A 72,089-nucleotide genomic window follows, 5' to 3' on the forward strand; every position below is an offset into this window, starting at 1 on the left:
CTTTCCAATTCCAGAAGATCTCCATTTACTATGGCCATTGGACAGGTATGGATTCTTTATTAATCAATATGACAGATATGACAGCTAGGATCAATTATGATAACATATTTGAGATGTGAAAGCACTCTTCATAACTGGACTAAGAATATTAATTCATTACACGCATAGAACCAGACAGCCGTGGATTAAATAGTATGGTTGGTTTGTTTCTTATTGTGTGGGCCAAATTAGAAATGATGACTGAGGGAAACTGTGCCGGGTCTTAATTCTGCATAAGGTACATTTTAACTGCATAAGGATATAAACAACACTTATTTCTTAGCTTTATTTTTTAGTCTTGTTCTGTGTGGTTTCTCTGGCATTCAGTATTCATCAGTAGTTTGCCATCAGTCATGACTATAAAGTATCAAGAATTTGATTTTTATAAAATATAATTCCCTTGTCTCTCTTATTCTGTTTTCACTTACAGCTTCAAACAACATTTCACTGCATTTCACACAAAGACTAATAGACCTAGTGTCAGAGAAGAAACTTCTATAGAATCCAAAAAGAATTTTCTGTGGAATGGAAGAAAAGGCCAACTGAGCGAAATCATGACTAGGTGTCATATATGAGAACCATGTCTGAGACATTAGCAATGGTCTGAGAAAACAAGGGAAGACCGACAGTTTGAAGCTGGTAAGGAGAAACAGCAAGCTACCCCTATTATTATCCACTTGCTATATTCTCCATCTAATTAAAGGTTTTTTAAATGGATTAATAAGGATGTTTAGTCTTGTTTACTATAGACAGTATCAGAAAGCTTAGCTTTTTAAAAATTTTTTTGGCTGAGTTGCTGTATTTACAGTAACCTGAAGTTTTTCAGAGGGAGGTGATGCTGTCTAAACTTCTTCCTGAGTCACTTTAGGCTTTAAAACATCTTGAGCCTGATCAGTCAGTGTGAATTGATGAATTATCAATGGAGCCAAGCCGATACACTGCAGAAGAGAACTAGGCCCTTAAGATATTTAATCTTTTGTCTGACTGTAAGTGTATTTACAAGTCTGTCCTGCACAGTAAATGCTGACTTCGTAACTGTTAAAAGACAAAAATTTATATCATCAGTAGAAGACCCCAGGAGGTCATAAAAGTATCGATGCTTTTATTCTGTCCAGCTAATTTAGACTAAAATTTCACACATGTAGATAATTAATTGTGGAATGTAATGCACTGACAAGACTGCTTTCTTCTCATCTCTGTGATGAAAGCCTTGAAAATCTACTAATGCACATCTTATGATACCTTTAACCTGTATCATAATGTTGCCTAGTCTAAGATTGATGCCAAAAGCAGTATCTTCCTTAAACTTGAAACTGGGAGTTGATCAGCTCTATCAGTTTTTCCACATAAAATTCTCTGGATATATGTCCCAATTCCTTCTATCTGTGATTCAGATATATGTTTATCTCCTGCAAGTTAAAGCAGCTATTTAAAAAAAAAAAAAAAAAAAAGAAAGAAATCTGAGTTTACAAATTATTATATTCTTTTCTAATGGATCCATCTAATAATTATCATTGTTCATTCTTATTAAAAAAATCTGATTAGTGAATTGAACTTGATAATTGAAATTTATATAAAAGTTTTGTGGGGGACTTGTCTTTTATATTTAAGCAAGAAAAAAAAAATTCTGTGTTCCTACATGTGACAGGTGAAAGGTCTAAATTCTGCTGAAATTAGATGTCGCTCTCAGTTACTATCAATCTTCATTGCTCGCTGTCACACTGCAGAAGAACATAGTTAAGTTTTCTGAATTACAGGGTCTTACTGTATAGCCATACACTGACATCATTTCACACTGGCACTAATGTACAATAATTGTAAAGCAATCTTGTTGCCGGAAAATACTGCTTCAGTAGTCAAAGTGGTGGGGTCATGTTCTGAATTTAATTTTTATGCACTATATGCTTTCTTAAGGTAATGGCAGACTATATACATATTTATGTGTTCAAAATTCATGAATGTGTTTACAAACGGTGAATTGTTTTATTTCCTCCAGACTAAGAAGAGAACCATATAATTTGAAGTTCACAAAGACAGCAGTCAACCAGCTGGCTGACTTATAGATTAAGAACTGCTTTGTGGTGAGTAAACTGAGGCTTTCATACACTGAGCTTCTTATATGAAGTGAAGATTCTGTGGCACATTGCTTCAAATAAGTGGAAATTATAAAGCTGCAGTAATTGCATGAAACCTCAAAGAATTAATCTTACAAAAATAGTATTTAAAATGAAATATTTATTACTGTTTCACTAGTTTAGCTGAAGTATTCTATTCTAATGCAAACCATTTTTTTTTTCTGGTTTGATCACCATTCTTAGATTTTACTGTCACTTTGTGACATCTAACACTGTATATTGTAGTTGTATCATCAAACAATATCTGTACCTGATACCATGAAGCACTTTTGCTTGCTAAGAAATCTCTTATTCCTTGACAAGCTTGTATCTGAATATTCCATTGCTGCTGTACTTGCAATTATATACTATTGGGTGGCACTGCAGGCACTGACTATGTAGGGACCTGACTGTCTTCATCTATTCCAGTCACATTCAGCAAAGAGATAAAGCCCATTCTTGCTGAAATTAGATCAGTTCTCATTGGAGATTGTAATGTGGCTGGCAGTGAGGATGCTCCTTGATGCAGCCCATGGCCAAACAGCTGAGAGAAGTGCTGCAGACAGAACAGAATTCTTCCCACAGGGCTCAGTCTCTCAGTGACAGCTGGTAAAGCAAGGTGCTTCCTAAACTGAGTGTAGGGGTTCTAAACACTGCTCATTTGCTCTTCTGATATGCATATTCACTAGGACTTTTCTAGAAAGGCAAAACCTGAGCATCTTTAAGTGAATGTGAAAATATTGAGCTTTGTTCCTACGAATTTAGTCTTTTTTTGGGCAAACTGTGCAGAGGAAGAAATAAAAAGGAAACTAATACTTAGGAACGTTTTGCAAAATTATCTTGTCATAGACTGCTTTACTGAGGCCTTGTGCCTGTATTCATTCAGCACAATTAGATAACCTGAAGCTCTAAAAAAGAAACTGATTTTTAGGGGCATGATTCAGCCTGTATTCAAGGAAAGGGGGAATTTTCACCTGACATGGAAGACATTCAGCTGACAGTAAGTATTACAATTTCTCCACTGTGTCATGGCATAAGGTAATATATCTAGCAAATGCATTTTGAAAACTTCTGCCTTCTCTATTATCCAAAACTGTGATCCTACAAGTATTTGAAAGCAAGCAAATTTTAGTGGAAAACAAACAAAAATAAATAGTCTTAGGGAACGGGTTTTATGGAATACAAGGAAAACTTACTGGCTGAAAGAGATAGCACTGTAAATCTGTTTAGCTTATGGAGATGTATTTGGAGAAATGTACATTCAGAAAGGTTGGAGAGAAGCAGGAATTGTAGGAATAGTCAACTTTTTTTTTTTTTCCTACTAATATAGGTAGGGAAAATTGACAAACTTTTAAAGAAGCTCTTTTGTGGCTATCATGGCTTCAGAAGCACTGAAAATACTACTGGAAGACTGAATCACTGTGCCTCAGATATTTTTTTTTAGCTAGCCATCTTGTGAATTACATCAAGTACACCCCTATCAGGTGTAAAACTTCTCAAATAGTGAACTTTAGGACAGATCTGGAATTCCAGTAAAATACATTTGGATACTAACACTCTAGAATCTTCCCACAGAATTAACCTTTTAGGTTAAATAGTAAAGAAAGGTATTACCTAGAAGAAGATTACATCATAGACAAATGTATAATCTAAGATTATTAGAATCATTGTAAGAGAGCTCTGAAGCATACATGCCTTAACTTGAAAACAGGTTAAATAAAGCTAGTAGGGAAGACTGTTAGATATATCTACAGAGAGGAGTATCGGTCTCATAGGATAGAGCAAGAGGTCCATAACGTCTTCCTTTTGTACAGAAATTTAAATATGTAAATGGAATAAAAAACCTAGGGAATGGATGGAGGGAAAACTTAAAACTATATCACTAAGGAAGTGATAAACAAGTATGGGTAAACTCACGTGTTTAATGCATACTGTATATGAGTAAATGTTGTATTCCCAGGGTTTTTATCTTTGATTCTATGACTGCACGGTATAGCAAAAATACTGGTCACTTCCATGTACAAGTCTGCTTTGATATAGCTTGTAAAACTATTAGACCTGGAGAAACTGTTCTGTCACATATTTTGTGTTTAAAGTTTTACTATAACTGTTTTTAATGGTGGCAGACTTCTGCTATATTGTGCCATTTGTAAGGAATAGAAAAATATTTTCAGGATCAGTGCTAGCAAAATAATTTTCTATTTTTAGTTAACAACACAAAACACTGAACAGAACATTTTGCTATGTCTATATCTGATCGTGGCTGGCTGACAGTTCATTAAAGAAATTTGATAAAGTGTGATTTATCTATCTTTTACATCTGTACATTGATTCTTGGAGGAATATATATAACTTTCCTGCTAACATGCTTTACAGTGACAGCTCTAAAATTTAGAAGTGTGGCCTGAGCGTAGTAGGGTATGTATCCTGAGGCAGGAGTATGTTGCTTTGGATTATCTGCTGGGAGCACTGCCAGGAAGAAGCAGTGGGGGCAGGCCTGGGTGAGGGGAGCGGAGCAGTAGTGAGCAGATTCTGGTCAGACAGGGCAGGGATCTGCAGCAGGCAGCTGCCCAGCTGCTGTTCAGTCCTTCGCCTTGTTTCCTTCACATGGCAGTCCCTGAGAGCTGGGCAGGTGCGTCCTGCCAAAGCTGGGGATTGTCTCTTCCTGAGGGTACTGTGGTCATTCACTTGGCCATTGCCTTCTTACCACTGCTTCCAACCTCACTGCCAAGCCTAGTCCTACCAGTATTCCTTTCTTTCCAGGATGCTCCCTACTGAAGTGCCCTTCTGCAGAGATACATTACACCTCTGTCCTTTTCTGTCCATACCTCCTCACTCTTGAGAACTATGCCTTTGTAGACCACGTCCGTAGGATGCTGAAGCAGGCTCATTAAAAAAGTGATGTTGGAGGGGCTGCTGTTCCACCTAGAGAATTCCATACAGTTGAACATATTGCTATAGACTAGTGAAAAATCACCCTGGATCAGATTTCTGTGCGGGCTAAAATTCAGGAGGTAACTAGGCTGAGTTTGTTTAGTGGAATAAAGGGAAATGCATTCATCTGAAAATTATTTGGCATGCCTGATAACAAATCTTATAGCTGATAAAATATTTTAAGGATCTCTTGATACTTGCACAGAAATAACACAAAACCCAGTGAGATTTCCCTGCTTAAATAATTCTGAAATAATATACTTGTGGGTAGCAAGAAAAATAAACCAATATTGTGATATGCCTATGTAACACTTTCAGACTAGTCCAATATATGCTAGTTAACTCCCTAGAGATATTACTGAAACATGAGTTGAGGAGTAGTAATGATTAAGACTAATTTTCTTATAGTATTTATAAGGAATAAGTTTGTCACATCAGAAAAAAGGAAAATACAAGGAAAAAAACCCCCCTAACAGCAGAACAAATGTCCTTACTGACTGGAATGATTTTGGTTTCTGTTTAATGCCAATACTCACTCTTCATTTGGCCATAGGATTCCCTGGTTTTCACAGGATTCAGATCTGATAAAATAGTCTATTCTCCCTTCATGGCTTCATTTTAGGTCTTCAGTGAGATCCCTGGGCACCTTAGTAAAACATTACCTGTGTCTACATTGCTATGCATAAAATTAGGCCCATATTGCCTCAAATTAATGTATCTGAAGCACAAATAAGGATGCTCTGTCAATAAAGAGCAGAAAGGAGGAGAGATATCTAGGGCAAGCTATAAATACCACACAGGATAATCCCCTTAAGAGGAAGGCCCATTTCCATTTTCTGGTAAGCATTTTCAAGCTCTGGATAATGAAGGCTGGAAAAATTGTTGCCCAGGTGAAGACATTTTCCTAATTCTCCTGGAAGAAAGACTCAAGGTTGGAGCTGCAATAGTTTTCTAGAAGATAGAGAACTTGTCTTAATGGATTTGCTCTTAATAAGAGCCATACTGGTTTTTGTGGCTTTCTTCCCTTGTAACTGTGCAGGAAAATGTGTTCTGTTATGCAGAAGCATTGAGCAAATACCCCCTCCCCCTTCAAAAAAAAAAAAAAAAAAAAAAAAGAAAATACTTTATAGCACAGTAGGTTTTGCTCCTCAGTAGTTGTAGTGGACCACAGAGGGCTTGTCAGTAACAATTATGTGTGTATATATATTTTATACACGTCTTGTTATTATATTTGTGTGTACAATATATATGTATGCTATACATATGTATATACTTGGTACATGTGTATTTATATTATATGTATGTACAGTTATATAGATATATATGCACACATGTGAGAGAGAAATCAGAAGATGGTTTTTAAGCCATGTGGAAGAAATATAAGGTAGTGCTGTTATTTGCAATATGTCTCCCTCGGGAAGTATTACTAAGCATTATTGTTGACTAGTAATGACGCTTTTCAATGTTTGCTCACTTCTTCAAGCAAAGGTATGACTTTTGTTAGAGTTATTAAAATCTTTCCTCTGTTCTTTATTTTCTCCCCAATGTTGTATTGTCCCATCCAGATAGCTTTTAACAGGTACTTTCTGAAGGCATTCACACTGTCAGTTCAAAGTTTTTGTATTTCTCTGGCAATGATGCCTAAAATGAAAGGATCCAAACACCTTGTGATTGAGCATGCTGCCAGAATTACAGATGGATGCGATTGTTGGCAACCAAGAAGCCTTATGAAACATTGGTATCAAATGGTTAGAGACAGCATTTTTAATTCAAAAATACGTGTTAGGTGCTCTGGGTTTATGCACATGATGGAGCATAATCTAATCAGGTTCATCAAGTTATTTTAAACTATGATTCTTGAGTATATAGTTTGAGTGTTACTTGCACAACCTTGAGCTGTTATATTTCTGTAGCTTCAAGATTTATATTTAGTTTACCCTGAAAAAAATGCTTCTTAGGGAATAAGGTCAAAGGACTAATACCTGTGCTAGCTTCTAAGACCACATCGTGTATGATATGATATCAGTATTGTGTCATATCCTGATCCTTTTCATGTGTCTGGATTGTTGTGTAATTCATTGTGGGGATCAATTTACTCTTGTATTTTAATGTCACGTTTATTGCTGTGTTTCAAGTTGTAGTCTTTTATTGTAGCTAATTTAATTATGCTGAGATAGGGTGACATTTTGGAGATCTAACTGACCTACTGTTCTTTTTCCCTCCTTTTCTGCCCCACATGTAGAGAAAATATTTACATGTAGAAAACAGTGACAGTCAGGTATTTAGAAGATCCCACTGGATGCTTATCTGTATCTCTTAATTCATAATTACCTTTGAAAACAAGGCACTAAATAACTCATGTTAAACCATACTGATTTTCATTAGGGTTTTGTGATCCTAAATCAGATAAGTGCTTTAAAATATTTACCCTCAGAAATGAACAGTAGACTTCCTTTTTTGACAATGGTTGTTTGGCTGTCTCGTTGAATGCAAAATACATGACAAAATACTTGCGATCCTCTGGTTCAATATAACTGCTCTGCATAATTGATAAAAACAAGTTCCTGCCCTTTTTTATTAACATGTTATGGTCTTTCTGTTAATTTAGTTCTAAGCTTGCTGTATCAGAAGGTGGGGGGTGCCATGGTATGTGGAAACTTCTGGTGTGTAATTTATCTTCACATAGTGTTCACATCCAGATAAATGAAAGAGGAAATGTTTTCTTCAAGAAACAGAAGCAAGGTGTTCTGGAAAGAAAATTTACAGCTTATAAAATCACTGCGATGTGTTAAATTAGCACATTAAATCCAATCCCCTTAATAATTTTTAAGCTAAAAACAAATAGTTCTACTTCATATTTTAAATTAATGTCTGAGAATCATCTTTTTAATCCTGAGGTAGTTTCATTTCAGACTGTATTATCCTCTGAAATCCGATGTACTATTAATAGAGACAGGCAAGCCAGTAGATAGCAAGTAGAAGCGTCGTTGAAAGCAGGCAGTTCCGCATTCTTATCATAAATGTGCTGAAATGACAATAGAGAATGTGCATGAGGAATTAAAAGGAATTTCCTAGTGCATTCTTAGTGACCTTGGTCTTAAGGTTCAAGAAGGCTTCTAAGTTTGCATTTATTCTAGTTCTCAAGCATACTTAAGAATGCCTGAAGATGAAAAATCACAAATCCTTAAGACTACATGAATATAAAGTAAAAAGAGAGATAGGATCATTTATAATGCAGTGTCAGTGTTTCTGATTTTTAAAATGCCATCACATCAAAATCCTTTTTTTTTTGCCATTGTGTTAATAAGAAAAGACATGTGTTACTCCATGAGAGAGTTTTACTTTAATTCAGGTTTCATATTATGCTTTGTTTACTCTGAAGCTACCTAGATATCTTCACACCAGATACAACAATTAAATTATATTCTGCATGACAATGTACACTCAGCATTTTAAAAAATCATAATATATGCATTTCATAGCCATCCGAAGTGGCAGGTTCTAAGATGGCATAGTAGCAAAACTTCACCAATGTCCATGTAGCCATGCAGATTTGTAAGATTCTTGCCTATTCTATAAAGTAAATCCAAATCTAGGATATTTTTTATATGAGACTTGAACTGTAATCAAACCACATAATTATTGATCATGTTTTGGTTACTAGAGGCCCAGCCTGTACCTCTTCTTCAAATACACAGAGAATTAGAATATGGTCTGGGGCCAGAGGGGTCACCCTCAAACTGAGGAATTAATGACAATACATATCAATGTACACATCTATACCCTAGGGTCACTGGAAGAGAGGAAGTGGAATTACTAGGAAGAACAATCAGCCTGTGTATTTCCAGGACTGACTACAATTAATAAGCATAGGCACTTGCACTCAGAACTGGGATTAGCTATTGGGTAGTTCTAAAAGTCAGGAAAACCTGTGACTGCAGACTTCAGAAGCAATATGCCTGCTATTGTAATTGTAGGTATCTTTCAGGAATTCAAGGAAAGGCTTTCCGACTTGTTCCTTGGCAAATACCTTCTGAATGAGTTTTTGCAGCAAAACATCTCTACTGTATTTCAACTGTAACTCTTTTCACTGCTGGCCAATGTGCACACTATTTTCAGATGTACTGTGACAGCATATACTCCCTCTCTTACTGAAATAATTTTATTTGATTTCAAGAAAAGCAGCAGAACAGGGCAGGTTGAAATGGTGCTCTTGTTTGGAAGTGACAGAACAATATGTTAGTGTTTTGTATGATTTTGTGTCTCAAATGAAAGTAAAAGAGAGTTTGATTTCCCCCACCCCACATAATAAAACATAATACTTTTAAGTTAGAAAATAATTTGGATAAGTTTATGATTTTTGAAGCTTCTTGCGTGAGCTACACTGCTACTTTTAGTTGGAGGGTCAAAAAGTGGTAACTGTAGGGGAAAGGTTGAGGCTGTCTCAGCAGAGATTAAAATACTCAGATGCATCTTTTAATTCAAAGCAAGGTGCTCACAGATGAAGTGAAGGAAGGAAGTGCTGGTATAAAGCAGTGCAGGGCAGTGCGTGGGATATGGATATAATTCAGAGTAAGCCATATATTCAAAAGGTGCTGCCAGGCTAAACTAAGGACTGACGCTGACAGGTACCTGCCAGCACTTTGGTCTGTGACTTCAGTGGCTGGGTAGAATACAGTAAAGGGAAGAAGAAATTTGGGCTAATGGAGAGTGAGGTACAGTTTCAAAAGTGGTGGTAAAGGCAAATTTTTGTTACTAGAAAGAATGTATGGTGTAGATTTAAGATTGGAACATTGGACTGCAGATACGAATCAGGTAGAATAAGGTGTGAATTCAGAAAGGGGCTATTACACTAATCTAAGACCTGAGGCTCGCATGTCCCACTTGACAACCTTTTAGGTTTGGGCTAAGAAAATATCACTAAACTGAGGATAAGAGATTAGAGCTGGCATTGGTGTTAAGATTCAGGTAGCAGGGTCATCAAGTTGAAGAAAAGTTTATATTCAAATGGCTTGCCTATGCTTGGTATTGATGATGAAGGGCCACTGGCTGCTGGTGGGACTGGGGGCTTGTATGGGGCAAAGGATATGTTCAGCATGAGCTGCTTGCCTAGCTCGATCATTGAAGCTGGTAATAGTACTAGCTACAGACTTCTGATTCGGCATGTTACAGGTGTAGGACACAGAGAGGGCCACAAGATACTTCACTGCTTTTTGCAGTCATTTATAAAGGTGATGAATAAGTGTCTTGCACAGGGTTATATATTCTTTGTTAAATGAAGATATAACTTCTAAGACATACACAACCTTACCCATGCATAACAGCTGTTTTCACAGTTACAGAAATTAAACATGTTCAGCTGTGTTTCCCTACATATAATACTAAGTTCAGCCCTTTAATCAGTAGGTTTGCAAAAAGAAAATAATATACAAGGCTGTTGCCTTGGCATGCAGCATATATGCCATGGGTGCTGTTACAAAAGGAGATTGTGAAAGTAAAGAAAATTTAAAGAAATGAGGGGAGGAGAAAGAAAGCAGAGGTGACTGGGTTTACTCCTTTTGAGTTGAAACCATATGTTTTTTAGGGGTCCAATTTTGACAGTCATGTTAGCATCTGCTTAACCTTAATCACAGTAATAGTCCCTTTGATTTCAGTGTATTTACATGAGTAAAGTTGAGGATGTGCAAGAATGTGCAAAAATAAAATGAAGGTAGGCACGATGCTAATATATTTATACTGTTTCATGCAGTTATATCCTAATGCTGCATGTCCAAATCCAAATCAAGTAGTGCACAGGAACAGCATGTTAGTGATAACCATTTCTAATTCTTAGTTTCCCGCTAGGATTTAAATTAGAATCTGTTTTGCAGATAGCCAGGCTACATTCTGAAGGCAAGTCAAGTCTTGCTGTAATTGCACTGGCTCTGATTTGTTTCCTAAACCACCTGTCTCACTAGTTGTGCTTATTTTGGGAAATAAAGCTTATGTTGAACAGGAAGTAATCTGAAATCTTACGAAATATCCTTGGTTATCTGTGAGCATTTAGGACAAAGACAAATTAACTCTTTTGAAAAAACACAAGTACAACAGGAGAAGTGTAATATTTACATTGGACAGGGCTTTTACTTTGGAAAATGTGCCACATATTTAGTTGAGTTTTTCTGTGACTTACTAACTACTTTTATATATTACTATTTTCATTATTACTACACACTTTTTTTTCAGCAAAGGCTGTATCTTCCCTTCTGGTTATGCCTGCACTTCCAGCTACCATCAGTGGAAAGTCTGCCCTGTATTACAAATTTCGTCTGCTTTAGGGCTTACCAAAAGCTTGACAGCAGGAGCAGTTCAGCAGGAGAGATCACTGCTTAGCATGCTCTCTAGTATTATCTCACCACTTTTGTGTGTCCCTGCATCTGTTTCTCTCAGCTTTTCTTGTTTCTGTTGAGACTTATTCCTAAAAAAGACAGTCACTGGAATGTGGGGTGTTGTAACACCTCACTTTTAGGTATAGTGTGAGGCACATCAGCTCCTTGAACAGACCATAGGTGACCTAATGCCTTAAAGTGGGGTGCCAGGTTGCCAGTAGGAGACTTCTATCTGAGACCTGTTGGGAGACACTGGGAAACTTCACAGTGCTTCATGGCTTCTGAGGCCCTGAACTCTTTATGGCACCCCAGGTGCTAAATGCAGTCTGTAACACTAGATCCTCACATGTTCACTGGTGTCCATCTTCTCTCCTGTTACACCTGCATTCTGGTTTCCAGAGAAAATAAGACCATATATCAACGTTAGATGGAACTCATGGTGCCCCTGCACCAGGAGCAGACCCTCAGTGTGCATTTGCAGGTCACTTTCTAAATGTTCAAGTCCTTGTTGGTAGGGGTTAAATCTCATTTTTTCAACTTCTTGGGATTGATAGATAAGCTGAGCTTTGTCCCAAGGAAACCAAGCAGGGCTTTCCTTTCTTGAAATGGTCACTATGATACTATAGTAATTAATTGTAGTATGAGAGGCCCAGGTTCATTTTTCAGTTTTGACCAAAGGTGTTTATCTTCCTGGCATGTGATTCTCAAGGATGCTCTAATGTTCATTATGGGAGAGTGTGAGGAATCTCTCAGGCTGTTGAAATTGTTCCCCAAATAGTGGTACATAACTAGTAGTGGTACAACAAAAAATTAAAGGCCCAATTTTCAGTAAAGGGGAAAAAAACCCTTTCTAAACTGGGAAATTAACAATTTTAGAAATGCTTCTAAGTATGTATAATCTTCCATATCCCTTGGAACAGCATTATGAAAATGAATTCAAACCAGGAATAGCTTACAAAAATTAATTCAAGCTAGGCATGTATGTGAAAAGCTGCTGAGCAATGCTACTGAAACTGAGTTACATTTACGTATTCAAATCTTTGGAGCCGAGTATAGTGAAAAACTGATATTTCTTTCTAGTACAAGTACCTTCAGTGTTAAATGAAACTTCAGTAGACATTTCAAGTTAATTTGGGAGCTGGGGTCCCAGTTTTCACCTAAATATTTCTGTGGATGCTTTTCTTAAGCCTTGCCTAAATTTTTTCAAGTATTTTCTTCTCGTACAATATATTAGGCGCTTGTATAAGTTCCTGTGACTGAACTTCTGAAGACTACTCCAAATAAAATAATAATTTAAAAAAATTATAGCAACAGCAATGCCAGTAAGGACACTGGGATCCATGCTGTTCAGGATAGTATTGTTCAGCAATTTTCACTATAGTTCTATTCATAATACTGTGAAATCAAAGAGAGTTCTGGTTTTAGCTTCATTGAGAGGTAAAACACAGCCTATGACCCTCTACCTAAGGTATGGTAAAGATATCTGAATCGAAATAATGCCTGCAGCTGCAGTTACGCATAGGTCATTTTTGTGTCGTTGTTTCTGGGTTATTGCATCTTTATTTGAAAGAGAGATTTTCAAAATCTTACTACTAAGCTAATTAAAATAAGGCAAATAGAGTTGTTCATTTTGAACCAGCCTGGATTTGAACCAGAAAACAAAGTATGCTGATTATTATTGAATAACTGATAAAAAAGATTTATATATATATAAAAAATATATAATACACACATCCACATACACTTTTAATGCTTAAGATTTAGCCTTAAATTTTAGATTTCTTGTGAAGCTTTCCTGGATGTACATGTGCTGAGAAAATGAAATTCTCACCACCTTCTAAGAGCTTCTCTCTTCTATCACTATGGAAAAGAGTTTGGGGACCCACTTATGCCTTGTGAAATATTGTATCACAACTGGGCTGGTCCGAATATATTGCCTAGGTTAAGTTTAGTTAAACCAACTAAACAGGAAATATGTGTCTGTCACATTATACTTTTCTTTAACTTGTGTCATTTCATTGTGTGGGATTAATGTTAATTAATCTCTTATATAGTGTTTCTTATTTATAGTAAGATGTGATTTAAAAAAAAAAATGTATCCTAAAGCAATGCCTGTATGTTCTAGTCTAATTAAAAAAAAAAAACAAACAAAAACTCCTAAGTACTAATACTCCTATTGAAAGATCAAACTATTTTCCTACTTTTAAAGAGAGCTTCTGTCGTGGTTTAACCCCAGCCAGCAACTAAGCACCACGCAGCCGCTCACTCACTCCCCCCCCACCCAGTGGGATGGAGGAGAAAATCAGGAAAAGAAGTAAAACTGCTGGGTTGAGATAAGAACGGTTTAATAGAACAGAAAAGAAGAAACTAATAATGATAATGATAACACTAATAAAATGACAACAGTAAGTAATAAAAGGATTGAAATGTACAAATGATGCGCAGGGCAATTGCTCACCACCCGCCGACCGACACCCAGCCACTCCCCGAGCGGCGAATCCCTGCCCCACCCCCCTTCCCAGTTCCTAAACTAGATGGGACGTCACGTGGTATGGAATACACCGTTGGCCAGTTTGGGTCAGGTGCCCTGGCTGGGCATGAGAAGCTGAAAAATCCCTGTCCATAGTCTAAACACTACTGAGCAACAACTGAAAACATCAGTGTTATCAACATTCTTCACATACTGAACTCAAAACATAGCACTGTACCAGCTACTAGGAAGACAGTTAACTCCATCCCGGCTGAAACCAGGACAGCTTCTCTGAAACATATTGAAATTAGTGTATTCTTCTCAGGATAACAGCACAGTTAAAAGTATGCAGATTCATATTATCTTGACTATCTACATTCAAAATGTTCAGAAGCCTGTCAAGAATTTGTGTCTCAGGGAGTATATTCCTGAAACCTTTGAATCTTCAATATGATTTACAATATGTCATAGGTTAGTAATATAGTAATATTTCTCTGACTGCTGTTTAGATGCTTCCATTAAATGAATTGATGTCTAATTCTAACTCTTGATAACATTGTTCACTCATGATTTAGTGCTGCAAGATGTGGAGAACAAGCTGATTTATGCAAGGAGAGCCCTGTGGGATTAAGTATGTCTTAAACAGTGCATAGGCCTTGTGCTGGACCTCAGCATGTGAGTGGATGTCATATTGAATGAACATTATAATCACAAAAAAAAGAACCTTTTTCATCTTAGAAAGTCTTTAATCAAATCACTAACTCTTAATTTATTATGAATTCATCTATAGGGAAAATTACTAAGGCTCTGGAGGTTAAGGAACTTTTCCAGAAGATTAAGAGTTGGTGGGCGGACCAATATTTTATAACAGCTGTATTGAAAAATCTTTTAATTCAGAGAGCTGCAATAATTATAGCAGGCATTTGGTGCTATATAGTTCAGGAAAGTAGGTCTTTGAGATTTTGTTGGTATATACCAATTGTTTGACAATTTCTTCTGTAGTTTGTAAGTTTAATGCTCTTATTAGAAAATAAATTCTATTATTCCTCTTGGAAGTGTGGCTCCATGTGTGACATTTTAAGGAGAAGTCATATCCATGTGATCACATGGGAAAGAACAGGACATGATCAGACAATGGTACTCTGAATATGAGAGAGGTAGTAGCAATCCTTATATATGCCTGCTTGCAGCAGCCAGGCGCATAGAACACAATTATAATGCACCAGATACATAGCATTCTTTCTTATCACTTTCTTTGGGATTTCTTATCTTCTAGAGTGCCTGTGCTTTAAACAAAGGCTTCTGCCACTCTGCCTTTCCTTTTGCTGATTCAGGGCACCTACTAACAGTTGTTTACTACTCATTAGGACTAATCATCATGGTAGTAACTGGCAGCCAGATAAAGGCTGGGAGCCTGAAAGGTGAAGCTGACATTTTCTTAAGTTAATTTGATTTTTACATAGCAAACTATATGAAAATAATGTAAGTCTTTAGAGGGGTATTACCCCTATAGCTATTTTCATCTCTGTGACCTTATTAGGTCCACAGCATCTCTGAGCCTAGCCAGTGACCTGTCAGTGCATGTCTGGGGGATGCAGAGTTAGTGTTCCTCACTATTAGCCCTTCAGTGTGTCAGAAGCCTGTAGGGAATGAGGTTGAGAAAGTCACTGCTTCATTTCTCACTAGTTTAACGAGGTTAGTGATAGACTTTGAAAGAGATCACTTGATTGATTTCTTGGCAAGCAGCCATTGCAGAATTCCTCATTCGGATGTCTCTTTCAATCCCTCCTAAATTTTGCTGATCAAATAGCCAAAGCCTGTCCAGGCCTGAAAAGAAAAGAAATCAACTTCTAAATTTGTTTAGGACAGAACAAAATGAGCAGTTTAGAAAAGGGCTGGAATACATACTTGACTGATATTTAGATACTGGTAGTTCTTATTCATATATTGTTTATGTCCATGATTTTTGTTGCTGCATGTGCAGTACAGCAAGCTTAAAGAAGATTGTTTTTTTTAAAAAAAGGGCGGGGGGGAGGAAAGGAACTAGGTAAAGTTACACAAGATGAGATAAAATAAGACCTAGACAAAATCTTTGCTTGTATTAGGTCTTTCTCTCTTTCTCTCTTAATTTTACATTAAAATAGTATATATTATAATAAAAAAGTATACATAGGCAATTTCAGTTATTTGCATTCTCCTGAATACTTCATATATCACCATAGCACTGAAACCTAGGAGATGAAAATGCTATCCGTGGTGCAAGAAGTCATCTACTAGACAGTTAAGAGCATTTATCTGTGAAAATTGGGATCTCTCAGCTATTTGAAAGTTTGCAATGTGTGCAAATATTACTCTAGATCTCATTGCCTGCTTGTGAGCAATTTGTTGAAGTTGCTTGTCGTTGATTGTCTAGCTAGTTCAAATGGAATGTTTCTCTGCGGGGATGCAAAACTGATAGCACCAGATTTATGATATGAATGCTCACAAAAATATTATAAACTCTTTCTTTTCCCCTGCATTTATCCACCACTTAGGGGGGAGAAGGGGAATCCTGAGGTAAACTGATTCTAAAAAACTTTTGCAAATAATTTCTATTGTTAATTTAAAATTTATTGGATTGCTGTTCTTGTCCACAGGCTGAGTGGCTACCAAAATATAGAAAGGTCGTACAAGAAGAATTCAATCATCAGTGTATCCCTGTGTTAGACTCTTACCTAAGGGTATCTACTTTCCTTTGTTAAAAACAAAATGCTAGGCTGAATGTATCTGTAGTTCTTACTGATATTGCCTTCGAAATGTAAATGGCAAATACCTACTGGCTTCATTACAACTGCAGTTCCATGCACTTCATGAATATTCATTAAAAGAGCAAGAATATTCATGGAAAGTAAACACAGAAAAGAGATCAACTTAATATAAAAGTCAATACACTCAGGTGTCATTTCAATGCCATCACCAACAAAATTACCATGGAAACTATCTTACTGTATTTTTAAAGTATTTTTACTTTCTCTAAACAACTATTTTCAACACTGTTTCCTTTTTCAGTTAAAATTGTTTTTTTTCTAAAGGCAGATGTTTTAGGAGATATAAAGCATTTGGCTGGAAGACCATTTGGGGCTGAGAGAGAAGAACTGAAGATTGTGTATAGTGACCTTTTAGACTACTTTTCCACTACAAACAATTCCCAGTGAAGTAAAGACATTTAAGTAGGGTGATTTATAATTTTTTTTTTATTATTCTCTTGGTCGTTCTTTCTCAGAAGGTATCATTTAACTGATCTGTCTGATTCTATATAAAGGGTAGCAAAAATATCAAAGCAAGAATGTCATCATGTGCATCTGAAAAGGACATAGTAGAAAAAAGGCAGAGGTATCTTGTATTAAAAGAAATAGATTGCATGCTATTTTTCTGGTGTATCTTTCTAAATCTGTTACATCTCTAGTTATTGATTCACCCAAAGGACAGTAGAATTTCTCAGTTGCTGTGTAACCCCTCAGAAGAAAGCAGATGTCTGGGTCAGAGATAATTGTTTTCTGACTTATGTTTCATGGCTTACACTGGCTCTTCAAATACCATTGTTTAAATATCCAGCAGGGCAACAAGAGTCACTGTATTAGGTAAACATACTTTATGGAAAGATGCAATTTTTTATATTTTGATCTTTTTGTTCTCTTCCTTGAGTTCCTCACTGTTCTTTTATGCCTATCTAAAATTATGATAAAATATGGCAGTTACTATTAGTATAAAATAGGCTAATGGTGCTTTTGCAGATACATAATATACTGCATTTGAAATTAATCTTGTAAAAAATGTACACTAAAGCATTACTTAAATGTTTTCTGCTTTGTTTGCCTTTGTTTAATAACCAGGCCTCTCTCCTTTCCAAGGAGACCAGCCCTGCTGAACTACTGAAAGCGTGCTGTTGTCAGACAGCTTTTTAGTTCTTTTAAGGCTTTTCCGGAGTCGTAGGTATACTCTCTCTCTCTCCCTTTCTCTCTCTCTCTCTCATAGAAAATCAAGCTCATTTACCTATATATCCAATATGTCCTACAACCTGTCTTGGTTTTCAGCATCTTAGGAGAATGATTTCTAATGCAGGCAAGGGTTGCGATTCTCAAGCAGAGACAACTTTTGTCTGCTGAATGATACCCCAGTTGGAGATATATGACTCATTGCTGTTCTTGGGGATATTTTACAATTTTATAGCAACTTTGTAGGATCTTTATGTAGTGTTTGTGTAGATACTCTGTTCATTTTTAAGCTAATACATTATCCAAAGCGTAGCATAGCCTATACATTCACATAAGTTACTGTGATGCAAGCATTGTGTGATTAAAACCCATCTTAATGGATTCATGTAAGTTGGGGTGACAAAGGAAGCCTGGTCATCATTACTAGGCTTCCAGGAACATCCAGCTGTACTCCTTACAATGGTGTTGTTCCTTAATACAATTTTTAAAGAATAACTATCCCTACTGTTTATTTTTTAATGAAGCACTGCCTAATTACTACAGCTGGACTGTTTTAGACACTACACAAGTAATACACATTATGTAAAAGTTCTAAACCACAGATTTTTAAATTCCACCCCCGCCCCCTAAATTTTATTTTATTATTTTATTTTATTACAGTAGTGGTCAAACATCTGTCAAAATTAATGACAAAGCTACACTTTGTTGAATTCGAAGCTCAGTATTTGGTCCAAACCATGCCTAAGAAGATTTTCCTTACATAATCTGTATTGTCATTCTGTCTATTTTGAAATTCTGATTACGCATCCTGTTTGTATGAGGCTACTTTAGTCAGAACAGATACTGATAGGAAAATTAATTTTTTATGTTCTTTACATATTATTTTGTGAGAGTCTGAAATGACAAGTACTGCTATTAACCTCATGTGAAAGGAAAAATATTCCAATATCATATTCTGGATATATTTTCTTGACAGAAGGATTTTACCCAAAATGCTACTTCTGGAAAGATTTATCTTCTCTCACTGCATTGTGCTTATTGTCTGGTCTCTTAAGGTTTTTTTTAAGACAGGAAGGCCTATAGGAAAGTTAATGCTTGACACTCTTCCATGCTTCCTATACTCCTTTAGTGCAGCTGTTTAAAGCCAACAAAAGCAACCTAGCACACTATTATACTTTTGGTAAAAGTTCCTTCTTTTATGCTATGATAAGAGAAGGTCGATTGTTAAAAGTGATGCAGTTTTTAACTTCTGCATCTGATTGTTATTGATTTTTGAAATGGCAAAGCCCATTGACTGAACTGTTTCAAACCTTTTTATTCTGAGAAAACTATTGTGCATATTTTTTTCATTTAAACTCGGGGGAAAAAAAAACACAAGGAAATTCACATTTCAGATGAGAATGTTAGTCATCATTTTGTATGAGTCCTATTTCATAACACAATGCTCAAACTTATTGCCGTAAGATAAGATGGTCCACAAGCAGCTCATCTCAGCAGAGGTACTTCTGTTCCTATCAGAGCTGATTTTGATTTACAAAAAAGGCTCAAATTATTTTGACTGATGTTTCCAATCTGTCAGTGCATAATAAGTTGAAGTGGACATCATGTCTAAGTAACCTCACTTTTTAAAAGATCAGCATCATCAACAAAAAACAGCCCTCTCTCCTGCCCTTCATTACTCGGTAGCTCAGTGGAAGAGTATCAGGTTAGGTGGTTAGAGGCTAAAGGGACCTTGAACTGAGAGAAACACTACGCTGAGCTGTAGCAATTAGAACAGCCTATTGAAGTATTAGCAAGACTACAGTCTTGCAGTAACATGAACTACCTCAGCTGTTTGCATTTGCTTAACACTTATTCTACAGCAAGAATATTAGCTATATTAGCTGTGCATTTGCACATCATTGCTTTTATGCTCCGTTTGGCATGCTGTATCAGGAGCTATTGATGAGAGATGTCATAACTCCTGCAATCCTAGAAATAGTCTTCTGCAGGATGCCTTTCACTGACCAATTTTTAACTAAGGTTTGCATTGATATAGTTGTAACTGTAACATCAGAAGTAAAAATGAACCTAATAACACCTTTACTCAGTATTACACTTTTTTAATTCCTTAAGGACTTTGATCATGCCTTGTGCAAATCAAATCATGTATGTAGGACAGACATGAATTTGAACCTTGTGTAGTAAAGAAAATCTGGCAAAATATTTTTCCCTAGGAAAGCCTCTTTTAGCTGGTCTCTTTTTCATGAATGGTAAATTACTAGAAGTGTCATAATTACTTACATTATTCTTCAGTTTCACAACCACCTTGACTGCATCTCATATTATAGTAAATTTGAATGTTTGCTTAAGGTTTGGTATTAGAAATGCTTATTTATCCTCTTACACATGTTTATTGTTGTTAGACTTTTGATCATATATTTTTATCCTTGCACAACCTCTTTCTGAAGTTTCAATACTTAGTGGAGTAACACAGAAATTAAAGTTAAGGGGCAGCACATTTTTTCAACACGATGTTCCTCTTGTATCAGTTTCTGAATTCAGTAATAAATTTCAAACAATTTATTCCACAACCAAACTGATTGTCTTCACATCACTCAGAGTTTGTAAGTGAGTACAAATGAAACAGTCAGACTACCCATCTAATTAGGTATTTATTGTCAGCCTGGTGGTCTTGAAAGCAACTCATCAATATATTCTACAGAAGCAAAGATACTATATTTCCGTTCCTTTTAACTGTATAATAGTGGAGGATCCTTTCATATCAAAGAGATTTTTAATTGGATGATTCTAGACAGCGCTCTCCAATTTTCACAGTATCTCACACAAAGACCTACAAACCCCAAATGTTTAAAGTTAAATCATTCAGCAGAACCTTATTTGCTTTTCCTTGGGAATTATTTTCAAACTGAGAAATAACATTTACCAGAATATTGGAGACTGAGCCATATGCTCTTGTCTGCTTACACAGTGCAAAGGAAAACTGAACAGCTCTTACTGTATGTATGAGAGTAGAGGATTGCTACTTGAGGGGGAAAAAAAAAGATCTACTATCCTCATTATTTGATTGCCTCTTCAACATGCAGGTTCTGTGCATAAGCTATCCTCTAAGCAAAACATTAATTTCTCAGCAATATGGCAGAATTCACAGTGTAGTCATTTAATAAGTGTACATCGGAAAAGAAATGGCATATATAGTAGATGGGTATTTTTTGATAATGTCACTAAGAATAAAGATCTAGGGTTTGGTCACTGGAAGGAACTGCCTGTATAGACTGTCCTTTACAAGTATTACCACATATTGCCGACACTTTAATTTTAAAATAAAAATCCAGTCCTCTCCAGGAGTATAGTTTGAGATTCCTCTTATTTAGAGGGAGAGGAAGGAAGAAATAGCTTGATGACTCAGCACAGAATGTAAAGAGAAGTTCAAGGCCACTTTTCTCAGAGAATTTAGGCAGTACAGAACAGCTGTCTCCTGCTTGTTCTTTTCCCCTCCCTTGTGTTGTTGCTTTCACTGCCCTGAAGGTATGCTTCAGCTAAACATTAGACAGATATTACAACACCAGAAGTATTTTACTCAAAATCCTCAAATTATTAGTTCTGTTATGACAACAGAAAAAATGGAGTTTGTGTTGTTTAGAGGGCATAGTATGTGGTTCTGAAGAATCTGAGGGATCTATCTCAGACATGATTTTCCCACTAAGGTATCTCTTGCCCCACCTTTCCAAATTGCCATAGGGCTGTGCCTTTCAGCAGGTAATGTGGCTGCTACCTCAACAGCTAAAAAATATACCCATCTCTGAAGGGTTTAAAAGCCACGCTGAAATGCAATTAATCCTGCAGAGCTTTGTCGTATTTTTATCATCACAGATTAAAGCTGGAGAAAAAAAACAACTAGGAAAAAGAGATCTTCAAAAGTTACAGAGCAAGAGAGCACAGCTTTCCTCTGGCATTGACACCATTTTGATAACAAGTGGCCCAGCAGACATCAGGAAAGCTGAGAGGGTCTATCAGCTCTGTTTTGTAGCATTGACTGCTAAATGTACTTTACAACATGTAATGCCCTTTACTGATAATAAGAGAAAATGTGTGGAATTGGAAGTATTTTTTATAGTCTTACCTGTGGGTTGGATATATTCAGGACTAGAAGATTAGTTGAGTGGGACTTTATATTAATTGTTTAGGTTTTGGGCACGTAAGGCATTTTAGTATCAACTGAATTTAGTGTAAACTCGGCTCTTCCCTCCCGGTTGTAAGCTTTGAGTACATAAGCCATCTTTTTATTGTTTTACTAACAAAAAAGGTGCTGATCCATGGCTTATGCCCCTCATCGCTATCCTAGTACACCTCAGTAGAGAACTGGTAAGTGGTTCCTTGATGATAAACAGATTGCCTTAGCTAACAAGGTTTGGTGGTGGTTTTTTTGGTTTTAGGTTTGGGGGTTTTTTTAACAACTCTTAAGAAACCTACAGGCTCAAAGACAAGCTTTTTCTTACTAATCCCTCCCATGATCCATTTGAACTTGAACTGTTTGAAGTGTTAGTGCAGTGGTACTTTATAACAAATCAGTGTGGGCATGTTTTGAAGCCAGCATTCTTTTTTCTTATCTACATTAATCTTTGTTCATCCACCACCTGCTAATATGTGTTAGGCTGATGCTAAATGAATCTCCATATCTCCTCCTAGTAGTATAAACTAGACAATTCAATTTTGTTTTTGTCTCTTGCATAACCTCAACCATTTGTTGTACTATTTTGAAGTACTTATTTTTCTCTGTGACATTCAAGAACAAAAGGTAGGTCTTTCCATAATTCACTGCACAGCTTTTAGGTTTATCTTCATACTTTTGATGGACAATTACTATATTTTATTGATCCATACTTCATGTCTGTCTTTAAGTATACAGTATACATGGAACAGGAATCCTTTGTCCTCTAAAATAGAAAGTTTAATTTTAGAAGTTATTTTTCCAGTCCATTTACAGAAGTGGAATTTTTTAGTATAAGTATATTCTTCATATTTTTAATGAAAATGAAATAAGTGGTTGTGACAGTATTGTTTTTATTCAGTAGAGGAACAAGATGTCACTAGAGGGTTGTTACATGGTGGTTTTCTGGCTGATGATGATGCAAGACAAATTGAGATAACCAGCCCATCTTGCAGTGGTGTTAACTTATACTTTGATTCTGATCAAAACCTCTAAATACTGACATTGTTGAAAACTTTCATACTCAAAAGAGCTAGTCATCCTATCCTCTGTAACTGCATATATACTCCATGTCCTGACTGTGAATGACTGTGCCAAAATCTAATTAGAAGAACACTGACTGAGCAGCAGAACTGCTGGAATTTCTCTTTCAAGTGGGCAGAAGGACAGAGTTTCTGTTTTCTTTTAGAAAACAGGCTTTTGAAGGGATTCCATTTCTTTACTCATTTTGCTGCAAGCCACAGCATTTAAATGGTTTTCTTCATTTGCGACTGTCACCACTGCTTTGTTCTATAAAAAGACCTTATGAACATTCTTTTAAGCTACTGAGTGCAAAATCTATTCCTTTTACTTTTCTATATATTCTCTGCTCATTCCTGTTTGTTTGGTTTTTGTTCAGAGTATTTGCAAGAAGACATCATTTAAGCATTTCTTGCTTCCTTTTCAAAATGTGAGCCTTAATGATTCTAATTTATTTGCAATTGCAAGCCATAAACCAAAAACATTTCCATGGTTTAAGCAGAAGTCTATGACAATGTAGGTTGTTAACTCTTCAGAAATCTCTGCACTGATATTCTGTAACAAGATAAAGCAAAGCAATATATCCTCCTTTTAGGTCAATCACCAGTTTTCTATTCTTGAAATAAAATCACTCTTGTTTACCTTAGGTTCATTTCCTTCTCTTTCTGGCTGGTCTTTTCTAATGTTCATTCTCAAGTGTAACTAAAAAAATAAATGAAATGAATGGAAGTAAAGATGGAGTGAGACACTATAACTATTGCAGTTTTCTTTTTTCCTAATCGCAGTTTTCATTATGCTAATAGTAATTATACATGTCAAATCACATGGTACATAGATAACTTCATCGTCACTATTAATATAGTAAGCTTTCTGTTTTGCAAGTCATTCTGAACAATTAACAAGACTTATTTTTGTTAAAATGAAATTTAGAAAAATAAATAATTCTAATGCATGTCTGCAGAGAATTAATTCCACTGAAACAATGTCACTAGGTACAAGTTGTTTGATTATTTTAAAATTAAATTAAAGGTGAAATTAATATTAATCTCTATTAAACTCTCAAATGGACAAATTGCTATAGAGCTACTACTTTTTAAAAATTGAAATCAGCATACATCTATTTTTATAAATGGTTAGTAGTCATTTCAACACTAAAAGGCACTCTAATTTGGTGATGAAACTCACTCTTACATTGTTATAACATCACTGAGTCTGTCATATGTAACAAACATTTCCTGACACAGTTCTGAATAGCATAGATATTTCTATTCTCTATCATGACAATGGTTTATGGAAGCAGGATTGATCCTTCTTCTCCATCTGAAATAACAATGCCAATCAATTAATACATTGTCTAGCAAGCTGACTGTCTCTGTGGCTGGTACAAATGCTGAAGAGCATCCCACCAAAAAACTTTTTTTTTTTCATAGATGCATAGTAATAATAACAAGGGTTTTGTCAGAGGCTTATCTGGATGCCTTTGCTATCATTTATAAAAATAAACACACAACAAAACTCTTCTCATTATGAAATAATTTTCCCTATATTTCTGCTTTTTCCCAAAATACCACTTCTGTGATGTATTGTGTAAATATATGTACTTTGGTGAATGCTCTGGAAGAGTAAAGACTATTGTTTTGGATATGGGGAGGTTTGTGAAGAGTTCTATTGGCACTCTTACTTTAAGAGCAGGAAGACCCATACTGGCCAGTGGAGGGAAGGGAAGAGTTTCTTCCTCACCCCTAGTGTTTAGCAGTTACTTACCTGTCTCGAGGAATGGCAGCTGATGCTCAGTACAAATGTCAGGGGACAGCATTAGAAAGGTCTGCCTTTCTAAGCTGCTCAATATTGGGTTAGTACTGTTGGTACTGAAGTTACTAGGTAAATACCCTGCAATTTTCTTTGGGGTTAGAATTTATCTCCTTTTGAAAGCTTGGGGTAAATGCTGGGTGTCTTTGAGGGTAGTAAGTGTGACACAGCTGTTAACAGAACTCTACTTCACATGCAAAGTCTTTGATGGGGGAACTAACTGCATATTTGTGTAGCTAACATAGGGGGATCCTGCAGGGTTGGCTGCAAGTGTTAACTACGTGGAGACCAAAAGGCTATTTAGTTCCACTGATGAGTCTAGTCTGGGGGCCTTGGACTATGCCTAGCTCTGTATGTGTGCAATATAAATAAGAAATCATCAGATAATAGTGCAATTCGTCAGCCTTCTCATTTGTCTGCCTGTCTTTTCATTTTCTCTGTATCTCCTGTATTTCCTGCCCCCCTCCCTGCCAGGCTTTATTGCTTATATTGTTCAATCAGTACATCAAATATTAAAGGTATAGGCTGAGACAAATAAAAATCATCCATGCTATTTTTGTTGGCTTGGCATCAATAGCCAGCTAAAGAATACTATCCTGACAACTTCACTAACATCAGTTGATGAAGCTTATGTGTGCACCAGGGCCTTGACAGGTTAGATTGCTGTATGTGAGGTGAAGGGTTTTTGATTTGGGGAGCCAGAAAAGAATCACACCAATTTCAACTCCAGTTAAAACAAGAAAAAAATCTATTTTTGAGAAATGGAAAAGGACAAGATTAGAAAGAAAAGGCAGGAGTGATTAAGAGTTGATCCCAGGACATGCAAGCATTTTAAACACCAAGTGAATATTATGGAAATTGTGTTAACTCTTCACATCATCTGATTAGACACTTTAGGTTTATTCAGATCACAGTGAACAAACTGAGAAATTAAGAGGACAAATTAAAATGGGTTGACTGATTGTTCTTTAATGAAAGTAGTACACTTAGATCAAAGTAAAAACTAAAAATACAAGTTAAAAAGCTGAGCCATACACTAAAAAATTCAAAATTTCTCGAGATTACTTTCATCATAGTACTTTAGAAAAGAGCCTTAGTCTGTGGCTCCATGTTCATCAGTGAAGCTGTGTGCAGTCATTAAGTAGAAGTACAGATTTGCATCTAGGCAAAATATGAGCATTTTAGTCAGTTTGGCCCTTCTTCTGGCTGCAGGAGACAGTTAATAAAAAATTGCAGAGCTTCAGAAAGAGCTCTAGGGCTTCAAAGGGAGACTGTTAGTTGGAGAAGTTTAGGTTGAGGGTTTTAGCTAAATAAGATATTGGTAGTCTTCTGCCTAAAAGTGATCCCTGGAAAGGAGAATTAGGTGAGGGGGGGCAGCAGAAGAGGTTATGAATGGAAAGCAGTCTCAGGGATGACGTAGAATTTCTCTTTTTCTAATTCTCCTGTTACACTGGTGGTATGATGCATACAACAAAACAAATTAACAGTGTTTGTATGATAATAAAGATGACTATATTCTGGAAAACTAACTGTACCTTGCTTTCCTGGATTGTGGAAAGTGCATGGTATAATATTTATATATTAAATGTCTATACATTAAGTAATACTTTTAAATGTGTTCATATTACGAAAAATGGTGCATGTTTCTAACTACAACTAATGGTTATTACATAGTAAGTGCTGTACTCTTATTTTCACCAGTTTAGTTCATAAAACAATTTTCCCACATGCACATGCCTTTCTGAATTCCACATCATTAGTTTTCATTTGCTGTTTCTGAGCTGTCAGAGCACTAAGTGAAGATAAATTTTAGTTTGAAGAAGATTGACCAACTGAAAAAAAATATACAGAAGAAATCTATGAAAATAAGTCAGGGTATGTACCTGTGCTTGTGTGCTTAGATGTCCATTATTTTGGTTCAATAAAGACTTGTGAATATTTTGGGCAGCTGGCCATAGCATTTGTAGCAGTCCCTGGAGTTTAAGAGATTTAGTGAATCTACTCTCACATCATTAAACTTACTGTGAACCCACAGGCAAGACAGAAGTTGGGGGTTTTTGTGAGTTTGTTATTGTGGTTGGGTTGGGTTTCTTGGCACAAATGAGCATGGGTTTTTCAGGCAGTTGTTCCACTGGAAATCACAAGACATTTTCCAGCTCTGAAATTGAAATAGCAATAGCAAAAAGCCAGACAGAAGATGTTTACAAATACCTAGCCAGGGCAAAAACTTTCACATCCAGCTTTGAGAAAATTCAGTCGAATCTTTGCTTGTTCACAAACACACTTTAAACTTCAGCCAGGATTGTTTGCGTGCTTGCATTTTTTCTTCCAGTAAAAATGTCTTCCATCAGTTTTGGATGGGTGTTAAATGTTTCCTTGGGGTTTGTTTGAATGATCATGTTTTAAGATTTTATTTTTTTAGGCAAGGTAATTGATTAGACTGCTATATTTTCAGCAGGTATGTCGTACTTCTAACCTATGAATATACGTACTGCAAACTCATGACTTGGAAGAAAATTATGGAGAGAATAAAAAGTGCAAAATGTAGAAATGCTTAAACCTTGACGTATTATTAAATGAGATGCCAGTGGCATTCATACAGTGCTAACACAGAGATCTTGAACAATGATTTATGGCTTTTCACATTATTATTATTATTGTTGTAGATTCTTTTTTCCCCTCTATTCAGTGCAGCTTTTTTATTTCTTTCATCCCACCTAAGATTCTTCCTCTGAACACAGTTTGGTGGGTCATTGTATATTGTTTTTCAATCAGAAAACAAGGCATGCTAAGAAGAAAGAAAAATAATTCAGAGAAAGAATACCAAAGGATTTGAAAAACAAATTCTTTTAATCAAAATTTTTCCCACTTCTGCAATTAGAAAGAACAACAGTAGTTTGGAAAGAAAGGCTCTGCTTATGTTTGTGTTTGAAGATCGTAATAATCAATATTGATTTTGGACCAAATAATTGATGATCAGAAATAATCAACAAGATGACTGGTTTTTAATTGTCTGTTTTTAAAATAAGGCATTGCAGATAGCTGACCCTAAGTCCAAATAGACAGACTTGTATTAGTTTCTTTTCTTCCTTTGTGCTAGGGTAGATATTTTTGTGCTGGTTTTATATGGATATTCTGCTTTGAATTTTAAGGTAATTTAATGTTAACAATAGGCCAAAGAAAAGTCCATAACCAATTTTATTTACTAGTAGAGATGTAGCCTTTATCTCTTGCCCTTCTTGTCTGGTGGTATAACATGTAATAGCTTGATTGCCTTTCCTGGTTATTTAACATTCTTTTATACTACTATCCCAACCCTCCTAACAGTAACAACTTGGTTGGTATCTTACTTGGAACCACTTAGTTCTTATAATCTCAACAGTATAGAACATTTCAGTATGCAAGTCCTTCCTTCAGCACCTCTTTGTTTCAAACAACAAGCATGCAGCAAATGCATTTCTTGCTCTACCAGAGATTTTCTGGTTTGCAGTAATCTATGTAAGCATCCAGATCTCTGCTTTACTGATAACTGCTGGGAGACGGAACTCAGATGTGGCTGTTTTCTTAGTTCCACCTTGGTTTTATGCTATGATCAATTTCTAGTGGCTTTTAATCTTTTCGTTAGCACTGCTGTATATGTGTACATATACTTGTATTTTCCTCTCAGCTGGATCACTTTTGGTGTACTAGGGTTTTTTGCTTCAGGTTTGTCACTACACAAAGAACCTTGGTTGTCCTAAATATGCTAAAATAGGTAATACATAATCTGTTCAAGTCAATTTATTAAATCCTATCCTAATTACAATTATATGCTTTTGTCACTTCCAATTTGGTTTGTAAGAAATCTTTCAAGTACTCTATAAACAATTCAGATGTTGTTTTATCCTTTTTTTTTTAAAAAAAAAAGGTGTAAACTCCCTTTCCATTTAAACTGTAACTAGCCTATTTTTAAATAGTTAATACTTTCCAGCTACTCTGTGCTTGAGGGCCCTAACATGTATTTCTTTTTCAGTATTGGCTGAACTTTTGCCAATGGGTTGCAATCTTTTGCAATGAATACTGTGCAGAGTCATTACAGAAGTGCTGCAGTGTGCTTGACTATGCAATATATACAGACTCCTAATGGGATTTGTAAATTATTGCTATAGAAAATTGTGAGATGCAGGACAAATGGTAGAAGAAGAAAAGCTAAGATCAGGGCAATTGGAGGAAAAGGGTGCTGTGGAGTACTGGTACTACTTTCTACCACAACACCTATATTTTAGAAGCTCTCCAAATGCCTTGTAAATCCCATGAGGGAGTATGTGTACATTGTATATGCAACTGATCTACATTACCACTACAGTCCATTACTGTTGACATCCCTGTGAGGTAGATAAAATGTGTTTAATTAAGGTAATGATCATTAGCCATTGCAGACCAGGTGCCCCAGATGGTATACACCAGATGCTATACCCCTAATGATAGGTGTCAGAAAAATACACAGTTCAGAAAGATGGGTGAAACATCAGTGACAGTGTTAGAATGACAGAATACCCCTGAGCAAATACTCCCATACTGTGTGTGTAAGTGTATCTTGGTCTGAATCTTATCAGAGTACTTGTAAAAGCTAATTAATTTTCCTCATATTTCTTACAGAAGTGAAGTCTCCTATATGGTAAAGTAAGAGGGTATACAACTTCAACCATATAACTAGCCTTACTGGCTTCAGTACATTAAAATTACACACAGAATCGATTACCTCAGTAATTTAGGACTTCTGATTGTTTAACCACGAGGGAAACCTTTCCAACATTTATGTGTCTTGTGCTGGACTAGGTGAAGTGATCGTGCTATGCACAGATAAAGTCAAGATAGTAAGGTTCACAAAAAGTACTACTAAATCATTAGACAAAGTAATAATTACCTTAAGTGGTAAACCCAAAAGCTTTATTGTCCTTGGATGTTCTGATCAATATTGCCAAAACCAACTGTTTCTTCAGGTTGCTTAAATGTAAGGCCACAGCTGTGGTCCTCAGTGCAAAATTGAAACAAATATTATACTCCACAAAAAGAAGAGAAAGCTGGAAAAGATACAGAATTCTTGAAAATAATCTTTTTTGTTTTCCTTAAGTTTAGGAAAAATACAGTTAATTCTCATTGCGACCAAATCATTATCAGCTTTTAAAAATTTGTAAGCAATGATAAAGATGGAAGGATCGAGTAGATAGATGTTTAACCACTTCTGCAACAGTTCTACATTAGAAGTTTTGAAGGAAAAGAGGAAAGCAAGTTGAAGACATGTGGATGTTCTTATCCCAACTTTACTACTGTGTTCTGGGGGATTTGTAGCCATGTCTTTTTATTGCATGTCATTGAGTAGCTTTGCTGCAGAGGTGAACAGTTCATCTGAGCAGTCTTTGGTATTTGCTGAGCTGTTCATCAGCTTTCAACATCTGAAATTCTCAGCCTGGAGCCCCTAGTAGAACAAGACCATAGCTATGTAAATTCCTCCAGCATTTGTTAATGTGACCCATTTACCCATCATTTTCTTCTTCCCATTTCATTTGGAAGTGACAGTCCCTCTTCTTCCTTAAGTTTTAATTTAATTATTTTACAATGTCAGCATAAAATGCATGCCCAGTCAACCCTAAAAGCATAACATAATACTAACCATTAAAAATTAAAACTCCTGCTTTGGCTTTTCTCATTCCTGCAGACACTAGAAGTTTCAAACTACATCAGTTATGCTTATGCTAATTGCAGCAAAGCTGCACATTTTTCTGATGTTGCTTGAATTCTCTCAATATTGAAGCTCCCTCACTTAAGCTTTCCCAGATAATTTAAGAAATGTTAGATTAGAATATCAGTGTCTTTCTTCTTTTTCTCTCTCTCCCTCTTTCTCTCCCTCTTTAGGATTGGTTAGGAATAATTTGGTTATGCTAGAGAGTGATTCTGGTTGATATTAATTGATCCCAAAGAACACTTTCCCCCCAATAAATTTACAGTCTTTTTGTGATGTGAATCAGGTGATAGTATCTTCATGAATTCACCTTCCATGTTTATTATTGTGGAGTCCACAGTACAACTTCAGAGACATCTTTCGTGCAACTGTTAGTATAGTGGACTAGATTCCAATGAGAAGAGGTCAATGCAACATCTGTCTTATTTTGCCTACACAGTAATACACACCATTCTGCTACTTCAGGAAGCTCTGGAGTGTAACATAAACTGAGATTTAATGACTTGGAACCTGCTGTTTCAACTGACATTTTGACAAGCTGCTAGCCTGCTGTAGCTTATGCAACACTTCTGTTTTGTTTTCTTTTGTTTTTTAAATTCTTCACAGAGAGTGGCTATGTTGGCAGTAGATTTTACATGCCACTTTAACATATTTTGCAAAGTGAAGGTTCCAAGAGGAAAAATGGTGAGATGTGCAGAGCTGAGAGTCTTGAGTACCTGAAAAGAAAGCAGTCATGCAGATTATTTATTGTATTATCATAAACATGAACTGTTTCTTAATGTGAACTAGGATGTTAAAAAGCATAAAGGTCAGCTGAAATAGGAGTATTTATAACATGTTTCTATTGTCTTTGTTAGATGTATAGACACAGCCATTTGATTTAATAGAAATTAGGCATCTTCCTGTCACTGATGACGTGAACATTAAATGTATGTTTTCTTACTACAAGTGGTCTAGAGAATAGTGCAGACTGTATGATATCACTAAAATATTTTTAATCACTGGTGGCAAGCTTCAGGGCAAAACTAGTGGCTACAGCAATTTCTTGAAATAAGAGACACACCAGAGTTTAAGCTGTCCAGTGTTTTAGTTAATGCTGCTTTCAGCTCCTCCTAGGTTTCACTAGTTGTCTGGGAGGCGTTTCTCTTCCCATGACACTTAATGCTTTATGAGGAGAAATGTGTGACATGCATCAAGAAGAACAATTGATTTTGTAACTGAAGTCATAAAACATGTCCTAGGCTTCAATGAGTTACAAGGAGCAGTTGAGAAGTTGCCATCAGTGTCAGTACATCAGAGTCTGATCTTGTTTACACAAGTCTAATCACAGTTATGCCTATGTGAACTATGTGAAATTACTCTGATATTACCCTGCTTTTACTGAGATCTGGGTCCTATGGCTTTTTTCTATCAGTGCATGGTGTCCTTGAGTAAGGGTATGCTTCTCTGTTAGTGCAGTTCAGCTAAATGCTGCAATAGCAGAGGGCAAACTATTTTTAGTTAATGTGATTTTTAAAAAATAAGTTTCACGGCTCAGTAAAAACAGTGCACAGGCTAGATGTAACCAAGGAAAATGCAGGACTTAGCCTTCCCTCTTTGCATTGCAGTTCTCCTTTCTATTCTCTTTTTATCATGAGAAAATCTATGTATCCAACAGCCATGAAGTCTATGCTGTGGGTAGGAAATATTGATGTTTGGACTGGAAGGAAATGTTGTACACTCTGACCAGTAATGAATGGAAGAGCAGAACCTGACTGCTCACCTGAATGGCATCTGCCAGTCAGTCTGGATGTAATGCCTTATGCCACATTAGCACAGAGCTGTTTGGGGAATGACAGAAGTGTGTTTTTTTTCTGTCAGAATAGTGGTATAACCAGTGATTCCCGGGCCAACAGTGTGGGAAGAATAACTGGAGTAAACTGCCAGAGGAAATACATGAAAAAAGAACTTTATGTTACTGTGTTTTGGAAATTAGCTGTATTCTCAGAGTATGTTTTGGGGTTTATTTTTAAAGAACTAGAGAGAAAAAAACTTGAACTTAAAGGCTAATTGATAAATTGGTCTCTGCTTTCCTCAGGAGCCAGCAAAATTGATGTGTCTCTTGCTACTTCTATAGAATGTAGCAGTAGCTCCAGATTGCTATAAACAAATTATTCAGTCCTGAATTAAGGGATTGCTTACTTACCATTTCAGTTACAATTAAAGCAAGAGGGAAATACAATGCATACAGGAATAGTGGCAGGATTTCAAGTTCCTTAAACATCCTGGGTTTACTTTCCATCCATTCTGGAACATCTAAATCAGTGAAAAGTTCTGCTTAAGAAGAGATCTTATGGTCCTTTCAGTAGAGAAGATTCTGGGTTTTGCTATACAGTCATTGAGTGTTAATGTAATAGTTAAAATGAATACATTAAATGAGCATGGTCAAACCATTGTATGTGGCTTTATACATTCAACTATTTAGTCTATCAATTAAAAATTAATTGATTTTGTTTTTAATTGCAGGGCACTTAGCATACTTGTCTTTTCCGAGTAATTTGCTAGTCAGGTACCTTCTTTCTGACTATAGTTAATTCAGTAGATTTCAATACAAGTGGATTACTTCAGAAGTAGAAAGACATGTTCCCCCTCAGAGCATTTTTCTGCAGAAACTAAATGTTGGCTTCTATTCTGGAAAGCCTGTGACTGCCAAAACCATACATGGATTTGAATTTCTCACCTCACCAAACTAAGACTGTCTGGAAAATGGAACAGCATCTGCAGGTGCCTTTCACAAGACTGTCTTTGGAAACTTGACTTAAAATTAATCTCTCCATGCCTGATTTTCTTGGACAAAATCAAGATGCCAGAAATTACAAGCATAAAAGTTACAGTATGGTGTTTTTGGTTTGGTTTTTTAATTGTAAAACTCCAAGGCCAGATTAATTCTGCTTTTCTCAAATATATAGAAATGCTTATGTCTGGTTGACAAAAACATTGGTGTTTTTTAAATCCAAACTTCCATATGCAACCACTATGATTTTAAAACCTTTTCAACTCATTGTCAAATAAAATGGGAAGGTTACGTCACATTTGATTCTGAAATAAACAATTTTAAAGCTGACATCATCATCAGAGTAGTGGGTAATATAACATCCATTGACTATCTAGTTTCTGCTCTGGACCCTTCCTTTGAGACATCTGTATGCAGATAGACTTTGCTGTGAACAGGATTTGAGAGAGGCTAGTCTGAGGTAGAAGTGTATATTTGTTTCATTTTGCTATGTGATACTACTTTATCAATGTGGTGAAAAAGCCTTTTTGGATTTTGTCACTATTGTGACATTTTGTCATTAGTAGAGTATCTTTTTCAGAAGCAGCAGTATTAGCTGTATCTCCTTAGAAATACAGAGACTTGTGGGGGACTGTCACAAGTTTCCCTCTGTGGTTAGATTCCTGGCTTTTTCATCAGATATCCCGATTATAGCACCTGTTCCAGAATTGGTGCGTGAAAGCTGGTTCACATATTTTTATGTGCTACTTCAGTGCAACCTCTGCAAGGTGTATGACTAGGCATAATCAATACAGAATTTCATTATAATGTTTCCATAGTTTCAAATTTAAAATGTGGTTTAACATTACTCTTAATTGAGTGTAACATTGAGCAGACATTATCATGTTTCACTTGTGGATTCCTTGCCTTTGCACTGAGTCTACTGATCACGTGCCTTTGAGGTGAATCTGTTCAGTTTGTAGATTGTTAGAAAACTATTAATTTTATTTGTGGATTTCTATCAGGTCTGTGAGCTGAACCAACTCACCTTGTTGGCTGCATGATGATTAATTAGATCCAGTGCAAGAAAAACAGTGGGAGAGCAAGGCCAGGGATAAGTAAACTGAAATTCCATTTTTTTGGAAGAAACCTCAATTATCCTAGATTAGTGGTAATACAAAACTGTACTCAAAGATATTATGTGTGTCGTTCCCCCCCCCCCCCCAGGTAATTGTGCAGTCCAGCATGGCTACTCATGCTGATTTGTCATTATTCCCCTTTCAAAATCAAGAACATCAACGTGCAGGTAATCTTCCTATTTAATATAAATGGAAAAAACCCTTCTCTCTGTTTTGCAGGGAATTTTTGGTCAATCAGGCTCTAACAAAGAAGGTCAAGCATTCTATAAGTCAAGCATTCTATAAACAGTATTGCTAGTGTCTGATTTATAATAGTGTGGGATGCAGTTCTATAATTAATGTAAAAAAATGTAACCTTGTGTTGTAGGCTCATTGTATATGGGGTTATAATATAATCATTTATGTTTGCATGTCTGACCAAATCTTTCTCTTAATCTGTTTCTGGGAATCTGGTAGGAAGCTGATGTGAGATTTTTAATACTATTTATTATGACAAATAGTTGAAACTTGGAATGCGAACTGAGTTCCATTGTCACTTGTAATCTGTTCAGGAACCTGTAACAACAGTTTTAACAGTTACTGATGATGCTGATCTAGCTGAGCTCACACAGAATACTACTGTTATTAGAATGAATAATAACTGTAGCAGATAACGTATGATTCCTGAACCATTAACTATAGTATATTGGAACTTACTGCAAGTACCCAAATGAATGGTGACCACATATTTCTTAAGATTTACAGAAGATCCAGTACTAATGATAATCCCAAGCATATTATTCCAATATGCTTGGGATCTTGGGAAAATGAAATATTTTTCCTTATGTTCTACATTACTACATTTAAAAAAAAAACCTTTCAAATGACTTGAAAATGCAAGTTAATAGTAGGTGCTGTAACTGTTATATTGATGCTGTGAACCAGTGATGTCCCAAAATAATCCTCCCATAAATCACTGTCAAATATTGTGTGTAGGTTCTATTCTCTACCTTAATCTGTAAGCTCAAGATAAATAGTATCTATTTCAGTGAATATGTCCCTTTTTATTGTACTTCACATACCAGCTAGGTTTCAGCAAGGTTGATGTTGAGGAAATGCTTCTACCAGGTGATAAGGCAGATGAAGCCTTTATTCTGGGTGAAAAAAAAAAGGGGGGGGAGAGATTTGGATGCATTTCTGGTTAATGTAATCTCTAAATTACCCTGGATCCAGAGAATATATTGCTTTTTACATTATTCACACTTCAGGGCGTTTACCACTCAATACAGTTAATTTTGGAATATAATTCCAAAGGACTGAAAAATTGTAAGTTTTGCCTCTAGTTTTGATTGTAACCATAAAAGATACCATACATTGCAAAATCTAAAATAATTTTTGTTTCATATGTTCTAAGAATGTAATTCTGTCCTGGCAGCCCTTATATGACCTTTTCCAAAATTTGAGCAGTTGTTTGGGAAAGAAGTTAACAAATATGGTAAGCCTCCAGACACATAGTGACTTGCCAGTCCAACTGAATCCTTCTCTACTGTGATGGGTTGACCCTGGCTGGATGCCAGGTGCCCACCAAAGCCATTCTATCACTCCCCCTCCTCAGCTGGACAGGGGAGAGAAAAATATAACAAAGAGCTTGTGGGTCAAGATAAGGACAGGAGAGATCATTCACTAATTACCATCACGGGCAAAACAGACTCAGTTTGAGGAAAATTAGCTCAATTTATTACAAATCAACCAGAGTAAGGTAATGAGAAATAAAACCAAATCTCAAAACACCTTCCCTCCACCCCTCCCTTCTTCCTGGGCACAACTTCACTCCCGGATTTCTCTACCAACCCCCCCCAACGGCACAGGGGGATGGGGATGGGGTTTACGGACATCACACGTTATTTTCTGCCACTTCATCCTCCTCAGGGGGAGGGCTCATCACACTCTTCCCCTGCTCCAGCGTGGGGTCCCTCCCACAGGAGACAGTCCTCCACGAACTTCTCCAACGTGGGCCATTCCCACGGGCTGCAGTTCTTCATGAACTGCTCCAGCATGGGTCCTTTCCACAGTGTGCAGTCCTTCAGGAGCACGCTGCTCCAGCGTGGGTCCCCCACGGGGTCACAAGTCCTGACAGAAAACCTGCTCCGTGGGCTCCTCTCTCCACAGATCCGCAGGTCCTGCCAGGAGCCTGCTCCAGCGCAGGGTTCCCTTGGGGTCACAGCCTCCTTTGGGCACCCAACTGTTCCAGCGTGGGGTCCTCCACAGGCTGCAGGTGGATATCTGCTCCACCGTGGACCTCCCTGGGCTGCAGGGGGACAGCCTGCCTCACCAGGGTCTTCCCCATGGGCTGCAGGGGAATCTCCGCTCCGGCGCCTGGAGCATCTCCTGCCCCTCCTTCACTGACCTGGGGGTCTGCAGGGTTTTTTTCTCTTATGTGTTCTTACTCCTCTCTCCGGCTGCCGTTTCTCCCTGTCCCAACTTTTTTCCTTCTTAAAAATGTTATCACAGAGGCGTTACCACTATCGCTGATTGGCTCGGCCTTGGCTGGCGGCGGGTCCGTCTCAGAGCCGACTGGTATGGGCTCTGTCGGATACAGGGGAAGCTTCCAGCAGCTTCTCACAGAACCCACCCCTGTAACCCCCCCCGCTACCAAAACCTTGCCACACAAAACCAATACATCTACTAAGTTGGCACATGCCACTGCTTTTTCCCAGTGCAGAGGTTTACAATACTGTATCACTTCCACCACAAAATCACGTAAAGGAACAAAGGTTTTCTGACCATACTCCATACACTTTGAATTACTCTTGCAGTCTCACATTCTGGAGCTGTTCTGTGATAACCGAGCTTCCAAATACCAAGCTCCATGGGAGACTTATTATTCCATTTTGCTCCTTCTGGGGATCCAAACAATAAAATTACCTTCCAAATTAGAGTTATAGAATCATCCTAGCAATCTCCTTGGGCTCCATCTTAGCCCAAACATGCTGATGAATCAGAAATGTGCTCTGGTATTTTTCCAGTTTTTGATTTTTCACTGACCTAGAAATTCCATGTGTATGCTCAAATTTCTTGTAGTTTTTCTTTGACACAAAAACCATTGGCATTTTCAGACTGTTTCTTATAGTGAAAATGTACTATGAGTATTGTCCTTGATCTCCTTTCTGGATGATCCAAGCTTGTTTCTTCTACAGATTATCTGATTTTGTTGCAACTGTGAAACATGCACTAAACCTGCTCATTCAGTGAATATGCCAGAGAATTGCATTTCCTTGTTGGGTTGCATTGCTTCAGTCTGTGTAGCACATATAAACTAACTTCCCTTCATCATTTTAACCCTTGCCAAGTCGAGTCCATTATGATTTTTTGATGCACCTCATAATCAGGAATTGATTCACTTCCTCTTTCCATCTGTAAAAGAGAAGTCCTCTGCAAGCAACACTGACTTTGGGAATAGGTGACAGTAGAATTTTTGCAGTGTCAGCAAGTATTTTCCTCATTCTTTGTAGGATCTGTAAGACTGCACAGTAGGTTTACACCTGCTATAACTTTATTAATTGCCATTCTATTACATAAAACTGCTATCATTTTCCTAACAGACAGTATGATGGTGGTGTTGGTTTGGGTAGCTTAATATTTGAGGAAAGGTTTTTCAGAGAGGCTGGATTGGGGATTTTTGCACTTTGCAATCTGAGCCACTTACTGATGGGCTGGAGTTGTAGCTTCACTTTTTATGGCTTTCATAGAATCATATAGGTTGGAAAAGACCCTTAAGATCATCGAGTCCAACCATTAACCTAACACTACCAAGTCCACCAAGACTTTGCAACACTTTTGCAACATCTCTGCATTAGAACTGTGATTTGATTTTTACAGCTAGCTCATAGTACCTGGCTTATACACACTGTGAATGTAGGAGACCACTCTTGAATAGCTGAGTTCCTATTAAGCAGAAGTGGATTTTCACTGGTTTGAAATAAATAATATTTAAATGTTGTGAAGAAGCTACACTCTCTGGTGGAGACCTAAAATGTCAAATTTATGCCTCAGATGAATTATTAAATCTGTACTGCTAGCCATTGGAAAGCTATAGTTTCAAGGAAAACAGGGAAAGTATGAATAAGCAAATTCAAAAAACACACTTTTTTTTTAAAAAAGAAATTATCACCCCATATTGTTTTCCTTTCATTTTCCTACTCCCTACAAGACTCTGCTGACCACTACAAGTCAATTTACTTCTGGTTTCTCCATCTGTTAAAAGATAAAACAGCTTTTCTTCTGCAAGCCAACCATATAACCAATAATTAACTTTTTTGCTTTTTTTGTTTGTTTGTTTGCTTTCTTCCCTTTCTAGTCCAAAAAGCCTGATGTTCATTTTTCTTAACTCAGCAAGCAGAGGTCTGAGTGTCTCAAAAACACTAGTGTTTGCAAATGAACAGGTGCATCTTTGTAAAAATCTTCATGCATGCAGGGATGTATTTAACATGATCCTCTCATTTAATTCAAGATTAGAGCCCTTTTACATAGAGGAAAGTCAGAGAACTATTAAACAGCTATTAAACTTCTCTGTCTATGCCCTTTGCTCTTTGTGGTAGTTTATGGTACTCTGATAAATATTGAAGTAGGAAAACATTCACTCATAGCTTAATGGACAAGAAAGTCAGAGATCCTTATGATTGAACAGATTAACAAAAGTGCGGTAAGGTGGTTCATATGTAGAACAAACTGTTTGATCATCAATGATATTCTCTTTTTGAGGGACTAATTCTGACTTAAAAATTCCAAAGCCCTCAATTGCAACTACAGGGCCTTCACTGTATTGGCCATCTCTCTGTGTGCTAATAATAACCAGGAGTGCTCAGAGTGGGGCTGAAATTCTAGTTTGCTCAGCAAGAATTATAGAGCTGATTGAAAATTACTGAAAATGGGCTAATTAGAAAATTTCAGTAGGACTAAAGGAAACATTTAATTTATGCACATATTATTAAAATGTTCTTCTGATTGTGGTCAGATTTAATCATAGGCTTACATGTGCTGAAAATCCATGGCCTGGAAATCATACCATTCTTTAAAATACTAATGCTGTGTTTAGATGATATCATCTAAGAATGGTAACTCTTAGGAATGACAGATTCTCAGCCTTCTCTCCTAGTGATCTCAGAACCTCATTGCACTCAGCAAATTGAAGAGAAAATAGTTACAGTTAAATTCCTTCCTAAGCATTGTATACTTTTTCTATAACAATAACAAATAACATAACTGGAAAATGGGATACATTTTCTTCAAAGAGTTTTAGGAATATTTCTACTGATAAATACATAGCAAGTCATCTGGAACAAGGCAAAATTTCCAAGGGAGTCTTTATTCCCTCCCTTTTGCAATAGATGCTGTTTAATTTGCATCTTTCTTTTCTTCTAATAGATCAAGCTGTTAATTGATCAGAATGTAACCCAGTATCATAGCAGAGATCTTTTATAAGCATATCCTCTAAGCCAAAATAGCTTTCAGTTACATGACATTGTTTACTATACATTCTGGAATATTGAATTTAACACAGACAAAAGAACAGGTAAAAGCAGCTATGTGTAGCCTTCTTATTTGGAATATACTTATTAATGAGTAATTCAATTAATCATTATCAAGTTTATTTACTATTTTCCCATTTGGTACCACATAATCACCTATATGAGTTATTGCAAAGCGTGAGAGAAGGTAATTTTTTCATTCATATCTCAAAGAGAAGGAGCTGCTATGTTGCATCAACTTTTGGGAGTCAAGAAATCGATGACTAGCAAGGACATTTCAAGTCACACTTGCAAGTGGTTATTCCCTCTTGCTACAGTGAGTAAAAGGGGAAAATTGTATGGAGTGATAGGAAATGACTACAGTAGGTAAGAGCATAGGATAGGGCTCTTGGATTCTAATTTAGAACAGTGACACTTCTGACTGGCTTGTGCATGCTTTTCATTTAGCTCTGGTATAATAGATACATTGGGGTCCTACAACATACATCAGCTCTATGCTGCACATTCACTTATTCCCTTTTCCCCATGTTTCCTTAGCATCAGCCCCAGTTACTGCTGGGCCGGTGAAAGAAAAGTCTGAGCAGTACAACAGTGAAAAAGAGATTACCTTGCAGGATAAAATAAATTTTGTTCACTCATATTTCAACTGGAGCACCTACTGCAACTTACTTTCCAACTATTTCTGGTATACATTGGACTCTGTAGTTTTGTGAAGCTTTTGTTAAGCAATTAAATCAACCTAGAAATAATATGGCTCAGTCAGGTTCTCTTTGCATGGTCTATGAAGTGTGTGAATTAATACAATCATGTCTATGAAATTCTAGAGTGTTTTTGTTCTGTTAGTATTATAAGCTAGTTCCTATTGATTTAATAACAGAAAGTGAATACTTAGTATTCACTTACAGTATTACAAAGTGCTTTACAAAAGTAATTAATTTAGACTGCATTAGTTAAATATTTTTAACACAGACTGAACGATTCTTTAGACACAACATGGTCCAAAATATTTTTGGTTTCCATAGTACAATATTTGTACTAATGTAGTTCAGCATGAATGTAAACACCATGTTTGTTTTCAGCCCATTCCTTGCTGCTGCAAGCATGCATTTGCCTAATCATACATTTTTGGTTTAAATGAAGTCTACTTATTAAATGCAGAATATGTTTCAAGATCAATATTACAAGCAATAACTGAAACATAAATAACGTGATCTAATGCAGCTCCAGCATAATTTTCATGTCTAAGATGCAGAATTTAGTTGATACTACATGTATAGGCTTCCCCCCTGCCCAATTCAGCTAGAACTGAGAGAATGGCCATGCTGGATGAGATCTGGAGACCATCAAGTGGAGCATCCAGTTCCCAGGAGATGCCAGCCACAGATGCTTTAGTAGAGCATTCAACATAATAATTAGGACAATCTGCTTGTTTTCCCCTAATGCCTAATAAGTAGCAATTGTCTTTGGTCTCAAAGGAACCAATGTTTAGATCCACTTCTTACATCCACGCTAACTCTTCTTTTCTTTGTCCACACTACTGTAACTCAACATTCCTGTAATTTCTACAAATTCTAATTCTTTTTGAATAGTCCTGTGTTTAATGGCAATGCTTCTTAAAGCCTGTTTCTGTGTTGTACTATTACCTTTCATCAGCCGGCAATTAGCTTGCTTCCAGTTTTGAGTGCTGTCTCGTTCTTACCTTGTGAGATGAAGAGAACAGAAGTTTAATCTACATTCATTGTTTCTACGTCTTAGTGTCTCCTTTGTGATTTTTTCTTTTTAAAAATAAACAGTCCCAGCATTTTTAGTATCCCACTCCTTGGTTACCTGTTAAGTTTCTTGCCCTTTTTTTTTTTTTGAGATCAAGTGACTAATAATGAATAAGTTTAATGGAAGTAAACATTGCCATTTTTTAGACATCTTTCTGAATTTATAATGTTGGTTTCCCAGAGAGTCAGAGGGTTATACTGAATATGCAAATTAGATGCTCAGGATCCATTGTGCTAATAGGGGAGAGAATAATGATTTCTTTAATGGCACATAAATATATTCCCAGATTACTCTTTACCCACTTCCCTTTGATTTTTGGATTGCAGCCACATCTTTTCCAAGGGACTTTATTTAGGCATCTATGGTGAAGCCCAGTTAAGTAGCAGGAACATCATATCATGCTATAGGTTTTTGTAAGGACGATAATAAATAACTTTTTGTTTTTTTAACATATATTTGTTGCAAACATGACTTGATTTTCTTATTAAATAAGAGAATTTTCTTTTTGCCTAAACATTCCTGTGCAAATGGTACTGGAGGCTGTTTCTACTACATAGAGCATATTTACTAACATTTTGAATGAGAACATTTAAATTAAATGTTCTTTTCTTATTACACTATTTTAACTGAATGTTATTACAATTTATACAAAGTCACATACCTCTTTGAATTATGGGAACCCCTTGATTTCAACAGCAAGGTGTCACATATCCTGTTTATGCCACTGTCATAGTAAAAATATTCTGGATTTTTTAATTTGCTCAGTTAACATACATCAATCATCCCTGCTAATGAGCATCGTTTCTTTCACACAAGAGATTCATTAAAACTTAAAAATTAATTGCCCATGACCCAGAATGATACTGTGTCTCAGCTGGCATGATAAACACTATGGTTTGCAAACTGTATTTTCTTTTTTTAACCTTTGTAACATCAACTGTTATTGATTAAAACAGGCTAGCACTGCCAACTATCGTATAGTGTAGTGCAACAGCAGAGGATTATCAGGAACATCGTTAGTCCCCAGCAACCAAACACACAAGCATATAAATTTATACCACTGTCTCTTAAAACACAGTTAATTTGTTCATATTTTCCTAAGAGCAATTAACAGCAGACAGGAGTTTTAATGAAATAAGCTGGTGATTCCCACAGGGACTATTTGTAATGAACATTACTGAGTAGCAACAGCTTCAAAGCATTTACGATAAGACATGATTAATAACAAAGCTGTTAAGCTACACATTAGGTAAAATACAGACCCTAATTAAGGGATATTCCTAATTAAGTAATCATATTCATTGGTATATTCCCTGCCTAAGTATATTTTTGGGTAGGTTGGTTGCTTATTTAGGGGGTGGTGGGACTTACCTTTCAATTTTTTTCCTGCAGGATCAATGGAATTCATGTCACTTCTTGCACAAAAGTAATTTTCAACAATGTAATGGTCTAGTGAAGTGGGATTGTATTGAAACATTTAGAAATTTCAGTTAGAGTGTCTATTTATGTCAGTTACTTGGAGCTGTACAAATGAGTTCTTAAGGGAATTAATTAATTTTCTGTTAGGGTTAAACAGCACTGTTAAACATGGGAGCTTGTTATAAAATCTGCCAAAAGTTTAATAATCAGAGTCTTAATTTCTGCATGACTGAGTACTGAATCAAACACACTCATTTAAAAAAAATGAACTGATAATTATAGTTTTATCAAATACAGAATTTATGATTTTAGTTTTGCTGTGTGTAACACTTTATTCCAGGTTTCTTTGAGTTAAATAAAACCCTTGAGATGACAGCCTAGTATTTTTCACTATTTAGACATCTAGTATGTTTAGATTTCGAAGAGTAATATGTAATGTAAATCATGTTATTTTGCACAAGCAAAAACAACTGCACTGGCAGCTGTTATAAAAGTGAGGTTAAAAAATCTTCAGGAGCTCTTTAGGTGAAATAATTATCCAAAAAATGAGAATCATATTTAAGAAACTTATGCCAGAAAGCGAGATTTTTCCAAGCACCTAAGTGATTTAGAAGCAAGAACACCACTTGAAATCAATGACATTCATGCTTCTAAGGAATGTAAGTACTTAAGAAAAATCCATGACATGATGAAATAAATGCCTGGATTTTTAAAAATGCAGTATCATTGTTCTACAGAACTCTTGGATATTCTATAAATTGTATCGTGATATAATTTCATAATTATTGGTATCACTGCACTCAAGTTAGTATTTGACTTGGCTTGCTTTAAAATATCGATGCAATTAAAATTCTCTTACTTATGTTTCAGTAACCTCAGTTGTGAATGTCAGCCTTTTGATTGAGGGTGCCTTGATGTTTTAGCAGATCACTTGCAATGCTGTTCACAGCACAGTGTCTTTAATCCGATTCACTTACTCCCTGTAGCAAGTTTTGAAATCAGAAACAGTTGTGCTTATATGTCCTGACTGCATAAACTAAATCTGATGTTTTGATTGCATTGTCTTACTGCAGTCCTTTAAAAGTGTGACACTTTAAGCGAGAAATGTACTGCTTTCGTTATGAAACCCCCCAAATCAACATAATCAAATTGTTATTAACATTTACATAAGGTGACTTTCCAAATCAGAATTAATTCTCTTATTTTGGATTCACAGTTTTTTCTTTATGGAATGCTTAAGCATCACATATACACGAGGAAAGTCAGTTTAATGATAATTGGAATTCTTTCTATTGAATGCATTGCGTATTCACTTGCTTTCAGGACAGGAGTTCTAACACGAGGAAAGTCAGTTTAATGATAATTGGAATTCTTTCTATTGAATGCATTGCGTATTCACTTGCTTTCAGGACAGGAGTTCTAACAGGGACCATTATTCCATGCAGAGACCAAGCAAGGTAGTGCAAATGAAAAGTATAAGTGAAGTAGCATTTGTGCTCTGCACTAGAGTTATAAAGACCAAGTAAATAATTTGGCCAGGATACAATAATACATTGTACTAATGTATGCATACTAATATATGTACTAATACATCACTAGTACAGTGTACTAATAGCCACTGATTTCTAGTGAAATGAACTTAAAGCTATGCATAACTGTACATTTTCCACACTGGTGCTTTTTCCACTGAATTTACTGATTGCTGTGTTTTCTACACTACTTCAGACAATTAAAAAAAAAAAAAAGCTACATTTTATAAAAAGTCATGAGATCATTTATCTTTATAAAACTTTATTGATCCCGATACTGGACCTACGATCTTGGTGATCTGATTTTCTTCGTAGAAAGAAGTACATAATCTTTGTGTTGGTAGACAAGCCCCTAATTTTAGGTCATCGTGTTCCCTCTACTAGGATGGGTTAGATGAAGAAGGGTCCTGAATGCATTAGATGATTTAGTCTATTAATTAACCTTTCAGATGTAGAATAATTTTAAATACCTCTTCAAATTACTCATATGAAGCTTTTCTCTGCTTCCTTAAAGATCCTGTATTTTTATCTCATGATGGTACTTACACACACTAGTCAAATCCCTTCTCAAGCTTTCGTTAAGATAAATATACCAATTTCTCTGTAAGGCACTTTTAAAGACATGATTCTTGTTGAGCTTACCTTGTTTCTAATGTTCTCTGTTGTCTAATAATTGTTTTGCTAAAGCAATCATAAAGAAGATTTTGCTCCTTCCAAATAAATCCAGCTGAATAATTGCTGTTCTCTAGCCTTTAGTTAAGCATTAATTCCAAAGCTGTTACAATAGCTGCTTTAAAAGCACTGTTACACTTTTTTATCATACAACTCAATTTTTATGATGTAAATATTTGTACCTAATGGACAAGATTATAAATTGGGAAAATATATAGTGATTTTGTGAATAGAATTAAAATGTCTTATATGTGAAGGAAAACAGATTATTATTATTATTATTATTATTATTATTATTATTATTATTATTTTAAATACAATGAATCTGAAAATTCATTCTATTTCAGTTTATGCCCTGGTGAATATAGCACCAAAGCAATTCACACTGTCTCTTTCTGTGTCTATTCTATAGGCTACATCTGTTAAGGAAGTAAAGAAAAATTGGTTTCCCATATAAGCAAGTACAGTAGTCATTTTAGTAGAAGACAAAGTATTAGTATTGCAAGATAAACACATATCTGATGTGATGGACTCAAGGGCTCCTTTGAGTTAGGTCTTGGCCACAGAACTCAAACAAGCAATACAGGACTCCGTCTACATTTCCAAAGCAGTGTTAGGGTGCCACAGTCAACAAAACATTCATTCTAGCCTCTTGCGTGGATAGTACAGTGCCAATTACTGTTTCATTAAGCACCAGTCCCTGTAAGCATAAGGACTATTCCAGCTGCAGAAATCCAATGATTTTAGGTATTTCATTGCCATAAAATTAAAACAAATAAAAATCCCCGCAACACTTCCATGCAGTTTGTTGTATACTAGAAATAAAGGACTGTGCTGGAGAGCCTGGGTTAAGCTGTGGACATTAACATTTCTAAATCTAGTAAATCATTTAAAATAGTCATTGTAATGAACCAATGCCAACGTAATTAAGTATAAAGACTCTGCAAATCATACATTAATTCTTCTTTTTAATTTTCAGCATCACTTTATCAAAAGAAACCCTCAGCACATCTGTTGATATATTTTGAACTTGCTATTTATAAAATTTTGGAAAACTACTTGCCTCTGATTGCCCCATTTCCATTATATACATATTCAGATGTGTAATTATAGCAATTCAAAACCAGTCTGTACAGTGCAGTATTAAATACAAGACAGGTTTTAATTAGAAATAGAAATACAGGCATTGCGGGTTTGTAAAATATCTTTTTTGTGTTACTACTTTTTGGAGTGATGATAAAACCTGACTCTTGAAGTTATTTGATTTATACAGAAAACAATGTTTCTGGAAGCAATATGGTAGCATTATTCATAAGAAATGCAACCTACTGTAGATGAATGTTTAGTATCTGAAAATGAAAATGCGATAATTCTTGTAAAAAATGTTTGGGTATTGAAATGTTCTCCACTCATGCTCATGGCACTTGGAAATTGCATTGCCTTTTTTTTTTTTAATTCTTCCAATTTTTTATCAGAATTTATTTCAACAGTTCAAGTTGAGAAAAAAATTATTTAAAAATTAAATTTATTTCTATTTTATAGGATTTAAACCAGAATGATTGTTAGTTCTTCCAAATATTATAACTAAATAAATGCATATATATATATATTGAGTTTAAATAAAACAACAATGAAATTTTGAAGTATAATTACTTTTTTCTTTCTATTTTTTTCTGCTTCTAACAGTAAACACTGATAACCAGTCCTTTTCATTTTCATTTTTCTGTGTATGTAGCTATTCTTTATTTTCTGAATTTTGGAGAAGAAAAATGCAAATAACCAAAGATGGGGAAAAAAGCTATGAAGCTTTGTGACATTTCAAAATCCGTAAGTTTTTGTCTTAGCAGTTTTTGTTGTTGCTGTTGAACTATGTATGTCCCCATGGATGTGCGCATTGGTATGGCTCAGGCTTTTACACTCTTATGCTTAGCCTTAGCTGAGGAAAAGTATGTATGACTATTCCAGAGGAATTAAATTCCCAGTGCTGAATAGAAAGGGAGTTACTGTTTTCTGTAGCTAACTGGGGGAGTATCAGCAGAGAAACCCAGACTGCACATTTGAGGGTGATTTACCATGTGTAAATATTTGACTCAGTTTGGGGATGAATAGAAGAATTTGTTGAATCAAAACAAAAACATGCTTAAGTTCCATTATAAAGGCATTGATTATCAGTGAGAGCATAGGTACTAATTTTTTATTGTATGGAAACAACAGTAAAATTCTTTACTTGTTTTGTGTCAGGAAATTGATGAGAAAATACTCTTTAACAATTGGTATATTTTTCAGGCTCCCTGCACAGAAAACAGTATGTTTCTCATAAAGGAATATATATTTTCTGGATGTCAATTAAATATAGGGGGCTTTGAAGATTGTCCAACAAGCATGGAAAATAAACAGCAAACTGAATCTGAATACCAGATTGAATCACGTTTGAAATGTGAGTGTGCAGTTGCAGGAATTTTTGGAATACCTTTCACTTCAACTTTTGAGAAGGGGCATTTTTGTGAGGTGAGATTTACCAAAACCAACCAAACAAATAAATGTGATTCAAAATAAGTATACCTAGGTTTAGTTAGTTAACCTCCTACATGAGGAAAGAAATCTACAAATATGAACAGAACATTCTTTGCCATAGGGCTGGAGTTCACCTCCCTTATCTTTATTTACCTAAAAAGCAGGTATCTAGTCTAAGCCAGTTAGCCAGCACAGTGCTCCTGGGAAAGGAGATATTGCTCATACAAGGCAAGCATAGGATACAAGAATCACCGTCTTGAAGTGTGTATCTTATTCAGTTGATCACAGAGGTAGCCCAGATGACTAGCCTTTAACAGATACCTAACTTCTGGATGGTTCTTGAATCCCTCTCCAAATATTGAATATATTTTAACCAGACATATTTCTTTTGAACAGAATTGTGTAATTCTTTTGTACAGAATTGCACTAGTGAAATCTACCTTCCTAGCTTGAGGTCATATACATTCAGATAGATAGTTTTAAGATATTTTTATTATATTTCAGAGACACAAAATCAGTTTCTAAAAGATTAGTGCATGTGTTTTCCATGTAATATACAATTACTAAATTATAATGCATTATTATAAAATAACAAGTAGTTTATGTATTGTACATAGATGGTAACACAGCAGGAGAAACTGAATTCATGCCTATTCCTTCATCTGCTTCTTTTAACTATTTTTGTTGTAATAATCCATGTCACTCCTTGATCTGTTTCCATATAATTATATTGAAATTATCTTCCAAATCATTCAGGTTTCTTTTCCAGAAATGTCAGCTGTTCACAGTCTTTTCTGAGGCCAGGTTCTCTTCAGTTCCTGGCCATCTATTGAAGGACTTGGCCAGAACTTCTCAACAGTTAGCCAATACAGATTTTTTTAGGGCGTTGAATTGTTAAACTAATCACTGACCTTAACAGCAAGTCTGAGCCGGACAAGGACTATTGTAAGCATCATTCATGTTCTTTATCCAATATATCACCCTCAAAACTCTTATTGGAAAATAGAATTTTATATCTTTAATCTATTATGTTCAGAATATTAAATTAACATAGTGTAAATATTTCAACATGCAAATATAATGTATTAGGCTTTGCCTGGAAACTATTGAAGATGTTATTGACACTTCTTACTTTATATTAAAATTCCCGCTCATTGTAGATGGAAGAATATACATGCATTTATTGATAATCTAGGCCAATATAGATAGAGTAGATTTTCCTAAGTACATTTCTATTTTTTACTTCTATTGTCTATTCTCTCTTTTTAGATATTTCTATTTATAGAGATATTTTTATTGAAGTGTTATTGTATATTCAGTATTAGTTTTGTCCCAATTTTATATGTGCCCCAGTCTTTCTCCTGTGTCTGACCAGAGGGAATCCATGTTTTCTCTTGCTACCTTAGTAGTTGGTTTTTTGCTTGTCCACATTGCTCTGTGTTAAATTTAATTTGTTCGGCCTGTTGTTCTGTCTATTCATAAAGCTTTATAATTTTTTTTCTGAAATCTTTTAGTCTTCTATAACATCTATTAGCTTAAGGAGCAATTCGTTCTTGACCTGTAATGTTCTGTAGCGTATTAAGCACAAATATTGAGTTTATTCCCAACAGTTTGCAAATACCTTATCCCTTAAATATGTCAATGAATCATGGTTAAATAAACAGATTAAATCATAAAATATTTCAACAGCATGTACTTGGGGTTTTGTTTATTTTCATTTGTTTTTTTCTCTCTCTCTCTCTTCAGTGGTGTCTATGTAATTCATACACATGGAAGTGAAGAACTGTAGTTGTGCTGTGTATGCTCAGAAAAATTACAGCAGAACAAAACTCTCCTAACAGAATATATCTGCTTCTGAAATTTTGGGTTCCAGTGTGACAAAGGAGTGCTTATAACCAAAATAAACATCATCTTGTGCAGAGAGCTTTTCCCTTTAAACTTGTGTGAGTTGGCTAAAGCTTTGTTACAAGTCTCTCTGGAGAGGACTGACACTCAGGTTGCTGACAGAAGAACTCTGCAGTTAGCTCAAGGGGATTTCTGCATCACTTCGTCTGCAGCTATGATCGGGTTTTTAAAGTTCTCCTTGAAGATGGGCTGTAACAGTTTGAAAGGCAAACAATTCTGGAAACTTCTGTGGAAGAGAGGTGGGGGAACCCAAGCACCCTGCCCCTGCCCCTGCCCTGCCCCAAAGAAACTCCCAACAGCTAATGACTTGTCTAGAGGACAGAAGGTGAAGTATTACAATCAAGCTCTAAATATACACTGAAAACATTACTTGGAGCTTTGGTGAAAAATCATGTAAGGTGAGACTTTACGTTGCATGTATTCTGGGATAGTACCGTCACTGCAGAAGGAATAGCATAGCTTCAGCTGTGCTTTCTGTTGAGAAATTTGGACAGCAAAAACAGAAAAAAAGAAGGGATTTGGAAAAATACTTGTAAAGATTGGTCAGAACTGTGTACAAATGACAGGTCCTGAGTTGTTAAGTAGTACTTCTTCATGCACAAAAGGTATTTCAGTGGTCATCTCTTAAGGAATTTTAAATTCTTTTGAAATGCCTGCTGAAAATGCCAATTTAATCCCCCCCCCTTTTTTTTTAATTTTACATTTTATATAACTCTGTCAAATCCATTTAAAATTATTTTATGGTTTTACCCCAAACTCATCAAATATATGTTCACAGCTTTTGGGGGGGGAAATTAATCCCAAATTTTCTATTCTTTCTCTCTATCTCCCACCGTCCCCCCAGTTTGTTCATGAATAATACCATAATGTCCTGTATTGGATAATTTATGTTCTCTGAGAGGTTTAATTGTACAATAATAACTCAGATTATCCATAGGCCCCAGATTATCAATCACAGTACAAATGGCTATGCTTCAGAAAAGTTATTACCAGCTAAACAAATGAGCTTTATCATCTAAAGCTACTAAACTACTAGAGTACCCTTATGCATGACTAGCCCTGAGTTCTGATTATTAACTTCAGTGTTGGTAAGATGCATGCCAAGTTAAAATTAACCACAAGTGAAGGAGGAAATGCTTAAGACTAGATCCTAATGTAATGTTAGTTTAGCTGTGGCTAATATAGTTGCATGTCAGAGATGCAGATTGATTCCAGCTCCTTCTTACAGTCAGTTCTACTCTAGGAAGTCCGTGCTGTGATCTGAAGAACAGATACAACTCTATGCATTCCTGCTCTTTTCATGCCAAAATGATTCACAGACATACACCTTCCATTAAAAGGCAAGATTTACCCCTTACTATCTAGTTCCCTTACAATCTAGTTGAAAATCAGGACTTCTCTTCCTTCTCTTACTGGGCAGTCTCCTGTCCAATTCACACAAAGTGGGAGTATTATTTTTGTTACCTGTCTGCAGCTGATACTGAAATGGAGATGCTAGCTTTCCTCTGCTTTCAGTTGTGCCATGCAGAAGATCTTCCCTGGCGTTACACAGAAGGAAGATGCTGGGCCCATGAAGAGAAAGAGTTTGGATGGGGAAATTTGGAGGAAAGAGATTGGGTGTCAGTAGAGATGAAAGCCCAGGTGTAAGTAATAGGTGAGGAGGTGATGAACTGAGTGGCTAAGAAAGATTGAAACTGTGCAGAAACACAAAGAACAGGAACTGAAAAGCAATGATACAAAGCAGTTTTTTATAAGGAATAGAAATGGGCCTGTGCCCACCATAAAATTTGATTTTCCTGAGCCCAGAACAGAACCAAAGATTCTCAGATTTCTCCATGTCTGTGCTTGTTAATAAATTGCTGGGAAGTCCAGTGGTTGTCCTACAGAACTCTGATTTTCATCTATGTTAGTGAAAGTACGAGATATTTCATAGTTGTAGAAAACTGCAGTAGAAACTGTGAGGGATTCAAAGATTTCAGCACTGCTTATTACTTATATCAGTGACTTGGATCAGGCTACATAACGGAATTTCTGTTTAGGGTGGTGTAGGTTTTTTCCCCCCCTAAAAGAAAGCAATTTTGCTTGTAGGTATTTTGGATATATATATATCTTGGTGTCATCCCAGGCATTTTATAATCCTATAAACACTTCAGTTCCCAATAAAGTACTATTCTACTTTAAAACAATATCTCGGTTTCTCATAAAGTGCCTGAACTTGTTATTCTGTGTAGCATGTTTTTTGTCACAGTGTTGCCAAGTTTCCCTTTTGAGAGAAGAGGAGGAAAACAAAATAAAACTTCCTCAGGGACATGGGAACCATCTGCCCCTGTTCCAAAGAACACCGAGGGGATTTCACCAGTTTTCTATTTTATTAAGCAATAACAGATTGTGCTAAGTCAGGCACCCAGTCATTTAAGAAATGCCAGTGTTTCTGATTCATAAAGCTTTCTGAAAAGTGAGCAAATATCTGCTGGTCTATATTATTTTTGATAACAAGTTCAGTGGGTCTTTCCAAAGGAAACCATATGGGTGTTTTAGCTGATCAGATATGAATCAAAAATAAACATTTGGGCAGCATATTTTAAAGGCGGTATGCACAAATTAATATGGAGATAATTATTGCTCATTACTAGAGCTTGTCAAGAATGGAATTTTATGTTTTGGGAGAAAATCTGTATTTTCTGCAGTTTTCAAAAACTGAATAAAACAATGCATTTTACAGAATGAAATAAAACCCAGAATTGCTCAAAATCTTTCAGGTCACTACACAAAATGAATTCTACTTTGTTTTGTACTTTTTTGATTTTCCAATTATATTGATTTTTATATTCAAAAAGATATATTTATAAATATATTTATTTTCAATATAATATTATTTTTATGTTCGGTATATTTATACTGAAAATTACTTTTTCCATGTTGAAGAAGTTAGCTTAGGTGGCTTAGAGCTTTAGTGCAAGGATTTTTCCATGCTTCTTCCCCAATTCCTTTTATGAAAATGAAGTATTGCTGAAATTAACGTATCCTACCAAACTTTTTCCTTTTGTCGAAATGGCATAGCCCATTTAAAAGATATTCCATCATAAAACTCCCACAAAACCCTGGAATTTATCGATAAGTTTGACAACTTCTTTCTTTTTATCTAACCTGGATCTGTTAGCAGATATTATTTTACAATGCATAGCAACTGCTTTTTATGATTAGCTGTACTGTATTAATCTCCATTTCTTTCCTATATTTAAAGGACTGGTATTCAAATACATATACTAAGGAAGACTGGATGAAACAAAAATTGTTGTCCTTTTTGTACGTATCCATTACGATAGCATATATATTCTGGACAATGAAATATCATCCATATTGAAGTCATGAAGAATTTTGCCATTATCTTTAATGGTACAGAGTTTTCGCCCTTGGGATGTTGTTTTAGATTTAGCTAATGTGCAGAAATCTTTATTGTTGCCTCATTTAGCCCAGTTATTATCAGTAGGAACCATATGCACAAGCAGTTCAAAGTTTTAATATTGGAAAGCAAATACCCTACTAAGTTTGCTTTGCTGTAGGTTCTACTTAAATGATAGTTGGTTGTAAGATAGGTCTTCTTTAAAGCAGTCAACAATAACTTAGGAAAATATTTAAAAAAATGTTTTCTAATATTCCATTCCAGTCCATTGCCCCTGGTAAAGATTTTCAGTTTTTTTATTTTGCTAAAACAAATTAAAAATTGACTTCAGTGGATCAGAGCATTTCAGGAAGGAACAGGAATGGAATCTGAATCACAATGCAGACAATACATTTTTCAAGTGTTATGCGTGGTATGTATATGCAAATTAATTATGAGCATAAAATTTTAACTCAAATTAATTTCATATTTTCAAAATATAAGGCCTGTTTTCAAGCACTTATCCAACCAACTGGTAATCAAACAGGCTAACATACATTTACTTGCTTGTAAAAGAACTACAAAGTATATTTCAGTACCTGAACCACGTAGAATTGGGGCAGTCAATGGTGTGGTTTAGGTGGTTTTTGATACTAGCTTTCTCTGTGAATTTTGTATTTCTGCAGTGTTTCCATTGTCTAGTTCTCAGGGCATCTCCCCTACCAAACTGTAGTCCTAAGCGCTCCTGGTCAGAACTGTGGCAAGCAATCTGAAAGTGATTTCAGCTGTTAGCTTACAAACCATGACTCAAGAGCAGCAGAAGTAAAGCACAGTACTGCTGCAAAATAAATAAGAAAAAGAATTACAAGCAAAAGTGTGTGCAGAAAACATTCTGCACAAGAATTAAGCAGAAAGACAGACATGAATGCAGGTCTTAACAAACCAACTTTTCAAAAGAATCTTACACGCTAGAAGAACATTGTCTAGAGAGACATGGAAGGCAGAACTGCCCTTCTGGGTCATAGATGGCATGGGAACATTTGATTCATCACTTGGAAGTTTGCTCCAATAAAGTCATTGCAACTATAGTCCTGTATGCCAAAAGTGTTAACTGTTGGGTGAAGCGTTCTGCTGCTAATAGTCTTTATAATGTCAGTGGCTCTATAGTAGTTGGCCTGCTATACATTTCTCCTCAGTCAAGATGCATTTTCAGTGTTTCAAACTGAGTTATTGAGCCATCATCTTCCCATATTGTTTGTTACTGATTAGTATATTCTAACAGCAAAGGCTAAGTCTGGTTGGTTCCAAAGTACTATGGAAAATCCAACTACAACAGAAAAGCTTCAGGAACATAAGCAAGTAAAAATATTTTTCTCTTAAGAAGTGCTTTATATCTGTTGATCCCACAGTTTGTATCTAAATGGTCCCATCTCCGTCTTGCAGTTGGGTATTTCAGAGAATAAAAGGACAAAGTAATTTGTTCAGCATGACACCACACAGCCAGGAGAAACCTTCTGGTTTTCTGACTTAAAGCTGAGGCCCTATGTCACTAAAGTATGCTATTTTCTGTCTGGTTAAACCTGTCATGATTAGGTCTGTAAAAGGAATGAATAAAGAATAAAGGGTCCAGCTGATAAGAGGGGAAGCCAAAATTTCATACCAAATATGATGAAAATTGCATTGTTTTCATACTTTTTACATGTGTTCTTGTTGCTTATGTCTGTCCTTCCCATATGTGGCTATAATGAGAAAAGAAATAACTTTAACCTTTCCTGTTAGAAGGATAATTGTTTCAGTGGTATCCACAAACAATGTGTTGTGAAAAGATGTACTGGAATTACCACAACAAGGTATTTTCCTCCTAGGTTTCTAGACTTCTAGATCATAGAGAGGTTGAGTATTTGTACATTTAAATTAGATTATTTTCTGGAGTTCTGTGATGAAGAATTAATTTTGAGTCAGTAGATAGTTCTGTCATTATTTGTAAGCACAAATATAGTCTCGTAATCTTTTTAAACAGTATTAAAAAAAAGTACAATTTTTAGTCTATCTGTAGTCCACATAATGCAAAAAAAGAAAAAAAAATTACTCTGCCTCTTGGACTTGATAACTGTGCCATTTATTCTCCACTTATTTCGCTTTAAAAATTCAGAAACCTTTAGAATTTTTAATGAATTAGAAGCATTAAGTCAATGGGTTTTTCTGTGTATCTAAGGCAATCTTCTACTTCCACAGACATAGCATCATATAAACCGGTTATAAATTTTAAAGGGAGCAAAGCTTTTTCTCCTTAACTAATCCTATGGACATGCACTTCCACAATTTTTGTGTTAAAACATCTTCCAGTTTTCCAGGCTAAATTTATTCTAGTTAATAAACATTCGTTGTTATTCCCACATGTTTTTTAACTCACACAGCTGTCTTCCTCCTGCTTTCTGAGCCTTCCAGCAGACACCCAGGATACTTCTGTTCTTTCTTTGCTAGTCTCTCTTCGAGCAAGCTCTGTCCTCTTCACCTACAATACACACTTTATTTCTGATAATGCCAGCAGCCTTCCACTTTGTTTGTTTCAGTATGGGTTCAAACTGAACGTGGATTAACATAACAGTGGTAGTACACTTAATCACTGCACTTACTCAAGATGTTGTAGGTATGTTTGCTTTCCTTGGCAATTCCAGTTCTGTACAACTGCAGCTAGAAAACATCTTTTCAGTCCACTAGTTTTAATATCAGTCAGGGAACTTCTTACTGGAATGTTTGTCTGCAAAAGTGTAAAGTAATTGGAGTTTCTTAAGACTGTTTTGAGACTGGGTTTTTTTGCTTAACAAATATATCTGAAAACAAGTGAAAGGTATGGCTGCATCTTAAACACCTGCAGAGTTAGGTTTCCAGTATTGAAGTTCATTGTTTCAGTGGAAGATTCCTAAAAATTCAAGGTAGAAAACAAGCATGCATATTCTAAGTGAAAGCTCAGATGAAATGAAAACCAAGCAAAATCCTTTCCTTTTCATGCATCATCACCATCCATAAATATCCTGTAAGCTCAGTTAGACCCCAAGCTCCACCTGTAGAAATTCATTTTGCAGTGAGGTGGCATAACTGTAATTAAGGACAGAAATGACTCTGCAATTTGTAATCCAGTTTAGGTTGTCAGTGGGTAAAATCATCGGACATTACCAACTTCAGTGGAGCTGTTCTTATTTGTTCTTAGTACCCACCACACAGTTCATAAGTCTGCCAATACTTGTTGAGAGAAAGAAAACTTGGCTCACTTTCTCATGAGCTCTTAAGGCTAATGCAATTAAAAAATGTATTGTTTTGCCATTCAAGTAAAGAGATGAGACTTGGAATACAAAGCAGAGAGTGGAACAGCTGGGTAGGAAGGTGACATTTGAACAAGACCATTTGTTCTTGTGGTTCAGTATTTGTAAATTATGATGTATTATGATCTAAAGTAGATGGCTAAAGTTATGATTGTAGTATGAATTCTGCACTGCTATTGTCAGAGTAATTATTTATCTGCCAACAAGATGCTGTAATGTAGGATGTCAGCCACTGTTACTGTCTGGAATAGCTGCCATTTCTATTCTTCATTTTTGTGTATTTTGTGTAACCACTAATTCTGTTTAGCTGAATTTTTGTCTTACTGGTTTAGCATAGCTGCATTTCACAGAGTACAGGCAATCTTGCACATCAGATATGCTGTATATTTGAAAGACTATATGCTGCAAAGAGATTATCCCATGAAAATTCATTTATGACTCTATAGAACAAATTCAAAGATGGGAGTTGTTGGATGATAGCAGTTTGTACAACCTGTATTATAAAAGCACAGCCAGAGCCACTGTATGCTAATTTGATACCAGAGCACCCTTTCTTCCCTGTGACCATGTCTCCCTCCTTAGGCTTCCATTCAGTTGACAGGGGGTCCCTTGCCCATGCTACCTCCTTTCTGTGTTACTATGAGCCTGAATCCTTTGTTCCTGAGTGGCAGCAGGAACCATCTGTAAAATCCAGGGATTTGGGTTTTTTTCTTCTGTAGCCTGTGTTCCCTAAGTGGACACTCAGAGTAGATGCCCTGCTTGCCTTGGCCTTTGCATGGTTCTGCTGAATCTTTTGCATGGGTCTACTATGCTCAAAGTATTTTAGAGTGCAATATTTTTTTCCCAGATTATAACATCCCTTGTCAAACAGTGAAGAATAAAGCTTAATCTCCATTTGATTTTGTTTTTTTAGGATACTTAGTAGTATTATGAATAAAAAGATCTATTAAGGAAAAATATTCCAGTAATCTGTGGGAAAGAGCTAAATCAGTCTGACCTTAAGCACCTTGTAACAAAAGAGCAGGCTATAAAGCTAAGGAAGTGCAGGCTTAGAATGACTGCAGTCTTTGATACCTGTGCATGAAAGGATGATTGATCTTCTACTGTCAAAAAAGAATACATTGGGAAGGCCTACATAAAAATGTCAATGGCAGCAAGAAGTGGGAACACAAGCAAAGCTGGAAGAGCTTCTCAATCCATAATGATGCTGCATATTTAACATAATTGCCTGAAGAAGGGGATTATAATTAAGAAACAGAGCAAGATCTAATGACAGGGAAAGTAAGTTCCATCTGAAATATAGAATGAGAGGTGTTAGGTGTTTGGGAAGGGTACTGGGAAAAAAAAGGCATAAAAATCAAAGACAAATGCAATAGGTGTGCTGCCTGCAGATTTTGCACCCAGCAGTATGGAATGAATGATTAATGGTCTGAAGCTGGGTAGATAGCAAGGATAGGCAGCAGAAACATGAGAGGGAGGATCTCTCCACTGGAAAAACAATGAAAGAGCTCTTGAGAGGAGTCTTTCAGGTATTTTCCTAGAGACTCAGCTTTTCTCTGAAATGAGGTGTGTTGTTGCACTGTAGACTTCAGTAGACAAAGAATGAAAATCAGGCCTCCTGAAGTTCATTATGAAAAAAGTGGGAGTTCACCCTCTAAAGATATAAAATACTGGCGATTAATGTATTCTCATGTGGGATGAAAAGGTTTGTGGACAAGTATAGGGCCCCGATTTGGATTTAAGTGGAATTTATGTATTTATTTTTAGAATCTTATTTCCTGAGTTCAGATGTATGAAATTAAAACCTTGAACCAAACCAGATAGTCTGATAAAATTTTCAAATTACTTTTTTCCTTCTTGTATTGAAGTCTGGAAAGAAAAAAGATTGAAGAAAATTTGAAAACAATGAAAAGGTATCTGCAGCAGTAAAAAATTACTGAAATCAGAGAATAAATAATCACAAAGTATGAAAACAAGAATTTGCACATTGCTTTTGCTTTTTAGATGAAGTAATATGTTTAGGATTATAGGTCTTGAAATTGATAAATACAAAACTTTCACTAGGTCAAACAGCATCCAAACCAACACATTCTTAGCACAGAATCTTCTGAAACCTACACTGCATGACAATGCTTCTTTAAAAGATACATTAAGGTCCATACATTTCCTTGAAATATGCTCCAGTAATGAAAAATTGTACATAAATTATGTATATAATTACATTTTTTTATCTAGGCATCATATTTTAGTAAATGAGGCTTAGAAATATCAGAAGGGGAAAACAAAAAAGTCAAAGTTCAAGTCTCATAATTTTTTCAGTTCTCAATTAACATTAGCATTTGTTTTTCCCTCATTTAGCTCTTTTGTGTTTATTCAGTTTTTTTCTTGGGAATTTGGTATCATTGCTGGCAGTTACAAAAATTTGTTTCTTGCTCTTCTAAAACATAACTGAATCTTTTGGTTTTGCTTTAAATATAGGTTGCTTTATTTTTAGAGGATCCACAGTATTAAAGTGTAAGTATATCTCTGCACTGAAAAAATCAGATTGTGTTTACTTGACACTTTTAGGCAATATAAAAAGAAAAGCCTGGATCTGAAATACTTTGAAACGAAAGCTTCTACATGCATACACATCAGTTACACTAGATTCGAAGGTCTGAGCTTCATGTGGTCTTAATGCCTAACAACTATTCCTGAGCCTCAATAATTACAGCTAAGCAATAGAATGACTATACATTATGCATGGAAAACAGGTTCTTACATGTATGTTAATGGATAGAAAGACATCTGTAGAACAGTGCCTCAGAATAGTAATTGAGATATTTAGTAGTAAAATTTTATCTTCCCAAGGGCTATTGCAAGACTCAGGTGGGCTTCTAGTTTTCATCAAGTCCAAGGAAATGAGCTGATCACTTCCTGGAAAGGTTCATCACACAAGTCATTAATAGTTCCTTTCAGCCTGAGGGGGAAAACCAAACATAAATAATTTCTCCTGTTAAATATTTTTCCCTTATCATTCAAATCCCTTTAAATTGCTGGAGAGTAAAAGCTCTGGGTTTTTTTTCACGGGAACAGGTACAATATGAACAGCTGCAGTATAAGATTTCATGAGAACCGTAAGACTAATTTTAGAGGAGATTCAAATAGGTACCTAATTAAACATGCTGAAATTCACTAAGGGCTCTGGCCTGTATTGCTCTTTGAAAGCACTGTAACTCAGGGTAGCCTTTTATAGATTTTAATAGAGTTGAATAAATAAAAATAAGCTAAAGCAAGTACAGTATAAAAGGAAACTACTTTTGGTGCTTCTTGCCAAAGTGAGATTAAATTATAATTACCAACTCAAAGAAAAGTAAGAGTATATCCATATAGCAGTGAATTGATGTTAATATTGCATTATAATCAGAGCATGACATTAGTCAAGGCACCAGATGAATACAATCAATTTTCAAACTTTTATATAGAAGCAGGAGATAATATTCCATTTATTTTTAAACAAAACTAAAGAATTTGACTGGAAGCCATGTTTCCAAATTATTACCTACTATCTCAAGGCACAGACAAATGGTCACGCTAATCCAACTCAACACCTCAACGCTTCAACTGTGGAAGCTGTCCATACGCATGCTCTTAGCTCTCAGAAAATGGGGAAGGAAACACACCTGAACTTATACTGGTAATGTTACCAAAAAAAAATAGAAGAGGAAGATGTAGAATAGTAAATTTTAGGGGAATAATTAGTCACAAAAATAGCTATGATAAAGACAAATATGATACAAGAATGGATAGAGTTAAGGCATTTCCAGGAATGTGGGTGCTTTTTATAAAAGCTCAACATTAAACATGAAGAGCTTGAGGATAACATTGACAGAAGAACAAATGCTCTTACCTGGCCACAAATAACTTCAGCCTGCAGGTGAAAAAATCTAACATGTGACACGGATTTATGGCAGAAGAATATCCTTGGACCTTGCTGGTAAAGTAATCAAAAGCTTGATGTTTCCAGAGTTTTTGACTTTTATTCTTTCCATGATAGGTGTTAAACCTAGAGAGGAGAAGCAGTGGTTTCTTAGTGAAGTTTTGTTTGCTGAAAGAATTTGTTTGTGTAGTTGGTATCTTAGCTTTTAACAAATGTTGAACAAACTGTATCGGCAACACTGGTTGGTCTCCAATAATATAACTCAATCACACCAAAATAAGGCAAAGTTTATACTGACATCATCATACAAAAAAGATCTACTTTATCATTTTTTTCAAAATGGCTGTGTGCCCTGAAATTTTCACATGGTCAGAAAGGAAAGAGCAGTGCCTACTTCTGAGCCCAAGTCAGAATGTTGGAGCATTAGCCTTCATTTCTCAAACAAATGCAAGTGCCAAGCTATGCAAATACCTAGTACAAAGCCAGCTGGCACCAGACACTTGTTGACCTACAGACCAGAGCTGGGAACTAGAGGAGCCAGTTCCAGAAAAAAGCAAAGTACTTGATTTTAAAGGAACTTTATTGAAAATGAATCACAAACCAAATGTTGCACTATAAATATTTCATGAAATATATACATAAGTAGTATAATTTTATGTTCTATTAGGGAAGAATAGATACTGCTGGAATCCTAATAAACCTTATAATGTGAAGAAATACTAAAAAGTGGCACAGCCTATTAGGGCTGAATTATCCTTGTGCTTTAGATGTTTGATTGAGAGGGAATGCAGGTCTTTGTGTATCTTTTCTGAAGGTAAAAATATGAGTGTTCCTGTTATTTATTACATAGTCACTAGCATAAAGCTGTCATTTTACAAATATGTTAAGTGGATACACTTAATTTACCATCCTGTTTCTGAGGAGAGGAATCTACTCTTTAACCTTGTTTATATGCTATGGTTACATAAAACAGTCTGATCATGTCACTGGTTCTAGCTGTGTCATTTCTTAAATATCACCATTTTTCTTGATTCTTCTGTGCTTGACTTCTCTTTTTGACCTGACTAAAGCTGAAAACCTTAGTTTTTGAAGCACTCTGCAAAAAGACCCGCGTTCTTCCTTTCTGTTTCCTACTAACTCTCTCCAGTAGAAGTCTTAATCTCTCCTTGCAGCAAGGTATATAACACAGTTTTGGTCTGTGACTAGGGCTCCTAGTTGCTGCTGAAAGTCTTTCCACTCGATCCTGTTCTTATCAGCTAGCTTTGGGATAGTTTGGCTGTATCATTCTAGAAAATCAGCCTGCATATTTATCACTAACAATGATACTATTAATAATGAAGTCACAATGTCTTTTCTCGGAACCTTTCATTGCTGGAGAAAATATAAAGAATGCTTGAAAGTTTTAGAGTCATACTATTAGTCAGAAATATATTATTGGCCCTATCTGTTTGGCTAAAAAAATAAAGATATTTTGAGAATATGACAACCTTTCCCTGGAGAGATGAAAGTTGGTATCAAGTGGTAAATTTTTAATTGCAATAATGAAGTGCTTTGGCCTAGAAAAGAAGTTTTACTCAGTAGTGAAAGCCCATAAAATGTATTAACTAAAACACTTGTGAATAAAATGACTTCGCTTTTTTTTGACAAAAGAACATTTCCAACACAGTTTCAGAATTCCAAAATAAAAATGTAATTTTGGGTAGTGATAGTGAATGAGCAAGTCATTTAAGGGAATGGACAACTGATGTGAGATACCTTTTCTCGTAATTTTCATATTTTAAGGTAGAAATTTTTAAAAGTGTGGGCTCTCACAAAAATAATTTTCAGTCTGAACGTACCTGCTATCTGGAAGAATTTAAAAAATCATACTAAAACTAACCATTTCCTTCCACTTCAGAATCTGACTCTGTTTAGTCACTGAAGTTTTTTGAACTGACTTTATTTAGTATTCAGAGTTGACTGCAATGAAAAATTTTCCTTGAATCCATCTTCCCTCTGTGTGAAAAGGCTCATAATACTGTTCAGTCACCTTTAAGGAAAATGCTTATTGACAACTATTTGAAAGACATGAAAAATACCAGATACGACATTTTAAAATTTCCAGTAGCTGTCTAGAACAGGCTTTCTGGTGTTTAGATGGTGGGCAGTTACTGTTTCCAGACTATAACAATAGAATAGGTGTACTTCAAGAACAGCCATTGCTGGAAGAAGCACAAGAATTTATCTAGGCAATGGCTTAAGTAACTAAATTGTGCAAAGAATTTTATATATCTACAGTGGTGTTTGAACTTGGTATTTCAGATGCTGTGTAGATAGAATACCATATCACAGGTAGACTAGAAAATCAAATATGCACAAGGCATTTTCTTCAATCTCCCACCAGAAGTATCAGGGCTGTTCTCCACGCCTGTGAACATATAGAGAAAGACTGGGAGAAACTGGTCAACAAAATATCTTTATATTCCAGCCATTCTGCCCTCACCACCATTAACCCTGGCTGCTGCTGCACTTGAACATCAAATAGTCTTATGTCTGTGTATCACCTGTTTCTTAAAACTCTGAAAACTAACTAACCATAGCTCTGGAGAAAGACAAGAAAGGAACTGGAGAAAACAACTGGCAGCAAGTTTTGGGGAGAAATCTGTCAAACGGTACTACATCCAAATACAGAAGAACATGTAAGTTATTGCACAGATGATGAGTGGTGACTACAGATGTCCTACAAGCACCGCATTATGGTGATGATGTGGGACTTGTTTGTTAGCACTCTTTCATAATACTATAGTATAAAAATAATATAAAAAATCCTATTATAAAAATTAAGGAATCGGAGAATTATGGAGATAGGAAAGACCATGCTTTCATCTTGTGCGCCAACATAGGGTTGCTCCCTCTTATGCACCTGTCTGTATTCTTTCTTATCTAAATAGTTATGCAGCAGTCATCTGAGTTTCCCATATTGCTTAAGAGGAAACAATTCTACTCTAAAAAGAGTAAAAAGTGTTCTAAGTTTTGTCATGGCCTCTGTTTTGAGAAGTCACTTATATTGATCCCATTGTCATAGCAAGTACTTCCTTATATTCCTCTGAATTATATTTTCCTCTTCAGTTCATGATCATAGGTGTATGTGTGTATTGTTACAGCCTGTGAGATTTTGGTGCTGAATGGACTGCATGAAGCTATGAAGCTTGGGATGAATTTAAAAATCACTGTTCAAAGTTTATTGGAACGCTCAGCGGCTGTTTTTATTTCACAGGAAACACAGCAAGGCAGACAGGTATCTGCATTGCTCTTTCTGTTTAATGCTGTAGATGACTATATAACACAAACTCATTTAAAATTGGCTTTACCCTTTTGTAAAGCTATGTGGGTGGTCACTCAGGTTTTAATAGGTAGGTACTTACCACTATTAATATAATGCCAATAATGCCATCTGGCCAAGAATTAATTTCTTAATTGAATTTTTCATCTCAACCCCGCTATAGTTAATAGTAGTTGCAGGACTCTTTACTCACTCATTTATGTGATAAATAGAGATTGTAGGAACATAGTTTTAAGATTCCTATCTTTGCAAACTGTAGCCTCAGCTTCTGAGGTGTAAAATCTCTATTTAAATGATGTAAAATGGGGTGCTTAGTCAAAGATCCAGGTGAATTGCTGGTCCAAAATGCATTCAAACCTAAAGTCTATGCCTCATTTTATGTCTCTAAAGCAGAAAATAATTTTAATGTAACACACTGGAAAGAAAGGTAGACTTTTTTCAAAATGCACAGGCTTTTTTGTGAACCTGTAGAACAACTACTAGACTAGCGTTCTTATTTGAAAGGAAAAGACAATTACAAAAGTGATTCCAAATAAAGTAGGATCAATTACAAAAGCGGTTCCAAATAAAGTAGGATCATATATTTTTATTGCTGCTGACTTGACTACATGGGTTTTAATCTTTTTCAGTAAGATTCAATATTCTAACTGGTATATTCCGAAGTAGTCTCTTTACATATGGGAAGAGCCAGTTTTTATGATAAGAAAGTTCTCTTTTCATAGTATGAAATAAAGCAGCATTGGGGTTTATGGTGTATTACAATAATTTCCCTCTTGTGTTTTAATATTTTTGAAGCATTTGGATGAATGAAAGTACAATCAAGAAAAGAATGTTTAATCCAAATACCAGTTACTTGTCTATTGCAGCAGAATATCTGAGTTTTAAGAGAAAATCTTTAAAGATTTACAGGCTTCCTCACTTTCCTGAAGAGAGAGGAGCAAATTAATACTTTCTTATTATAGTACTTGCATCTTTGTATTAGAAGAGGACCCATTGCTCTACTCGTTGTGCAAGGCATTACAACACAAAGTTTGTGGTATGTGGAGCCATAAGAAGTAAGGGAGTGGGGACAACTGCACACAAAATGGTTTGCCTGGATTCGCTTAATAAGGCAGTCACCCATCCAGGGGATTATACTACAGCTTAAATGTGAGTTAATGCATAGGAATTGGGACAGAAGGAAAATGTAGCTATCTTTCCTGCTTTTACTACGCTAAGCGCCTTCAGAGTGGAAGCATGGCATGTAAAAGCAGCTGTGTAGGGGACATACTGCAGTGGCTAGAAGATGAATTTCACACCAAGGTTTGCAGTATACTTGAATACTAAAGATATCATCACTGAAACTGTTGTGTGCCATATTTTGCATATCCATGTGTGGGTAATTGTGATGTGGATCTATAGACTACTAAGCAAAACAAAGCAGCACAGCTAGGAATATGGTATAAATACTGGGGTTTGGCATCTGGGATAGGATTCAGGTCACTCTGTATTAAAGGGATTCACCTTTCCTAAATTTTGGTGCCTAAAATGTAGAAGTTTTTATCTGATTTGCATGTTTAGATTCCTGTAACAGCCAGTAAAAATTGAATCAGTTCACTCAGTGGAGTTAACACAGTTTCCAAGCTAACCCGAGGTACAAGCTTATTTTCAGAGGATGATGAATCACCCTCTAAACTCCACTGACAGGAGCCCAGACTCCTCTGTTGCCAAAATGCAGTTAGGTGAGCTGAATCTCATCCTTGGAGTCCATACTATGAGCAGTCTCTCAAAACTTGCTACCTCTTGCTCATTCATGTAGATCCTTGAATAAACTGCCTGAGCTGCACATCATGAAATAGGGACAGAGCAGGAAACTGCAGCTTTTGATATCTATTATTATCTTTCATAAGAGTTACTGGAGAATCTAAATTACAGTGACTATGCCCTTTCTTAAAAAAAGACTACTATGTCTAGACCTAGGGTCTTTTCAGCAAGAACTACTACTGAGGAATATAGGCATTTTGACTAACTAGGTACTGCACTCTTACATGGGGAGGTATCTGAGACTACCCACAGACAGCAAGGATATCCGGTTACTATGAAGAAAAAGGGTTATAGAAAACTATAGAAAAATAAAATCACTAAATTACTTGTCTTTGTTATTTTTACAGATTTAATCACTTGGGGAACACTGAATGAAAGTGTTGAGTGTATATCTATATATAGATTAATAGCTTAATACTGTGTATTCAAGATCCTGCAGAATCTTTTAGCTCCACAGGGTTATAAAAAGAAGAAAATCAAGATCTGATGAACTTTTGCATTACAGAAACATTATCCTTGGAAGTTTTCCCAAGGATTTATTACAAGGAACTGAAGGCAATATTAGAGAAAATTAATTTCTACTGAGTCATGATGATACAATTAGAATTTTTCTCCTGAAAAAAGAGACACCTGAATGATATCAGGAATTTGCACAAGGCATTTCTCTGCTCTCCATAAAATAAGTAATTTGACTTGGAGATCTAGCAAAGCTTATGAAAGCCGTAATTTGCTGAGCATTTCTCTTTGCCTTATTACATTTTCACTTCTGAGGTTTTGTTTTAATATAAGGATTTCTACAACACTATACATTTATTGTTTTGATAATTATTTGATTATGTCAGATCAAGGGAAATGACTCCTTATTACATTAGTAATACAATACTCTTCAGAATGTGTGTTTAAAGGGAAACATCTATTGAACTGAGACACATTTAATAGCAATATTTGAGCAACTGGGGCAGCTACATCACTGGCCATGTTGAGATAATTAATAGAATGATATTTTCTTGGTTGTTTTTTATATGTGAATGAATTTTGAAAGATTTTATTTTCTCGGACATTAATACCTGAATGGTTTAGATGTACAATCTGATAGACATAGCCAATTTTTCCATCGTGCAGAAAGAATAAAAGCAGTACCAGCAATATCTATAACCCACTTAGCCTTCAACAAAATAGAAAGACCTGAGTCATGGTATATAAAAGAAGCAAAGGACATTAGTAACTATTTGTGATTTGAAGTTATAACGTTACAACTATTTTGAATATCAAAACCAAAGTCTGAGTGACCAATATTTGGCTGTGTGACTTACTGCATGTTCTCAGCAGGCTTATTTTAATTAATGTTTAAAACTCTGGAAACAGAGCAATGTAAGTTGCTTCTTATGAGCTGAACTGCAGGTACTTTCTATGCTACATCTCAGGGTCCTGCTGCCTGGTTTTCTAGATGGCAGAAGTGTTCAGAGGGTGCAGCAGATTTAATTTTGCCTGTGTAGCCAGTCTCCTTCCTTTTCTGCAGTCCAAGGTGCATATGGAAGAGAGGAGTTGGTCTGCAGCTGTGTCTCACCTGGTCAGTAAGCCAGAGTGTGGCCAGCATTCTGCCTTAGAGTTGCTGAGATTAGTTGTAACTACGGATAGCTAGGAAGAAAATGTTATCAAGAAACCAGGTAAAATTCTATCTTTGTAGCAATTCAGCTTTATCTACGTCTTCATTAGTATTGACAATTATGAATAACAAAACTGGAGAACCATGTATATATTTTCATTGGACAGTTACGGTACATGTAATTAGGATGATAAACGATGTTGAGAAGAGAGAATCCTACATTTCCTAGCAGAATGGTTTTCAAGCCTGAAGCAGCCTTAGAAGAGAGGTACGTACAGGAAATGCTTAGAAATACAAAGCAGTCACAGAACTGTCCTGGTTTCATGCACATGTGAACACTGCAGTCAAGCACCAAACATTCACACTTGGTGCCCTGTGTAACTCATTTTATCCAAAGGAGAAGAATAGAATTCTGTTACAACTCTTCTCTTTTGTTGATAAGTACACAAAAGTTGGAGTCCAAAAGTATGTTATAAACGACACCTATGCAAATATCTTAAGTCAACATTTGCAAATATGGGAGTCCAATATTAGTGACTCAGATCCATATTCTAGCTCCTCGGCTGGATGACCTGATTTTGAGAGGTGCTGTGCATCCACAAGTCTGACATCAGTTTCAGTAGGATCATCAGGAACTGACTGTGATTCCAAATCAAACTGGCTGATTAGGCATCTACTTACAGAGATGCCTAATTTTAAAGAAATGCACATTTGAAAATACTTTACAAATGTATTTTTAGGTCTGTTTCCTCTTTACAAGACTTATGTAAGGTTTCACTGTTCAGTTTTTCTATTTCCATTCACTTCATTACCTTTTGGATCATGTCCCCAGTCCACTTCCTTTTGGATAGTTCTTGTGAGTATCAGTGTAATCAGTGGTTATTTACAGCCTTAAATCTCTTTTGAACAAAATCCTACACCTATGGCACTTAATATAATGCTTCTTGTAATGAGCAAACATTTAACACGCACTGAGATCAGAGTCTCAAACTAACTTCATTCAGTTTTCACTCAAACTCAAATAAACAACTAGAATATGACTGCCTTGAAAACTCCCTGACCAATAGGATACCTGACCCCAAAGCGCAGGTATGTTCCACTCTGAACTGTGGGCTGAGTGTGGCCCAGTCATTGCTACCCAGATTCCTAATGGCAATGTGGGAATTTCAGAGGACATACACAAAGATGAATTGTTATAAGAGAAACAAGTTCCCCATTTTTAACTGGAGGCTCCTTCACTGACTTACCAAGGACAGGTTTGCATCACAGGGCATGTCTTCTCACACTAACTTTATCAAAGTGCCCAGCCCAGAATTCTGGATACTGTTAATTTTGGAGCCATAAAGACCTTCCCAAAGGACCCCTGTTGTAGTGAGTACTTGGAGGATGAAAAGGACACAGTATGGGTCTAGGTAATATTTTATTTCTGATTCTTTTCTCATAGGTACAGTCCCAACTACTATGTGTGTCTGAGATTGAAAAACCTAATTAATTTTAATTACTGAAAGGAGTAGAGATCAGTATCCAGCAGTTTATTCTTCTGTTATAGGATTACCCAACTGCTGCACAAGTTATTTAGAGGCAGCACTGGGAGGAGTCTGACCTAAATTAATTCACATAAGAACAAGCCTTAACTAAACTATGCCAGAACAGTATGAGGAATAAATAAGAGAGATAAGGTGACAGAGCTGAAAATAATCATCTTTCCTTCAAAGGGATGAGCAGCTTTAAACAAGTTAAAGATTGTATAATGAAAAGCAATAATAAAGGCACAGTGTTTGGAAGAAGTCCCTATGGAGTTTGCAGCCTGTGTATTTAGTTAGGTTTTTTCCCCCTCTTTTTCTTTCAGAAAAGACACACTGTCTGGATAAAAATGTGCCCCCCCCCCCCAACTGATCTGTAGCCAACTGTAATATTATTTCGTGAATTACTCTCCTAACATCTAAATTAGCTTCTTTATTTTTCTGTTGTGGAATCAAATACTAAATATGCTAAATCTTCACTTAAATTTTTTTTTTTTTTATATATAACTCACCATAAACCTCTGGAAAATACCCTTCAGTATAGTAAACTGTGCTTAAGAATTATTTGACAGGAGACATTTTGATTCAAGGCAGGAACTCCAGTAATAATACCTTACTTTGCATGTGTTTTTATCAAATAGGTTTCTTCTGTAACTATATCTCAGGCTCTTAAAGATCAGGTAAATTTGAATGTCCTGGTTTCAGCTGGGATAGAGTTAACTGTCTTCCTAGTAGCTGGTACAGTGCTATGTTTTGAGTTCAGTATGCGAAGAATGTTGATAACACTGATGTTTTCAGTTGTTGCTCAGTAGTGTTTAGACTATAGTCAAGGATTTTTCAGCTTCTCATGCCCAGCCAGCGAGAAAGCTGGAGGGGCACAAGAAAGTGGCACAGGACACAGCCAGGGCAGCTGACCCAAACTGGCCAACGGGGTATTCCATACCATGGGACGTCCCATCTAGTATAGGAACTGGGGGGAGTGGGGGCGGGGAATCGCCGCTCAGGGACTGGCTGGGTGTCGGCTGGCGGGTGGTGAGCAATTGCACTGCACATCATTTGTACATTCCAATCCTTTTATTACTACTGTTGTAATTTTACTAGTGTTATCATTATCATTAGTAGTTCTCTTCTGTTCTATTAAACCCTTCTTATCTCAACCCAGGAGTTTTACTTCTTTTTTCCCGATTTTCTCCCCCATCCCACTCGATGGGGGGGAGTGAGTGAGCCGCTGCATGGTGCTTAGTTGCTGGCTGGGGTTAAACCATGACATTGAATAAATAATTTTTCAAGAAATTTCAAAGTAGATATTAAGCTACTTTGTTTTTAAATAAAATAATGGAATAGCTTAATTAGATGCAAAAAGAATGAGAAAAATGCACAGCTAGAATTGGCAAATTCCAAAATTACAGACTGCACAGCAATTTTGCCTTACCTATACTGCGCTTTTTTTTTTCCTATTACTTTAATTAAGGGCAAATTAAAAAACTCCAGTACTTTCTGATTAGCACTTACCCATACACATACTCCCATTGAGATCAATCTAAAAGTAAGTTCTTAACGTTGCAAAAGTTGCACAAAGCCTTAACAGTGTCTTGCTAAACAACATAAATGAGACTTATTTAGATCTGTTATTTTAAAGGCATTAGAGGGCTTGACAACTAATATTCCACTGACTTTTAGTGACACTTAGATGCCTATTGCCTTTAGAAATCTAAGATCTCAGACTAAACCGATGTCACAAACAAGCAGTTACTTAATGGATTTAAATTCTTTTTGAGAAAAAAAATCTTAATTTCCTGAGTTAAAACAGAATCATTCAATGGTATTATAACATTTTGCATTTACTATCTCCTTTGTATTTGTAAATAAAAAATAATTAGAGTAGTTCCCAAGCATATTAACAAATAAGCTTTTAATTGTAATGAAAAGAGTATTGAGGTCAGGCCATCATGGGCCAAGCCCCAGTAGGAGGTTATTGGGAGACAGTTCTCTGCTTGTGCCAGATGAACTAACGAAGTAGCATCAGGTCTTCTAGACTGCGATGCAAAGCCAGAAAAGATTACTTCTGTTGAAGTTTAACTTAAAGCTTTTGGGGGAAGGATTGCTGTGCTGCAGCACCTCATCAACTTTCCCAGTGCACTGTAAAGGTAGCTTGAATGCCTAACTTAGGGCTGTGGATGCAATTTGGATCAAAGCACTGACAGTTTGTGGGTGCTTTTGCCTTTCACTGGATGTAGATATTTGCATTTCCCATCTGAAAACTGTTCCAGTTGTAAATCCAACATTGCACATAAAATTGTAACTGTGAAACTGAGAAGTGTTACTGTTAGTTTCTGTAGGCCAAATATCTTTATGTGATAATATACGCTTCAAAGATTCAGCGTTATTAGTTCCCTAATAGCACTGAATTCAACAGGGCTGTGTGTTCTGTAATATTGTCCTCACTGGCAAAAACACTGATATAATCTAACCCTGAGTGACAGAGCTAACCACCTTGGTATGACCCTCACAACGACAGGACAAGTCACACTGCATTAGTAGGGCATCACCTAGTCTTTTCAGAATAAAAAACAGGGTGGAAGAGAGACCTGAAATATCACCTAATCCCACCCCACTGCCCTCAGGCAGGATCAGCTGTAGTTAAGAATTCCTGTGAGATGTTTGCCTGACCTGGTGACAGACTAATTCAGTGATACCATATAGGAGTTTTGTTGAGCAGTACTCATATAGCATAAACCAGATTGTCAAAATGCAATGAGACAGAACTGTTGACCTCCACCTGAGATCAATAATAGTGCACCCATGATGGGATAGGAATTTGATCTGCTCTGTCTTGTCAGAGCTCCTGTTTCTCCACTAGCGCACAGCCAGATGAAATCTCTATATTTGTTTCTCAAGTCTGCTGTCTCTTTCTACTCTTTGCTGACTCTTTCACTCTTTGCTATGTCAGCTCTATACCTCTAGCCAAAAGTATCCCAGTGCAGCTACTCTTCTCCACTGGGGACTTGTATATGGTTCTGAAATGCCCTATTGCTGGAGGCATTTGTAGAAGGTGCAGTTCTGACAGCCTTCTCTTGCACGTAAACTGGGAAACTTCACTTTGCTGCTTTTGGAGACACATTTAGGAAAAGTAAATTGTAACATGGGGTATATTGACTCCCTCCCCCAGAGCAGCAGCACTGCAATACCATGTCCTGATCCAAGGTCGGGGAAAGTTTCGATAGGATCCCAAGAGCGAGATTAAGACACAACTGGGGTCAAATGCCATATACCCAAAAGAGCTTTTATTATCAAAAGTATCAAAAGTAGAAAATAGTAGCAATAGGATAGAATGGAAGAAAAGG

The 72,089-nt window shown here is 36.1% G+C and overlaps 1 long non-coding RNA gene across 2 annotated transcripts; it reads left to right on the forward strand.

Moving 5' to 3' along the window:
* Positions 1–486: 486 nt before the first annotated feature.
* LOC142035460 (uncharacterized) lies at positions 487–48,186 on the forward strand. Of its 2 annotated transcripts, XR_012651891.1 has the most exons (5): positions 487–678; positions 2,036–2,120; positions 3,085–3,153; positions 47,184–47,275; positions 47,735–48,186. It is a non-coding gene; the product is annotated as an uncharacterized LOC142035460 (long non-coding RNA). The 2 variants fall into 2 exon arrangements; XR_012651890.1 differs by lacking the exon at positions 3,085–3,153.
* Positions 48,187–72,089: the final 23,903 nt, after the last annotated feature.

The sequence above is a fragment of the Buteo buteo genome, chromosome 10, assembly GCF_964188355.1.
Source record: "Buteo buteo chromosome 10, bButBut1.hap1.1, whole genome shotgun sequence".
NCBI lineage: Eukaryota > Metazoa > Chordata > Aves > Accipitriformes > Accipitridae > Buteo > Buteo buteo.